This window comes from Capra hircus, chromosome 26 (genome assembly GCF_001704415.2).
Source record: "Capra hircus breed San Clemente chromosome 26, ASM170441v1, whole genome shotgun sequence".
Taxonomy (NCBI): Eukaryota; Metazoa; Chordata; class Mammalia; order Artiodactyla; family Bovidae; genus Capra; species Capra hircus.
Genome location: NC_030833.1, coordinates 17,739,501 through 17,798,250, shown reverse-complemented (window position 1 = coordinate 17,798,250; position 58,750 = coordinate 17,739,501). Strand labels below are relative to the sequence as shown.

General features: G+C 42.5%; 1 protein-coding gene across 1 annotated transcript; it reads left to right on the top strand.

The window, feature by feature from the left end:
- PLEKHS1 (pleckstrin homology domain containing S1) lies at positions 20,808-48,073 on the top strand. The gene is given in 14 exon segments (XM_005698499.3): positions 20,808-20,870; positions 23,192-23,238; positions 29,327-29,415; positions 29,527-29,633; positions 29,962-30,096; positions 32,051-32,126; positions 33,214-33,241; positions 33,244-33,323; positions 35,109-35,234; positions 38,150-38,265; positions 38,758-38,964; positions 39,663-39,764; positions 41,392-41,527; positions 46,676-48,073. Coding segments are annotated over 13 exon segments (1,404 nt in total). The 5' UTR covers positions 20,808-20,870; positions 23,192-23,210; the 3' UTR covers positions 46,850-48,073.

Here is a 58,750-nt window from a genome sequence, read left to right as displayed (position 1 = left end):
GAACAGAGTGTCCACTTTCACCATATTTATTCAACATAGTTCTGGAAGTCCTAGCTACAGCAATCAGAGAAGAAAAAGAAATAAAAAGAATCTAGATCAGAAAAGAAGAAGTAAAGCTCTCACTGTTTGCAGATGACATAATGCTTTACATAGAAAACCCTAAAGATAGTATCAGAAAATTACTAGAGCCAATCAGTGAATTTAGCAAAGTTGCAGGATACAAAATCAATACACAGAAATCACTTGCATTTCTATATACTAACAATGAAAAATTAGAAAGAGAAATTACGGACTCAATCCCATTCACCATTGGAACAAAAACAATTAAATATTTAGGAATAAACTTACCTAAGGAGATAACTGTACACAGAAATTTATAAGACACTAATGAAAGAAATCAAAGAAGACATAAACAGATGGAGAGATATTCCATGTTCCTAGATAGGAAGAATCAATATTGTGAAAATGACTATACTACCAAATGCAATCTACAGATTCAATGCAATCCCTATCAAATTACCAATGGCATTTTTCACAGAACTAGAACAAAAAATTTCACACTTCATATGGAAACACAAAAGACCCCAAATAGCCAAAGCAGTCTTGAGAAAGAAGAATGGGGCTGGAGTAATCAACCTTCCTGAATTCAGATTATACTACAAAGCTACAGTCATCAAGACAGTATGGTCCTGGCACAAAAACAGAATATAGGCCAATGGAACAAGATAAAAGCCAGAAATAAACCCATGCACCCATGGGTACCTTTTTTTTTTTACAAAGGAGGCAAGAATATACAATGCAGCAAAGACAGCCTCTTCAATAAATGGTGCTGGGAAAACTAGACAGCTACATGTAAAAGAATGAAATTAGAACACTTCTTAACACCATCAGTTCAGTTCAGTTGCTCAGTCGCGTCCTACTGTTTGCGACCCCATAAATCACAGCACACCAGGCCTCCCTGTCCATCACCAACTCCCAGAGTTTACTCAGACTTGTGTCCATCGAGTTGGTGAGGCCATCCAGCCATCTCAACCTCTGTCATCCCCTTCTCTGCCTGCCCCTAATCCCACCCAGCATCAGGGTATTTTCAAATGAGTCAACTCTTTGCATCAGGTGGCCAAAGTATTAGAGTTTCAGCTCTGGCATCAGTCCTTCCAATGAACACCCAATGAACAATGACTGATCTCCTTTAGTATGGACTTGTTGGACCTCTTTGCAGTCCAAGGGACTCTCAAGAGTCTTCTCCAACACCACAATTCAAAAGCATCAGTTCTTCGGCACTCAGCCTTCTTCACAGTCCAACTCTCACATCTACACATTACCACTGGAAAAACCATAGCCTTGACTAAACGGACCTTTGTTGGCAAAGTAATGTCTCTGCTTTTCAATATGCTGTCTAGGTTGGTCATAACTTTCCTTCCAAGGAGTAAACGTCTTTTAATTTCATGGCTGCAGTCACCATCTGCAGTGATTTTGGAGCCCAAAATAATAAACTCTGTCATTATTTCCACTGTTTCCCCATCTATTTCTGATGAAGTGATGGGACCAAATGCCATGATCTTTGTTTTCTGAATGTTGAGCTTTAAGCCAACTTTTTCACTCTCCTCTTTCACTGTCATCAACAGGCTTTTTAATTCCTCTTCACTTTCTGCTATAAGGGTGTGTCATCTACATATCTGAGGTGATTGATATTTCTCCCAGCAATCTTTGTTCCAGCTTGTGCTTCTTCCAGCCCAGCGTTTCTCATGATGTACTCTGCATATAAATTAAAAAAGCAGGGTGACAATATACAGCCTTGACGCACTCCTTTTCCTATTTGGAATGAGTCTGTTGTTCCATGCCCAGTTCTAACTGTTGCTTCCTGACCTGCTTATATGTTTCTCAAGAGGCAGGTCAGGTGGTCTGGTATCCCCATCTCTTTCAGAATTTTCCACAGTTTCTTGTGATCCACACAGTCAAAGGCTTTGGCATAGTCAATAAAGCAGAAATAGAGGTTTTCCTGGAACTCTCTTGCTTTTTCGATGATCCAGCGGATGTTGGCAATTTGATCTCTGGTTCCTCTGCCTTTTCTAAAACCAGGTCAAACATCTGGAGGTTCACGGTTCATGTATTGCTGAAGCCTGACTTGGAGAATTTTGAGCATTACTTTACTAGTGTATGAGATGAGTGCAATTGTGCGGTAGTTTGAGCATTCTTTGGCATTGCCTTTCTTTGGGATTGGAATGAAAACTGACCTTTTCCAGTCCTGTGGCCACTGCTGAGTTTTCCAAATTTGCTGGCATATTGAGTGCAGCAGTTTCACAGCATCATCTTTCATATTTGAAATAGCTGAACTGGAATTCCATCACCTCTACTAGCTTTGTTTGTAGTGATGCTTTCCAAGGCCCACTTGACTTCACATTCCAGGATGTCTGGCTCTAGGTGAGTGATCACACCATCGTGATTATCTGGTTCATGAAGATGTTTTTTGTACAGTTCTTCTGTGTATTCTTGCCACCTCTTCTTAATATCTTCTGCTTCTGTTAGGTCCAGACCATTTCTGTCCTTTATCGAGCCCATCTTTGCATGAAATGTTCCTTTGGTATCTCTAATTTCTTGAAGAGATCTCTAGTCTTTCCCATTCTATTGTTTTCCTCTATTTCTTTGCATTGATCACTGAGGAAGGCTTTCTTATCTCTTCTTGCTATTCTTTGAAACTCTGCATTTAGATGCTTATATCTTTCCTTTTCTCCTTTGTTTTTCACTTCTCTTCTTTTCACAGCTATTTGTAAGGCCTCCCCAGACAGCCATTTTGCTTTTTTGCATTTCTTTTCCATGGCGATGGTCGTGATCCCTGTCTCCTGTACAATGTCACAAACCTCCATCCATAGTTCATCAGGCACTCTATCTATCAGATCTAGGCCCTTAAATCTATTTCTCACTTCCACTGTGTAATCATAAGGGATTTGATTTAGGTCATACCTGAATGGTCTAGTGGTTTTCCCCTACTTTCTTCAATTTAAGTCTGAATTTGGCAATAAGGAGTTTGTTATCTGAGCCACAGTCAGCTCCTGGTCTTGTTTTTGTTGTCTGTATAAAGCTTCTCCATGTTTGTCTGCAAAGAATATAATCAACCTGATTTCATGTTGACCATCTGGTGATGTCCATGTGTAGAATCTTCTCTTGTGTTGTTGGGAGAGGGTATTTGCTATGACAAGTGCAGTCTCTTGGCAAAACTCTATTAGTCTTTGCCCTGCTTCATTCTGTATTCCATGGCCAAATTTGCCTGTTACTCCAGGTGTTTCTTGACTTCCTTCTTTTGCATTCCAGTCCCCTATAATGAAAAGGACATCTTTTTAGGTGTTAGTTCTAAAAGGTCTTGTAGGTCTTCATAGGACCATTCAACTTCAGCTTCTTCAGCATTAGTCGTTGGGGAATAGGCTTGGATTACTGTGATATTGAATGGTTTGTCTTGGAAACAAACAGAGATCATTCTGTCATTTTTGAGATTGCATCCAAGTACTGCTTTCAGACTCTTTTGTTGACCATGATGGCTACTCCATTTCTTCTAAGGGATTCTTGCTCACAGTAGTAGATATAATGGTCATCTGAGTTAAATTCACCCATTCCAGTCCATTTTAGTTCACTGATTTCTAGAATGTTGACATTCACTCTTGCCATCTCCTGTTTGACCACTTCCAATTTGCCTTGATTCATGGACCTAACATTCCAGGTTCCTATGCAATATTGCTCTTTACAGCATCGGACTTTGCTTCCATCATCAGTCACATCCACAACTGGGTGCTGTTCTTGTTTTGGCTCCATCTCTTCATTCTTTCTGGAGTTATTTCTCTACTGATCTTCAGTAGCATATTGGGCAACTACTGACCTGGGGAGTTCCTCTTTCAGTGTCCTATCTTTTTGCCTTTTCATACTGTTCATGGGGTTCTCAAGGCAAGAATACTGAAGTGGTTTGCTATTTCCTTCTCCAGTGGACCATATTCTGTCATACCTCTCCACCATGACCCACCCGTCTTGGTTGGCCCCACATGGCATGGCTTTGTTTCATTGAGTTAGACAAGGCTGTGGTCCATGTGATGAGATTGACTAGTTTTCTTTGATTATGTTTTCAGTGTGTCTGCCCTCTGATGCCCTCTTGCAACACCTACCATCTTACTTGGGTTTCTCTTACCTTGGACATGGGGTATCTCTTCACGGCTGTTCCAGGAAAGCACAGCTGCTGCTTCTTACCCTGGACGAGGGGTATCTCCTCACAGCCACCCCTCCTAACCTTGAATGTGGAGATAAATTAAAAATGGATTAAAGACCTAAATGTAAAACCAGAAACTATGAAACTCTTAGAGGAAAACATGGGCAGAACACTCAGTGACATAAATCAAAGCAAGATCCTCTATGACCCACCTCCTAGACTAATGGAAATAAAAACAAAAGTAAGCAAGTGGGACCTGATTAAGCTTAAAAGATTTTGCACAGCACAGGAAACTGTAAGCAAGGTGAAAAGGCAACCCTCAGAATGGGAGAAAATAATAGCAAATGAAACAGCTGACGAAGGATTAATTTCCAAAATATACAAGCAGCTTATACAACTCAATACCAGAAAAACAAACAACCCAATCAAAAAGTGGGAATAAGACCTAAACAGGCATTTCTCCAAAAAAGGCATACAGATGGCTAACAAACACATGAAAAGATGCTCAACATTGCTCATTATGAGAGAAATGCAAATCAAAAGTACAATGAGATATCACTTCACACCAGTCAGAATGGCCATCATCAAAAAGTCTACAAACAATAAATGCTGGAGAGGGTGTGGAGAAAAGGGAATGCTTTTGCACTGTTGGTGGGAATGTAAATTGATACAGCCGCTATGGAAGACGGTATGGAGAGTCCTTTAAAAACTAGGAATAAAAGCACCATTTGACTCAGCAATCCCACTCCTAGGCATATACCTTGAGGAAACCAAAATTGAAAAAGGTACATGTATCCCATTGTTCACTGCAGCACTATTTGCAATAACTAGGACATGGAAGCAACCTAGATGTCTATTGACAAAGGAACGGATAAAGAAGTTTGGTACATATACACAATGGGATATTACTCAGCCATAAAAAGGAATGCATTTGAGTCAGTTCTAATGAGGTGAATGAATCTAGAACCTATTATACAGAGTGAAGTAAGTCAGAAAGAGAAAGATAAATATCGTATCCTAACGCATATATATGGAATCTAGAAAAATGGTACTGAAGAATTTATTTACAGGGCAGCAGTGGAGAAACAGACATAGAGAACAGACTTATGGACATAGGGAGAAGGGAGGAGAAGGTGAGATGTATGAAAAGAGGAACCTGGAAACTTACATTACCATATGTAAAATAGATAGCCAGCAGGAATTTGCTGTATGGCTCAGGAAACTCAAACAGGGGCTCTGAATCAACCTAGAGGGGTGGGAGGGGAAGAGAGATGGGAGGGAGGTTCACAAGGGAGGGGATATATGTACACCTATGGCTGATTCATGTTGAGGTTTGACAGAAAACAACATTCTGTAAAGCCATTATGCTTCAATAAAAAATGAATAAATTTTTACAAAAAGCCCCCCTTCCTAACATTATCACATTTCAGGGGGTTAACATTTCAATATATGAATTTAGGGGAGGGGCACAAACATTCAGTCCATAACACCCTGCTAGCCATCCTATCCCAATACCAAATGTGCTCAGAACTAGAGAATACTTGACCAGGTACTTCCTGAGGCTGAACAGGAACTTCAAGCCCATGGTAACTTTTGGAGGAAGCCTGGGAAGTGTGAGGGAGTTTGCAGTGAGTGGGTCCAGATGCCCAGGCTTCTCCAGCTGGTATCTGCAGGCACACCTCTTTCCTCTTCCTCTCAAATCACTTAGGCAGTCATTTCTAGGCAAGATGGGCCACTCGTGTTTTCCCTATCCTCTCACTTCTCGTAGGTACACAGTGAAAAATACTCCCTTTAACAACATTACTAACAGTTTAAAAGGAACTTATCTCTCCCACATCTTTCATAATTACTGTTAACCAGGTTAATGTTAAGTAAGAAGAGGAAAAATTAATTCTCAAGTGAATGTTTTTTTATACCAGAGTGTAGGACCAACTCTTAAAAAACTTAGGAAAATCAGCTTTTGCAAATTATCTTTTCTGAAGCTTCCAGCTGTATTAAGTGCTGACAGTTTTTAAGCACTGAGATGAAAGAGACAAATTCTTTTGCTTTTGTGTTGCTAATTACGATTTCGCTTGGTGTTATGAAGCCTGCATTTCTCCTGAGACGTTTGCCAGCATACATTAACTACACAAATATTTACAGACTAAAGCATAGGGGCAGCTTATACCAAAAAAAATATGGAACACTTGAAAAAAAAAAAGTCTCTCTGACACAGTATATTTGCAGCCCGTTACCCAGGATCAGCACAAACTATTTGCCCCTTAGCCTCAGCAAATGTGTTTAAAGAGCGGAGTCCCGAGTTGACTGTTTACTTTGCTGGCAATGGATGCTGAAGCCTTTCTTCAAGAGCCTTGTGGGTGACACATTTTTTTTCTAGAGTTAAAAATAAAGTTTCCAAAAATATGTATGCATCTTATGGATTGCTACATTGTCAACACTTATCATCTCCTAGGCCACCCACGTGGTATAGAAGAGGTTTATCCAGTGGTTGTTCTAAATCCCAGGAGCTTCAGAAAGCTAAATTGAACAAGCTGGAAAATTGGAACAGCAAAGCCACAAAGCTCTCTGTACCTTCTCTGTTTCCTAGTGTGCTAGTTGAGAACAAAGACTCTGGAGGAAGAGCCCTGTTCCCAGTCTAGCTTTTGCACCTCCAACTTGCATAACCTTGACGAATCTTTCAAGCTCTCTAAACCCCAGTTTCTCCATCTTAAAATGGAAATAGCCATGTGTAGGTACCTAGGCTATGTGGAAGAAGGGCATGGCAACCCACTCCAGTATTCTTGCCTGGAGAACCCCCTGGACAGAGAAGCCTGGCAGTCTACAGCCCATAGGATCTCAAAGAGTTGGACACAACTGAAGAGACTTAGCATGCATGCACACGCACAGGTTCCTAGGAAATGATATCTACCTTGAAGAGTCTTGTGAGAAATAAATGGAATAATGAGTATAAAGCCCTTAACACAATGCCTGACACACAGAAAGTACCCAGTGAATGTTTAACTACGTTTTTAAACCGTGGGAGTTCCCTGGCATTCCGGTGGTTAAGACTCTGAGCTTGCAATGCAGGAACTAAGATGCCACATGCTGTGCAGTGTGGCCAAAAAATAAAACAAACAAGCAAACAACCCAACCTGACCTTATTAATAATTTAGGACACAGAAGGGAGATTAGGAATGGGGAGAAACGGAAGTGCAAGTGGACTCTAATCTACAGAAGAGGCTTTCTGAGAATTATGGCTACCCATGCAGAGGAGAGATAGACAAAGGCAGGAGCTGGCTGTCAAGGTCCTGGGACAATATAGGAAGGCAAAAGAATGGCGGAGCCAATAGCCTGAGCTTCAGAAGAGGAATGGGCACTGAGTGTAGAGATGCCCAGGAGAAAACAAGGTGTCAGTTACATTGGAATTTCAGATAGAACAATTTTTTTTTTTAGTGTAAGTATGTCCCAAATATTCCATGAAATAAACTTAACCAGAAAAATCATATGTGGCTGATCTAGACTTCCAGTTTAACTGGGTATCCTGTTTTTATGGGGTTATTTTTTTAATTGTATTTGTTTATATGTTTTGCTCAGTCTGGCTGCCCCAGCCCTAACTCTGAAGACCCTCGTTATAGCTGCCGTCACCTCCTCTTGGTCCTGAATACCCAGCTCACATGGATGTTGGGAGGAGTTAGAGTAAAAATGTGTGGACAGGGTTTTGCAAGCTCCAAAGAACTATAAAGTCAAGTAAGGAGACGTTTCCTTTGGTGGGTGTTGTCATGAGTCATCAAGCAAAAGCCAGGTCTTTGGGAATTTAAAGAGATAAATGGAAAATTCCAGGGAGTTCAAGTAGAAGCAGGTGGGTTGGGGGGGAGTTCTAAAGACTCTAATGAGAGGGACTAGATGTGATGGTCCTCAGTGGTGGCTACACCCTAGAATCGCCTGGAGATCATTTCCAGTCCCAGAGCCGGGGCAGCATCCCAGACCAGCTCAGTCAGGATCTCTGAGGGTGGGACCAGGAATCAGTGCTGTTAGACACTGATTCCAATTTGCAGCCAAACCTTAAACCAGTGGTAGAATACACCCTAGGAAGAGCTGACAGTTGAAATTGGACAGTTTAGAAATTTCGGAGCCCAGAGAGGGTTCTAAGGCATAGCTACACTCTTCAGTGAGACTGAGTGTAAGAAGGAGAGGAGGGAAAAAAAAACAGAAAAAGAAGACAGGAAAGAACTGTAAAGATGGATATATTCTATCTGCTAAACTGTTAAAAAATAATATAAGTACCAAGAGCAAATGCATATAGCTAATTTTAAAATCAGAAGATTTGGATGTGTGCTGGAAGCAGGGATTAGGTAAGAATACCAAGCAAGAATTTTCAGTAATTAATCAACCAGTGCCTAAAAGCCACATAGCTGATGTGAACAGCGGTCCCTCTCAGTTGAGAGGGCAAGACGGTCCATTTGTGACTGAAGAGGGCAGTTGGAGGATTTGTATTTTCAGCAAAGTCACAGCTAGTTCACAATTTTTCTTCCAACTTAGGACTTGTGGGAACTAAAGACCAGTTTCTCTTTCAGGCATAGAGATCTGGAAGGTGTGGGTGGATATGTAAAAATGCACGACTTTGTGTTCTGGGTAAACTGCAGCTACATAGGAAGCCACCACTTATCTTTGACTAATCATGATAGATACCAAAAAGGAAATAGCCTTTTGTATACTGTTTTTTTTTTTCTCAATCAGCTGATATTTACTGATCTGTGCTAAGCACTGTTCTTAAAATTGGGGAAAGAACAGTCAACAAAACAGTCTTTGGCCTCATAGAATTTATATTTTAGTGCAGAAGACAGATGGTTAATATGATTTCATGCAGTGAAAAGTATGAGGAAATTAAGCAGGATAAGGAGCTCAGGAGGGACTTCCATGCTGGTCCAGTGGTTAAGAATCCGCTTGCCAATACAGGGGATGCGGGTTCTATCCTTGCTCTGAGCAGGCTCCACATGCCGTGGGGCAACTAAGCCCAGGCACCACAACTACTGAGCCTGTGCAATCTAAAGCCTGTGCTCCACAACAAGAGAAGCCGCTGCGATGAGAAGCCTGTGCACTGCAACTAGAGAAAGCCCACATGCAGCAACCAAGAGCCTGTGCAGCCAAAAATAAATTAACAAATTAAAACCAATTTTTTTAAGCAGCTCAGGAATGGTGAGGTAGGTGAGAAGAAGGTTAATTTAGGTAGAATGACTGGGAAAGACCTCTCCCAAGCCTATATCCGAGTACAGTGATGGGGTAGGCCTTGTGGACTTGCAAAGAAGGAATTTTTTTAGGCAGAGCAGGCAGCGAGTGCAAAGGCCCTGAGGCAGCTACCACCTGGGCCTGTTTGAGAAACAAGAAAGCCAGTGCTGCAGAGCGGGATGCTGGGAAATAAGGATGAAAAACGGGCAGGGCCTGACTGTGTAGGGCCCCCAATGATGGTGAGCACACGGATTTCATTCTAATACAACAAATGGGAAGCTGTTCAAAGGATTTGAGGGGGGAAGTGATGGGATCTGATGAACTATTTATTGTCAAAGATACTCTAGAGATTAGACTGAAAAGTAGAAGCAGGGAGCCCAGGTTTTCAGAAGCGGCCGAGGTGAGAGATGATGGCACGCTGGCATGGCCAGGGATGTCATGTCAGACGTGGGCTTTATCTTGAAGGCAGAGGCAGAAGGATTGGCTGGCAGGTTTGGAGCAGGTATGTGCGAAAAGACGAAACCGGGTTGATTCAGGTTTATAGGCTAAGCAGGTAAATGAAATGGTGCCGTTTCCTGGGTCTGGAAAGAGGAGGTGGAGGTGGCGGGGCGGGGGGGGGGGCGGGCGGCGGGAGAATGAAAATCAAGGTTTCCGTTTCGCACAAGTTATTTGAGCTACCTACTGAACTTCCATGCTAGACCCTGAGCTTAACCCATCCAGTGTCCATTCTCTCTGCATTAGTTTCTAATTACTGCTGTAACAAATTACTGTGAATGTCATGGCTTAAAACAATACTAATTTATTCTCTTGGAGTTATGAAATTCAGAAATATAAAACTGAGGCATCAGCAGGGCTGTGTTCCACCTGGAGGTTTCAGGGGGAATCTATTCCATTGCTGTTTCCAGCTTCTAGAGGCTTTATATTCCTTGGCCCTGGGTGCCCAACCCCACCTCCCCAGAAACACTTACTGCCACCTCCAGACACCACACCCTCTTGGATTTTCACTTGCTCCTTTTCACTCTCCTCTTTCGCTTTCATCAAGAAGCTCTTAAGTTCTTCACTTTCTGCCATAAGGGTGGTGTCATCTGCATATCTGAGGTTATTGATCTTTCTCCCAGCAATCTTGATTCCAGTTTGTGCTTCATCCAGCCCAGCATTTCACATGATGTATACTCTGCATATAAGTTAAATAAGAAGGGTGACAATATTCAGCCTTGACGTACTCCTTTCCCGATTTGGAACCAGTGTAACTTATCTGATATCAAACATTTTTTTATCAGCTGTCTTCCCTTCTTGGGAATAATACCTGCCCTGCTTCCCTCAGAAGATTTTTATGCAAGCAGAAGGAGACTGCATAAGTGTTTTGTAACTGGTAAACTGAAGAATCAGCTTAACTGGTACATACCCCACTCCTCCAGAGGGAAAAGGGGGACAAACCCAAGGTCTTCCAGTAAATTGAAGCAGACCAGAAGCATAAACTTGGTATCCTGATTCTAGGTCTGGCAGGTTTCAACTCTGTCATGATGTTTATTACCAGATGACTCTTAGATGATTACTGAGCCTCCTATGGCCTCTATTTACTGATGTGAAACATGGAAAGAATGACATCATACCCCCAGTGCCACTGCAAAGTTCTTTGGAGAGTCTTTAAACCCAGAGGGGAGGCTTCAGTTCAGCTCAGTTCAGTTGTTCAGTCGTGTCCAACTCTTTGCAACCACATGGACTGCAGCATACCAGGCCTCCCTGTCCATCACCAACTCCTGGAGTTTACTCAAACTCATGTCCACTGAGTCAGTGATGCCATCCAACCTTCTCATCCTCTGTTATCCCCTTCTCCTCCTGCCTTCAATCTTTCCCAGTATCAGGGTCTTTTCAAATGAGTCAGTTCTTAGCATCAGGTGGCCAAAGGATTGGAGTTTCAGCTTCAGCATCTGTCCTTCCAATGAATATTCAGGACTGATTGATTACCTTTAGGATGGACTGGTTGGATCTCCTTGCAGTCCAAGGGACTCTCAAGAGTCTTCTCCAATACCACAGTTCAAAAGCATCAATTCTTCTGTGCTCAGATTTCTTTATAGTCCAACTCTCACATCCATACGTGACTACTGGAAAAACCATAGCCTTGACTAGACGGACCTTTGTCAGCAAATTAATGTCTCTGCTTTTTAATATGCTTTCTAGGTTGGTCATAGGAGCAAGTGTCTCCTAATTTCATGGCTACAGTCACCATCTGCAGTGATTTTGGAGCCCAAAAACATAAACTCTGTCACTGTTTCCACTGTTTCCCCATCTATTTGCCATGAAGTGATGGGACCAAATGCCATGATCTTAGTTTTCTGAATGTTGAGCTGTAAGCCAACTTTTTCACTCTCTTCTTTCACTGTCATCAAGAGACTCTTTAGTTCTTTGCTTTCTGTCGTAAGTGTGGTGTCATCTGCATATCTGAGGTGATTGCTATTTCCAGCCTCTCCCATTAGAGGTGTGACTCCTATGCAAACCCATTTATAAGTTAAATTCCACGCACGATGCCCCTGACTTATTTGACAAACACATAGAGTGCTTACTGTGGGCCAGGCACTTTGCAAATAAACATCTGCTCATTTCATTCTTGTAACAACTCTATCAAGTTGGTACTATTATCGTTCTCATTTAAAGACAAGGAAACTAAGGCATAGAAAAGCTAAGTGACTTCTCCAAGAGTACAGAGCGTTAATAATGAACTCCAGGAACTCTGGAACTCTGACTCTATGCTTGAAAATACTATGTTAGGACTTTCCTGGTGGTCCAGTGGTTGGGAGGCTGCCCGCCAGTGCTGGAGATACAGGTTTGATCTCTGGTCCGAGAAGATCTCATATGCCTCGAGGCAACTAAACCCAGAAGCGGAAGCTGCTGAGACCACACACCTAGAACCTGTGCTCTGCAACAAGAGAAGCCACCATGATGAGAAGCCCAAGCACCTCATTGAGGACTCAGTGCAGCCAAAAATCAAATCGTTTTAAAAAATAAATATTAACTTAAAAAAAGAAAGAAAGAAAATACAATGCTGTGCTCAGTCATCTTCTTTTTCACCTTGCCTTTCTGATCCTTTTTCTCCTATAAACTCTCTCTCCTTATCTCTATCCCGAGGGCAGTTCCACATGTTCAAATCATAACACCCCTCAATCAAAATGACTTCCATTTGCACAAAACAAACAATTTAATACAACCTGATTTCAACAGTCAAGGGAATTTCCGTTTCTTCTAACAGGAAAGTCCAGAGGAAGGATGAAATTCAAACACAGTTTAATCCAAAGTTTACCAAGCCATCAAGACAGCGGCTCTATCTCTGTGATCCTTTCAGTTCCCTGCGTCATCTGCATTATCAGGCTGGCTTCCCCTCGAGGAAGCAAAATGCTTTCCTATCGACACACTGTGCTGCCCAGAGAAAGAGAAGGAGCCTTTGGCCCAGAATCCCACTCACAAGCCTTGAGATTCCCTCGGCCTCTGAACCAGCAGCTGAGGCCATGCTGGAGCCCAGTGAGTCCATTATCCAAGAGTCACATGGGTCCCAGAGACCGCTGGGAAGTGGGAGAGGGGGCAGCTTTTAAGACCCAGCTGAAGTACCACCTCCTCCGTGAAGCCTCCCTTGGTTTCCTCTTCTTCCCTCTCTGGAAGAACAGCTGCTTCCTCTGAATTCCTGTGACTCTTGATCTGCAGCCATCACTCTGCATAATCCTCACTGGACTCCTCCTGGCCCATCTTCACTTGCCCCTCCAGGGCCCCTCTCCACTATTCTGTCCTTTTCAGCCCTGCTCTGGGCCCAACCAAATGAACCCTTTCTCCCTGTCGCACAATAGTGAAGAAGGAGGGACAAGCAGAGTAGAAAGGAGACTCCCAAACTGGGGACCTCCTGCAGGAGTCACTTTCCCAAAGCCTGTCACATGCATAGTGCGTGTGTGCTAAGTCACTTCAGTCGTGTCCAACTCTTCGTGACCCCATGTACTGTAGCCCGCCAGGCTCCTCTGTCCATGGGATTCTCCAGGCAAGGATACTGGAGTGGGTTGCCATGCTCTTCTCCAAATGTATAGGATGGGGTGTAATTACTGATGCCTTAAGTTTGGAGAAGGAAATGGCAATCCGCTCCAGCACTCTTGCCTGGAAAATCCCATGGATGGAGGAGCCTGATAGGCTACAGTCCATGAGGTCGCAAAGAGTGAGACACGACTGAGCGACCTCACTTAGGTTTCTCTATTGGTCTGCAGTGGGGCTTTCCTGCCACTCTGGAAGTCACAGCTGCCCACTTTGTTTGTACTGGATCTTCTATTGTAATAGAGGTAACCATCTTTTATTTATGGAGCTGGAGAAGAAAGAGCATGTTCCACATGGATTTTGTATGAATAGTGAATTTGAGGAATCAGGTGAAGCCCATAAAATCAGCATTGAACGGCATTTCATTCTTCTGTCTTTTGTCCTGGAGGATGCATAAACATTTAAAATGCTTTTATCCCTTTCCCTTCCTATTGAAGTTGAAGGCAGTTAATAAGAAGGAATATTTTATTTCAGCATTTATCAGTACCAGTTGCATATGGGTTCCTATTAGGAATTAAAAAAACAAAACACAACCGAAACCTAAGATGCCATCAGACTTTCCGCTCGACACCACTCTCCCAGGATAGCTCTTGGCAAGGCCATGATGACCTCCGTGTTGCCCAATCTGGTGGTCAATTCTCAGTCTTCATCCTCCTCCTCCTCTTGGCGGTGTTGGGTGTGGCTGATGCCTCCTCCCCCCAGAAACACTTACTGCCGCTTCCAGACAACACACATTCCCGGCCTTTCACTTGCTCCTCTGACTGCTCCCTTTTGATCTCCTTCACCGGCTTCTCTCCATCCACCCCTATCCATCCCTGGTCTCTGCATGCAGAACCTTGGTTTTGACTGTGGCTATGCTCCATCCCGGTCCTACAGCCGCTGCTCCTGTACCATGGTGTCTCTCCTGTAGCTACAGCCTGGAGGAAAATCTGCTAACACTGCTCCCTCCTCATATCCCAGCAGGGCTAGAGGTGGTAAAAGTTACTGCTAGACCCTGTGTGCTTCACCAGCTCTTGGGCTCTCTTAATCCAGCTGCATGCATGCTAAGCCACTTCAGTCCTATCTGACTCTTTGTTGACTCCATGGACTATAGTCTACCAGGCTCCTCTGTCCATGGGATTCTCCAGGCAAGAATGTTGGAGTGAATTGCCATGCCCTCCTCCAGGGACTCTTCCTGACCCAGGGATCAAACCTCCATCTCTCGTCTCCTGGATTGGCAGGTGGGTTCTTCACCACTGGCGCCAACCTGGGAAGGCCCTTAAGCCAGCTACACCTCTGTAAATAGTCCCTTTGGTAACTCTCTCCCATAAATCCTTTGAGTGTCCTGTTCCCTGCTGGGACCCTGATGGACACACTGCTTGCTTTTGTATGTTACTCATCTCCCATATTAGCTTGTATTGTTATACAATTGGTACCAATAAATGTCAAAACAAAATATTCGTTCATATTAACTGCCTTCAACTTAAATAGGAAGTGAAAGAGATAAATGCATTTTAAATGTTTATACAACTCCCAAGACAAAAGGCAGAAGGATGAAAGAATGCTAGTTGCTGATTTTATGAGCTTTGCCTGATTCTTCAAATTCACAGTTCATACAAAATTCATGTGGAACATGCTCTTTCTCCTCCAAGTCCATAAATGAAAGATGGTTACTTCTATTGCAGTAGAATTGAAGTACAAATAAACTGGGCAGATGATGAAATCCAGAGGGGCAAGGAGGCCAGCAGAGGACCAGCAGAGGACCAGCAGAGGGATCTCACCTAGGGTGCCAGTAATTACGCTACATTCTATACACGTCATGGGCTTCAAGAAACTGGCTATGCATGGGGTCCCCACTTTGGGGGGGTCTCCTTTCTACTCTGCTTGTCCTTCCCTCTTCACTGGTGTAAACTGCACTGCCACTCCTTCCCTACCAACTCTGATCCCACTGCCCCAGTACCAACCAAGTGGGCAATATAAGGATTCAGTGCAACAAGGGAAAGTAACGGAAGAAAACAGAAGCAGCTCTCCTCATCTTCCCATTGGCCCCAGAGGTGGTCTTTTTGGCTCTCGCCAGCCTACAACCTTAAGGTAATCTTCTATCACCTATACACGTTTCCCAATCCCTAGAAACTGGACCCAAATGTTCTTGTGAAACTAAGAAGCTTCTGACTTCTATCATCTATGGATCCAAGGGTCCTCCTTGTAACAAATGTTACAACATTTGTGTCTACTTTTGCTTTGACAAAGGAATTCAACTATTAAAATGGACACTGATGTATGTATGTGTTAGGGGAAGTGGGCAGAGATGATTAACTTCATTCTGTTGTTAATTTCAAAAAAATTTAGAGAATTTCAAAAGGATTTTGTTCCATAAACTAGACATCCATGTGGATGATCCACCATCTTAGCCGCTAAGTTCCTTGACCTCCTCGTTGCCAATGACCTTCTTATACACTGTAACTCAGCCATCCCCTCCCTGCAACTGTTCTCCTTTTAAGATCATCAGTCAATCATACTCTCTCCAAGGATCAACTCCTACCCTTCCAGCCAGCTTCTTCTACCTGTCTGCAATCTCACCTTTACTTCCTCTCCAGGAGCCCCTCCTATCTTCTCTTGCCTCCGTGTGCCTCTCTGATCGTGTGGCTCATCATTTTGGGCACCCTTTTGCAAATAACCTAAGCGGCCCTGCTGTTTTGTCCTTCCATGGCATCTCCCCAGCAAAAATGCTAACCCAGAATGAACCTCACCACCTGGCTTCCCGACATCTGCTACTAAACAGCTGGTGCTGCTGTAGAAAATCACACATTGGGCAGATGGGAATCTTGCCGGATTTATGGTCACCAACCTCAATGAACCCTCAACAGTTCTAGCATCAAAAAGCGCTTGAAGAGTGGGTAAATTTCTGGGAAGGAATTGCACAGGGAGAGAAGTGAACAAAGGAGACGAAGATGGATCTGCAGAGACGAGAGCTAGAGGAAAAAGTAGCTTGGAAATAAGGGAAAGAGATGTTCAACAAGGCTTCACTAACTGCCATTTTCTTTTTTGAGCAAATCTCTTTGTGTCACCAGCCACTAGCCAACCCAACAGAGGGGTGGCTCTAGGGTCACCTGCTCACCTGATCCAAAGCCCAGGTTGGCTCATCTCCTTTGACAGGGAGTTGAGGAATGTCAGTTTCAGCTAGAAAAGGTCACTGATCACAACAGACGTGGGAAGGTATGAGGAAAGGTCAAGGATCTTGAGGGTTCGGAGAGGCTGGATAACAGGTTTGATTGAAGTAAGAAATGGTAGAAGGATGGGAATTTACAGTCAGAAGACGGGATACCAGGGTTTTAATGTGATCAAAGGCCAGACAGGTATGGGTAATTACAAAGTGTGGCCGTGGGACTGGGGTATGGAAGTGGAGCCGATGTATCACTGGAGTATTAGAGCTCATTGTCTCTGGCCTCCACGGCCACATTAAGAGCTCTCGAAAGACATTCATCTTTTAACCCATAAAATAACACCTTGCATTTGGTAGGCCCACAGTAAATGAAGACTGGGAGAAGCTTCTAATCTAGCTACTGGGGATGCAGTGGTCAGCAGAAGCCAAGGTGATACTAATAATTCTCATGGATTTTGCAGCCCTGTGGAGGGAGAGCCAGACATTAACCAAGTAATCAGACAAATGAGGATAGAATCACGAATGGGAAAGTGTGTTCTGAAGTTAACACAGCACCATGATAATGTACCAAGAGAATCTGGCCTTATCTAGGGGAAAGAGGAAATCCCTGGGAAGTGGAGAAGTTATCCAGGTGAAGAGATGAAAGAAGAATGAATCAGAGAGAGGGAACAGTAAGCACACAGGTAAAGATGCCTAGAGGGCGGGGAGCACAAGTGGAAATTCTCAGAGGTGATCTTGGAGAGGGAGTCAGGGACCAGGTGATGATGTCATCAACAGACATTCTGCATCCTCTATCTTCCTGATAACTGTTCCCCAACTTTGTTCAGATGCTAAGGAAAAGGATCACGATTGGTCCAAGCCAACCCAGGAAATCGTATTTCCTCTTGGTCAACAATAGACCTTGAGGTGACACAAGACCTATTTTGTACAATTTGATGTAAGGAGAAGTCTTCTGCAGGTTTTGTATGAAATTTTTTTCCTCCTGAAAGTGGAAGGTACATAAAAAGAATCTTCCTTTTCCCTCAACCCTTCTTTGCTGCTTGAGAGGCTGTCTTGTGAAACTATGATGCTTCTGACACCAAATGTATGGCCATATAGAAAAAAATCAAGAAAATCAGAGACATGAATTCAACCTTCTAACATCACTGAATCATCAAACCAACTCTGAGTCGGGTTCACTTCAGACATCTTACATGATGTATGATAAGCAAATTATAAGCCACTATTCTTGACTACTTTTTTTCACTTGCAGCCAAAAGCAATCCTAACTGTGCGGCAATTCTCAGTCATAGAAGAGAATGATTTATATTATCGATCCTGTACTCTTTGCAAATTTAAGATGATTTAGATTGCCACGAAATAGGCTGTTAAGAGTAGATTTTCATCTATTATCATTTTAACACAATCTAAAAGGCACCCAAGTTGTTATTCTTTTTTCCTGTGTACAACTCTCCCCTTGCTTCCCTTGGAGTCCTTGTTCTAAAGAAGAGGTACAGCAAGAATATCCTGAAGTGATGTGATTGATGTCACTCCTTCACTGGTGACGTCAGCAAAGGCATGTATACTATCCACTTGGAGAACAAGCATGCAACGTGCAATGTGACAGCCTGCTTGTTGATGAGTCATTGGCACTGCCTTAAAGGCATCATCATAATCAGAACTGAATGGGTACTTGGAGCTCCTTAACAAAGGGACAGCAATGGGGTTAGGAGGCCCAGAAAGTATCAGCCTATGTAGGGTCACACCGTTGGTGGCGGAACAGGCCAAGAGCCCGGGCTGACGGATCCCAGCCTAGGATTCAACACAGTAGAGGGTACAAAGGGCACATAGAAGCTTAATAGTCAAGACAGTCTGATTTCTTGTGGTCTACATGTTAGTTGTATGTCTTTGAGCGAGTTGTTTTTTTCTCTCTAAATTTCAATTTCCTCTTTTCAAAAATAAGGCATCACAACACTTATCTTACAAAATTGTTGGGATTACATAATATATGTAAAAGAAAAATTCCCAAGAGTTAGGTCATATAAGAGAAACTGTTCAGTTGTGTTTTGCTTAAAAGGCAGCAGAGCTAAGCACCTCTTTCATGATAGAAAAGCACAACTGGCAAAATCAGGAAATAATTTACCTGATATTTCGAATGAACAAGTGATGGCCTTTTGCAATAGGTATTTCACTGATCTCTTGTTTACAGGTCACTGAAGATAATGAAGGAAACTATACTTGCTTTTCATAGGTATGGTCAGTTTTTACAAGCTTAGTATTTGGTGTCTACTTGCCATTTTTTAAAATTTTCTAGATGGCATCTACAGTACAAATAGCTCTCATAGGCACCTGTAAGATATATTAAGCCTTTTCTTCAAAGAGCTTTATAATACTGTTAGGAAAATATGACGAGAAAACCTAGAACAAGGTGAACTGGGTGGGTAGATATTTGAATGGATACACAGATGGATGAATCGATGGAGGGGGAGTTCCTTTGTCTGTTTAACTGGTTTTATAGCCTTTCCAAAGGAATGCAGTCTTAAAGTAATTTTCTCTCCTCTGCTTTTTGTTAAGTCCCTGGATTATGAGGTACTGTCTGTAGCTTTATATTTCTGAGTAAGTAGACAGCAGCACAAGATTTTCAAGAGCTGCTTAGAGCAAAAACTAATGATATCTGGTCAAAAATCAAATGTAAAGATACTAAAAACTATTTTTAGAGTAGTCAAAACCTGGCCTAAGGAAACATCTAAAGAAATACATTCCAAGAAATTATTTCTTCTCACTCAAGCAAAACCTGTCCCATGCAGGAAGTAACCTATAAAATACTCACTTCTGCATTTCTGAACTTCATCTGTTTGCTAAATGAAGTATTACCTGCACCCTCCAAAAGGGAAAGCAGAGAAATAACCATTGTTGAATGCTTACCATGGATCAAGCCCTGGGCTATAGGGTTTTTATGGTGAAATCTTCATTTTTAAAAGATCCTGTGAGGTTAGCATTATCCGCCTCACTTTTCTTTTCTTTTCTTTTTTTTTTTCCGCCTCACTTTTCAAATGAGGAAGCAGACTCAGAGAACTTGAGTAACTGGCCAAAACCATTCAGTGAATACCTGGTAGAGCTGGTTCAAATGCTGCTACACTAGTGAAGACAAAGATTAAAATTATGTACTTTTACTTCTGAAGGTGTTATAAGAAGTTAAAGTCATTTGCCCCTTCCTCTTTCCCCTAAAAACAACTTAATAGAAATGAAAATATATCTAGGGCCCTTTGGTGACCAGATATAACTGAGAATGACCAGTCACGGTGGCCTGCATTTTTTTTTTTTTTTAGTAACTAATAATCACTGAAGATTATAATTGTAAAATATGGAGAAGTGTAGAAAAAATACAATTATTGGGGAACAGTTGCTCTACAATATTCTGTTGGCTTCTGCCACACATCAACACGGATCAGCCACAGGTATATATATGTCTCCTCACTTCTGAACCACTCTCCCATCTCCCTACGCCTCTAGATTGTCACAGAACACCAGGTTGAGCTCCCTGTTTCACACAGCAGATTCTTTTGCTGTCTGTTTTACATATGGTAACGTACATGTTTCCATGCTACTCTCTCAAGTGCTTCCCCCATGGTGGCCACAAGTCTGGTCTCTATTTCTGCATCTCCATTATTTTTAAGAGTTGTTGGTGGCTGTGCAGGATGTTCAAGACAGCTTGCCCAGTGCTACGCTGTTGATGACACCTCCATTATGGATATATAAGCAAATCTTCAGGAAGACCCTTGGCATGTGCAAATGTGTTGGAGAAGCCAGGGTTTTGTTTCTTCATCTGGCATAAAAGAACCCTTCCTAACTTCCCTAGGAGGTTTGGGGAGGGTTTGGATGGGTGGGTAGCAAAGGAATTGTTTCACTGGTGGTCGCCTCAGGAGGTCAAGACTGAGCTGGCACTGTTTTCAATAACAGCCATTGTGATCGTGGTCCAAAGTCTGGCAGGAACTTTTATATGCTTGCTTTCGCTTTGTTGTTAGACACCTGGAATGCCAAGGGCAGTTTGTGCCAAACCACAAGAAGAATGAAAGCCCAGGACTTCCCTTGGGTCACCAGCTTCCTTCAGCTTGGGGCAAGAGTAAAATCTGCCCCAAGGTAGAAGTTTGGGAATTTCCGGTTGGCTCACATTTCAAACAAAGCTTGTACTTAATCCTCAGAGCTCAGAGTGAGCAGGGGTGAGTTCAAGAGACACAGGAACAGTGCACTCTGCTGAGAAACACACTAGCGACCACCTGGCTTCTAGTAAGTACTGCTTGACATGATGAGTTTGGGTTCTCAAGGCTATGCCAATCTGGGCTGTCGCGACTCTTTCTTCATAACCTTCTTGGGCTGTACCATCAGAGGGAAATAGGACCTCTTGGGATCACACTCATCAGATTTCATTATAATGAACAGGTTAGGCAACAAGACTGGGTTGAGTCTCCTGAACAAGATCAAAGAGCTAAATCTGAAAAGCTTTTTTGTTTGGGGGCAATGACAAGAAATAAAAGCCAAACTATGAACAGATTTAATTCTTTTTTTCTCAGATAAAAGGAATAGAAAAGTAGTTCAGACACCAGCTCTCAAGTTATGATTCTGACTCTGCTTTTTCTTAGTTATGTGATCAAAAGCAAATTACTTAATCTCTCTGGTAACAGTTTCCTAGTCTGTAAAATGGATATTGTATTACTGTAAGAATAATGAAAACTTTATAGTATTGTTGTATCTCATTATTACGTTATGTTGAATCTCATTAGATTTCATACATGTGATAGATAATATTAAAGTTTTGCTTATATAAGCAGAGTTTATATAATAGATTTTATGTTTTCATGTGCATGTTATAGTAGATTTCATATATATGTATACATATACTGGATTTCATAAAAATAATTTGAATTTTATATAATAGAAATTAAATTGCATATATACAGTATGCAATATGTTATATGAAATCCAGATATGTATACATATATATGAAATCCATTGACATACTTAAACATATAAAATCTATTTTACAGGTTTTGCTTAAAAATGCTTGGAATGTATTAGACACTTAGTACATGCCGTTATGAAGCAATCATAGATTCTCTGAACTGGACATGACCTAACAAGCAGCACTTGTTAAGCACCTATAAATTACTGAATGCTCCTTGCCGGATTACCTCAAGTAATGCTGACAAATCCTATGAGGGTGGTGATAGTATCACTTCCATTTTATAGATGAAGAAACAGAGGTGTAGAGAGGTTAACATGTACATATGTACACACATATAATATACATACATACATATAGTATACTATGTTTGTTTGTATATATGGAGAGTATAGTATATAGTACATAGTATATAGGATTCCCCAGTTGTTCAGCTGGTAAAGAATCAACCTGCCAGTGGAGGATCCACAAGAGACGTGGGTCTGATCCCTGGGTCAGGAAGATCCCCTGGAGGAGGAAATGGCACCCCCTCCAATACTCTTGCCTGGAAAATTCCATGGACAAAGGAGCCTGATTGGTTACAGTCCATGGGGTCGCAAAAGAGTCAGACGTGACTGAGAACACACGCACGCAGCAAGCAGCAAGCAGCACACAGGGATGGTAGGGGACAAAGTGCTTTTCAAACACTTTCATCCTTCACCCGTGAGTTATTTAATGAATAATTGTGTGTGTGATATGAATATATATCTTTCCAGAATTCCTATGAGTTATTTATATCATTTATACCTTGGGAGGAATGAGAGTTTATGCTGGAGAAAGGGAGCCCTCAGGAGAGGAGGAATGATCTCATGCCAACCAGATAGTAAAGGACCCTTTGCCTCCTCCCATTTACTGGGATGACCCTGGCACTGCCCTGTTCAGTGCTGCCTCCTGTTTGAGAGTCCTATGAATTCAAGGTGAAAGTTTGATTCCTGATTTAAAGATCACACCTGCCCCTTGGGCTTTCATCCTGTGGGACCCCTCTACTCACAGGGCCTCATGTCATTCACAAGATTGCCAGCAGATGTGTGCAGGAAAGGACTTGACCTCTAGATTCAGTTTGATCATATCAGCCTGAGCTCCTAGGGCTGGGCAGCCGTGGGAACGGGCCTCTCGGGTGGCAGAGGCAGTTTAAGGACAGGGGTGTGCCCTGGTTCTTGCTCTCAGGTTTCCCTCTAGAGAAAATGAGTTCCTGGCACAAAGAAGAGCTTATCTTGGGCTTCCTTTCAGCCAGGAATGCTTTATCCGCTGCATTTGGTCCGTAGCATCCTGCCCTCTGCCCTATTCTTGTCTCCCTGGTTTGGTGTTTCTGTCCCCAGGGGCTCTCTTGTCAGAGCCACTTAAGAGGCAGAAACGGAGAAAGTCCAGGGAAGATGCTCCTTCAGTCATCCAGCAACACTTCCACAGAACTGCCACTTGGTGAGCACAGGCTGCTGGGATGGTCCTCGTTACCATGACTGCTATCAGCCTCAAGGGCAGAATGGGAAGCGGGGCTGATGACCCATCTCACCAACATTCGAGAGAGCCATTCTGGCACTTGGTGACTGAGTGGCTATCAGGGAAGCATACTGTTGTTTGGGGACTAACGCTTAGTCCTTCTCTTTTGCAGGTGAGAACGGACAGCCATAATGGAGCGCAAACCTCAGAAGAGTTCAGGTACCCAAGGGGCATACTCTCAGAAGGAAAAACCTTTTTATTGGAAATCATTATCAATTCCCATAAAAGTAGACAGGATACAGAAGATGGTTTTAGTAAGGATAATGGGTGGCATTCTAGGGTAATGGTTGTTGATGTGGAGAACGTAGCAGAGACTGTTAGATTCAGTTAATTATTTTGTAAGAGCTCACTTATCTAGAACTTTGGCATTTTCCAACTTTTATGGATCAAATGTTTTATGGAGATGGTATCGATATTAACAGCACACTAGAGCCCTGAGAAGACTGGAAAATATTTCCTTAATTTTACAGGAAACTCTCACTTGGACAGAAACTGCCTAAATTGTTACCAAAGTTTATTATGTGGATAGATTAAGGGGCATCATTCAGATGTTCTTGCTTCATGCTCATATGCCTCACCATGTAAATGACTGGACAGAAGAGTCAGATTTAGGATGAAGTAACTTAGAAATCAAACTATCCAGTTCAATTCAAAAATAACTATTAATGAACAATTATTCAAAGCACCTATTATTAGTAAGTTACAGTACTTCCCATTGCAGAAGGATGTACAGCCTAGTTAGTAAGAGTCTTTGCTGTCAATGAACTTGTAATTTCATTCGGAAGTTAAGATAAACACATCTGAGTAGCTATACTAAGAAGTTAAGATAAGCACATGCAATCAGGATCAGATTATGAAAGGTAAGAGCAAAATCCTGTAAAGTTTGAAGAAAAAGGGGGAAAAAAGCCACACACATAGCTGTGGCAATCCAGAGGTTTTATGGAAAAGGCATTTGAACTGGATCCGAAATGATCCCGTCGAGTTTCAAAAGAGATTGGGAAAGAGAGCATATCTCAGCAGAAAGGGATGGTTTGACCAAAAGCAATGAAGTAGGATAGAGGCAGGTTGTGTTCAAGGAGAATATGGCTATAAAATAGGACGGGAGAGAATAGATTTGGTGCCAGGAATTGACCTCGTAGAAGCCTGGTGACCCTTGAAGAATTTCAAGCCCGGAAAAGGTATCATCAAATATGCTTCGGGGATTGCTCATATTTCGAGAAAAATAGCTTCATTGTGGTATAACTGACATACAATCAACTGCACATATTTTAAATGGTTTGTGTGTATATGCCTTGGAAATGATCACCGCAGGAAGAGATTATCACCCGCATCACTCCCAGTAATCTTCTTGTGCCTCTTTATAATTCTTTCCTCCAGGAACCAATTCTACTCCCCGCAGTTCCACTTTCTGTCATTCTAAGCTCATTTGTACTTACTAGAGCTTTACACAAATGGAATCTTACTGAATGAATTCTTTGGTTTCTTTCACTCAACTTAATTCTTTTGAGATTCACCTATATTGTTGTTACATATATCAAGTTTTTTGTCTAGACAGTCAATTGAATTTTTATCTTTTAAATAGTAAGGAAAATATTTCACGTATTTATCCTTGCCATTACCACTTCAGCATTCATCATTCACTTGTATACATTCAGATTCCATCTGGTGTCATTTTTTCACCTGAAGGATTTCCTTCAACATATCTTATAAAGCAGTCCTCCTAATTCTTTCAACTTTTATATGTCTGAATAGGTCTTGAAACTGCCTTCATTTCTGAAAGATATATTTGCTGCATATAAAACTCTAAAATGACCTATTTTTCTTTCAGTAGTTTAAGCATCTTGTTCCACTGGTTTTTATTATTATTGTGGTTTGCTTGCATTGTTTCTGATGAGAAATCTAATGTCATCTGTATTTTTTCTTCTCTATGCGTTAATGTCTTTTCTCTTCCTCTGATGGTTTTTAAGATTTTTTTTTATCACTGATTTTAAGCAATTTGATATGATGTTCCTTATCAGTTTTCTTCATATAGTTTGTGTTTGGAGTTCCTGAGCTGCTTAGATTTCCGAGACAGTTTTCTTTAAATTTGTGAAATTTTCAGCATTATTTCTTCAAATATTTTTTCTGTCTTTCTCCTCTACTTCAAGGACTCCAGTTACTTTAAATTGTTGTTATTCAGTTGCTAAATTGAGTCTGATTCTTTTCAGCCTCATGAACTACAGCACACCAGGCTTCTCTGTCCTCCATACTCGCCCAAAGTTTGCTCAAACTATGTCCATTGAGTCAGGTCACTTGAAATTGTCCCACAATGCACTGGTGCTTTTTTAATGTTTGGGTTTTTTTTTTTTTTGCTTTTCACTCTGAGTTTGTTTTGGTAGTCCTGTTAATCCCATCTGGCATTACTGTTTTTCTGAGACATTGTAGTTTTCATCTCTAGTTCACTTTGGATCTTTTCTATATCTTTTGTATATCTAATTTCTTGAATGTGCAAAATGAAATTAATAATGCTGGTTTTAACGAACTCCTCTATTAATTCTCATATCTGTGTCAGTTCTACACCTGGTTTGATGTATTAATGATTATCCACATTATGGATAATGTTTTCCTGCCTCTTTGCATAGTTGGTAACTTTTGATTAGTTGCCAGATCTTGCAAATTTTACCTTGTTGGGTACTGGATGAGTGAGTGAATGAGTGAGTGAAGTCGCTCAGTCGTGTCCGACTCTTTGCGACCCCGTGGACCTATGTAGCCTACCAGGCTTCTCTGTCCATGGGATTCTCTAGGCAAGAATACTGGAGTGGGTTACCATTTCCTTCTCCAGGGGATCCTCCCAATCCAGGGATCGAACCCGGGTCTCCCGCATCAGAGACGGATGCTTTAACCTCAGATAAATGTGATGATGTGGTCACTTAGCTAGAGCCAAACATCCTGGAATGAGAAATCAAGTAGGCCTTAGGAGCATCTCTGCAAACAAAGCTAGTGGTGGTGAAGGAATTCCAGCTGAGCTATTTCTAATCCTAAAATATGATGCTGTTAAAGTGCTGCACTCTATGTGCCAGCACATTTGGAAAACTCAGCAATGGCCACAAGACTGGAAAAGGTCAGTTTTCATTCCAATCCCAAAGAAAGGCAATGCCAAAGAATGCTCAAACTATCACGCAATTGCACTTGTTTCACATGCTAGCAAAGTAATGTTCAAAATTCTCCAAGCCAGGCTTCAACAGTACATGAACTGTGAACTTTTAGATGTTCAAGCTGGATTTAGAAAAGGCAGAGGAACCAGAGATCAAATTGCCAACATCCGCTGGATCATCAAAAAAGCAAGAGAGTTCCAGAAAAACATCTACTTCTGCTCTATTGACTATGCCAAAGCCTTTGACTGTGTGGATCATAAGAAACTGTGGAAAATTCTGAGAGAGATGGGAATACCAGACCACCTGACCTGCCTCTTGAGAAACCTGTATGCAGGTCAGGAAGCAACAGTTAGTACTGGACATGGAACAACAGACTGGTTCCAAATAGGAAAAGGAGTACGTCAAGGCTGTATATTGTCACCCTGCTTATTTAACTTATACGCAGAGTACATCATGAGAAATGCTGGGCTGGAAGAAACACAAACTGGAATCAAGATTGCCGGGAGAAATATCAATCACCTCAGATTTGCAGATGACACCACCCTTATGGCAGAAAGTGAAGAGGAACTAAAAAGCCTCTTGATGAAAGTGAAAGAGGAGAATGAAAAAGTTGGCTTAAAACTCAACATTCAAAAAACCAAGATCATGGCCTCTGGGCCCATCACTTCATGGCAAGTAGATGGAAACAATGGAAACAGTGAGAGATTATTTTCTTGGACTTTGAAATCACTGCAGATGATGACTTCAGCCATGAAATTAAAAGACGCTTGCTTCTTGGAAGAAAAGCTATGGCAAACCTAGACAGCATATTAAAAAGCAGAGACATGATTTTGCCAACAAAGTCCATATACTCAAAGCTGTGGTTTTTCTGGTAGACCTGTATAGATGTGAGCGTTAGAGCATAAAAAAAGCTGAGTGCTAAAGACTTGATGCTTTTGAACTGTGGTGTCGGAGAAGACTCTTGAGAGTCCCTCAGACTGCAAGGAAATCAAACCAATCAATCCTAAAGATAATCAGTCCTAAATATTCATTGCAAGGACTGATGCTGAAGCTGAAGCACCAATACTTTGACCAACTGATATGAAGAGCTAACTCATTATAAAAGACTCTGCTGCTGAAAAGATTGAAGGCAGGAGGAGAAGGGGACAACAGAGGATGAGATGGTTGAATGGCATCACCGACTCAAGGGACATGAGTTTGAGCAAGCTCCAGGAGATGGTGAAGGACAGAGAAGCTTGGCATGCTGCAGTCCATGGGGTCACAAAATATTAGACACAACTGAGCAACTGAACAAACAAAAAATAAACCTTGAGCATTCTTTCTAGGATGGAGTTAAGTTTCTTGCAAGCAATTCAATCCTTTTAAGACTTGCTTTTCTGATTTGCTAGATCTGGAGCAGTCCTCACTACTGAGGAATGACTTTCCTGAGTACTCTTCCCAAAACTCCATAAATGATCAGTTTTGCTAGTTTAGCTGGAGGGAACAAGCACTTTCTCTGGCCCACCAAAACACTGGGCATGATTTCCTCTAATTTTTTCTAATGGTTCTTTATCTGGCCTTGGGTAATTTTTCCACACACATATACTGATAAATATTCTTGAATACTTGAAAGTGAAGTCACTCAGTCGTGTCCGACTCTTTGCGACCCCATGGACAGTAGCCTGCACCAGGCTCCTCTGTCCATGGGATTTTCTAGTACTGGAGTGGATTGCCGTTTCCTTCTCCAGGGAATCTTCCCAACTGAGGGATTGAACCCAGGTCTTCCGAATTGTTGACAGATGCTTTACCATCTGAGCCACGAGGGAAGTCCTATGAATACTTGAAAGTGAAGTCACTCAGTCATGTCTGACTCTTTGCGACCCCATAGACTGTAGCCTACCAGGCTCCTCCGTCCCTGGGATTTTCCAGGCAAGAGTACTGGAGTGGGCTGCCGTTTCCTTCTCCAACGAGGGGGACCTTATTAATGTCTCCGGGATTCTCTCTCATGTAGCTCTTTCTTCTGTCTTGTGAGCTCTAGCTGCCTTGATCTCCTTGAACCCTCATCTTTCTTCCCCTAGTTCAGGGGTCCACCTGGTCCCACCTCAGTTCCCCTTTTCTGTACTGTGGGCTGGAAACTCCATCAAGGGAATTGTGGGGCTCACCTAGTTTGTTTCCTGTCTGTTAAAGGTCCATTGACTTTTATTGTCTATGACCAGTGTCTTGAAAACCACTATTTTATATATTTTGTTTATTTTAAACAGGAGAGTAAATCCTGTCACTACATCTTTGTCCAAAGTGTAAATTTGGTCAGATTTGGCATGGGTTTGATTCCTGGGTTGGAAAGACCCCATAAAGTAGAAAATGGCAACCCACTCCAATATTCTTGCCTGGAAAATCCCATGGACAGAGGAGCTTGGTGGGCTACAGTCCATGGGGTCACAAAAAATTGAACATGGCTGAGCACAAGCACGGACAGATTCTTTAGTAAAGGCTATCTTTTACCAAACCCATGGATGAAATAGAATTTTAGCCTGGATGTAAAAGCAAAGTCAAAGTCTTCTTTTCAAAATAAATTCTATTTTAGCAACATTAATTTTTTTCTAAATAATGAAAGTAGTTCGTATTTCTTGCAGACATTCTCAAAAAATATAGGAAAAATTGAAACTGCCTCTACATTTCAATCCTTACAGAGAAGTAGCTAACAATTTGGAAACCTCTTATTTAATGACTTAGCCACCTTATTTTCAATAACAGGTAAATTTGCTTTTGTTTGGTAAGTCAAAGGGTAAGGCAGAATTATCTGGCTGTGGCTGGTGCTTCAACAGAAATGGAGACAAATCTTGGTTCACATCTAGAGAGCCAATAGCCTCCTCCAGAGACAGGGAGCCAGACAGGTGTGAGCTGAATTAAAGAGCTTCTAAATGTCATCTGAATGAAGGTCCTAACAGTGGATGAATAAGAATCGCACACTTGGTCCTGAGGTTTTTGTTCTCTTGGCCTATGATAGATGTTCTTTTCCATAACTGAATAATTTGAAGACCTTTCCAGAGGTAAACAGTGTTTTTCAATTGAATCATTTCCTTCTCAGAAATTTATAGAGAACAGATTGAGTCCTGTTCACTTTCTTTTACTAGGCAAACAATTTACATTCTATTATGAAAATGAAGTCTGCAAACAAGATTATTTTATTAAATCACCACCTCCTCAGCTTTTCTTCTCTGCGGTAAGTATTCACAAAAATTTAACAGGCCTCCCACCAGCCTCATGAGCATTTTTAAAATCCTTTCTCTTCCTCTGAGATTTAACTAAGATGCAAAGTGTTTTCATTTTGCAGACCTCTTGGAAAAAGCGGCTTTTCATTCTGTCAAAGAGTGGGGAAAAGGACTGTAGTCTTTCGTATTACAAAGACCATCATCATCGAGGTTCTATTGAAATTGACCGGTGTGTATCCAATCAAGAAAATGTTTACAACAACAAACACTAACATGTTGCATGCAAATTAGAAAAAGAATTAGCAAACGTTAATTTGTGGAACCAAGACTCTAACTGAAATATGAATTTTTCAGTTAAGTTTTAGGCTGAACAAAGTATTTTTAATCAGTGATAAGCCAGATCTAAACTTATTTTCTAAAACTACTGGACAATTTTCAAAGCATTGATCAAACAGGTCTAAAGTTTTATTCAGTTGGGATCTTAACAATTGAAAAATATTAGCCAGTTTTCTTCCTAATTTTGTATTTGCATCTGTTTAATACTTCATATCTACTAGAAATTCCAGTGTAGAAGTTGGCATCAGGAGCCATGAAAAAATGCAGTCTGTACAGAAGATGTTTAAATGTCACCCTGATGAAGTGATGTCCATCAAGACCACTAACAGGGAATACTTCCTCATTGGCTGTGACAGGTAAGTAGTAAGATGACATGGAGTGTCTCCTGTATGTAGAATAAAAAACAAACAAAAATATTTTAAAACAATAAATATGCCTTGAATAGAAACCAACAGCCATAAGCTTATAATCAGCTATGCATGCATGCATTTTAAGTCGCTTCAGTCATGTCTGACACTGTGTGACCCTGTGGACTGTAGCCTTCCAGACTCCTCTGTTCATGGGATTCTCCAGGTAAGAATACTGGAGTGGGTTGCCATGCCCTCCTTCAGGGGATCTTCCCAACCCAGGGATCGAACCCGCATCTCTTACATCTCCTGCATTGGCAGGCAGGTTCTTTACCTCTAGTGTCACCTGGGAATACAAAATAAAATACAAAATAAAAAGTCAAAAAAAAAAAAAAAGAAAAAAGAAACCCATGACCACAACCTTGAAAAGCCTCTTGCAGTCTTTTTCTTTATTGTGGTTTGCTTAGGCTGTGCTGGGTCTTCGCTGCTGCATGGAGTTTTCTCTAGGTTCGGTCTGCAGGCTTCTCATTGCTGTGGCTTCTCTTGCGGAGCATGGGCTCTAGGGTGCGTGGGCTTCAGCAGCCGCAGTTCCTGGCCTCTAGAGCACAGACTCATAGTTCTGGCTCATGGGCTTAGTTGCTTTGTGGCATATGGGATATTCCCAGACCAGGGATCAAAACTGTCTCCTGTACTGGGAGGCAGACTCTTTACTAGTAAAGTCCTTTAGCATTCTTTATTATGATTTTAGTCTATGCCCCTTGACACATCACAGTATTCATTTCCTAGGGCTGCCATAACAATGTACCGTAAACTGGGTGGCTTAAAACAACAGAAATTTGTTATCTCACTGTTCTAGAGGCTAGGAGTCTGAATTTGAGGTGTCATGGGCCACATCAGTTCTAGAGGTTCTAGAGAAGATCTGTTCCAGGCCTCATTCCTAACTTCAGGTAGTTTCTTGGCCTGCGGCAGCAAACCTCCAACTTTTACATAATGTTCTTCCTATGTGCACATCTCTGGGTCCAAATTTCTCCTTTTTATAAGAACACTAGTCATCTTGGATTAGGACGCCCTACTCCAGTCTGACCTCATCTTCACTAATTACATCTACAACAACCTGACCTGATTTCCAAGTAAGGTCACATTCCGAGGTACTGAGGACTGGGATTTCAGCACATGAATTTAGGGGGGAACAATTCAGTCCATAACAATCACCATCACCTCAGAGGCACTTTATTGCAAGAACCCAGTATACAAACATCTGTGCAAGCTACATACATTAGGGAGGGGCTGTGCTCATCCCTGAAGGAGTCTTCAATTTTTAAGAGGGGCTTCTGGTGCTGGCAAAGATGCCTAATGGATCCTTTGTAGATGATTATCTGCTTGACAGAGAGGCTAAAGTCGGGGGAGAAAGAAGTATGTATGGAGGAGGCAGGGAACGCTCAAGCCAGAGTATGAAGAAACTGGATCTGCTGTAGATCAACCCCAAGGTGAAAAGCTTTCTTTTCAACCATCCCAAGAGTCAACAGAAAAGGAGGTGTGATTGATATACATTTGTTCAAACACATCCTTCATAAACACACGCACTCCCTAACGGGAGACACACCTGGAGAGCTACAAAATGGCACAGTTGAAGGGGCCGCTTGAGAACACAAAAGAAATACATGTCAAAGCCAAAAGCTCCAAACCCTGCGATTACGCTGTTACCTCCCATTTCCCCCCCATTTCTCTGAGCTTTCCTCACAGAGGTGGCATGAGGGTTAATTCTAGTGTGTGAGTGTGGAGGTGGTGAGCAGCCGGGGATGGGCATTTAAACTACTCGGGGGGGGGGGGAAAGGTCCTTTTCTGCCTGGTACCCACCCCCAGTGCCTGTTCCAGTGCTCATAAAAGACTCATTCTCTGGCTCAGAAGGAGTGCAGGCACCACCATTGCCACATGCCAGCTGAAAGTTTATTTCTTTCAACAGGGAGAAGATTAAAGACTGGGTCTCCCTCTTGTCATCACTCTGCCGGGATATAAAAGCAGCGCACCAGAATACAGAGGTGACTCCATATCACTAATAAAATCGCAGAGCCCCTGAACACAGCCCTCTTTCCCAAGGAAACAATACAAGCTTTTCTCCCCTGCTTGGCAACTGGCATTCAACAAGGAACAAATAAGTGAGAGAATGTACATACTTGTAATTTTTATGATTAACAATAGAAAAAAATTCTTTTGTGTTTTACAAGAAAGCTAAAATACAGACACTTCAGATTTTCATTACTGGAGTAGGAGGGGTAAATTTTAACTGTGGCATTTTTTTTAATAGTAGCTGAAACTACAGTATTTTCCATCATTGTTATTCAAATAATGTTATTCCATCATTGTTATTCAGCTACCTTTGGAATGACTAAGTCCAGGGTGGTTTCTATAGAAATGCGTCTCACCTGTCTTGCGTTTTCAATAGAATGTTTCTGTGATGTAAATACTAGCAATTTTAAGTTGTTTACTTGCATCATAAGAACCTTTGCTAAATTTGCCTGAGTCCTTTCTTAAGATAGGCTTTCCTTGTGGCTCAGCTGGTAAAGAATCCACCTGCAATGTGGGAGACCTGGGTTCAGTCCCTGGGTGGGGAAGATCCCCTAGAGAAGGGAAAGGCTACCCACCCCAGTATTCTGGCCTGGACTATACAGTCCATAGGGTCTCAAAGAGTCGGACACGACTGAGCGACTTTCACTTCTCACTTCAGTTTTCTTAAGACAGAGCTTTATTAATGAAACTGGCCTCTAGGTACCATTTTCTAGGTTGTCCTATGCTTACAACAAAAGCAGAGGCCAAGGAGAAAGGAAAAGCAAGGGTGTGTCTGTAAGTACTTAGATAATTAGAGAGAAGGGGCTGGGTACAGAAGGACACAGGGTTGAAAAGACAGGGGAACTCAGAGCATCTCTAAAGGCCAGGCTAGAAGTCCTCAAGGGTTTGGGAACAGGAGAGGGACAAGATCAGCTTTAATCTTAATGGGAGCAGGATGACCAGCAGTATAAATGCTAGTGGTCAAAGATTGGGAGCAAAGACCCCAAGACCAAGCTGTTGTTTCATTCTAGACCAGGGATCAATTGTGCCCTGATTCCAATATTCCTTTTCCATAAGCAGGAGAAACTCTCATCAGGTGATAAAGGCCCTCTTCAGACCCTCTCCTTGGACCTTTCCGCCCGCCAGAGGCTGTCAGCGCCACCATAACAAGAAACAGTCTTCCAGACATGGTAATCAGATTTACCTCTCTTTGTTAGGACACCATGCCTGGAGCTAGCTGATTCAGAAGTCAATTGTATAAAGCCTAACCCTTCATGCATGATTCTTGGTCCTAGGATCTATCCTGTATTTAGTCTGTTTCACCTACCATGATAAGCCTCACCGCTTGCCCTGCCTACCTCTAAATCTATTCTTTCATTTTGGATGCTCCTTGATACACATCCAGGTACGTATCCACATTGGGTGGAGATCCTTCAGCTAAACAAAAGCCTGGCTGGCAACCTCCTCTTTCCTTTCACCCACAAGGCAAAGATTACTTCTGAAAAAAAAAAAAAAAAAAAAAAATTCCCCAAACACCACTTGACCATTTGCACTCCTGAGGCAAAATCAGATTCTTATTAATTTTGTGTATTCACCCAAATCAGTCTTAGTTCTGTGTGTGTGTGACTTCAACTTCATTTCTAATGAAATACACTTGAGAAAAAAATTATACTACATCTGCCCCTTGAAAGTGATTTGTAATTATGCCTCAGCTTTCTTAGATTTGCAGGCTGCCTAGTTTTGGATGTTATTAACAAACAGGCTGAGTGTTTTTTTCTTCTGCCAGGGATGCTATTTTGCGCCTTAGAGATGTAACCATTGGCATTCTCTTTTTTTTCCCCTTTTTACCCCTGGGTACCAGGCACATCTCAACAGGGCCTAGCTTCCTGTTTTATCTAGTTGGAGGCTCTCCAACTATTTTAAAAGCTTTTTGTAGCATATCAAATGCACCAGGCCAAATACTTCACTTGGGATTTGTAGTAAGGGTGATAGGAATCAAGACTGAGAAGGATAACTCTTTTCAAAAAATGCCTCTTGCCCTCCTGCTTTTCAACTTCCATACCCTTCTCTCTAAAGATAATGTTATTGGTCATTTTGTCTGTTCATGTGGTGTATTCCAACCAGTTCCCGTTAAGGATGCCACCTACATTGTTGGGAGCTGCTGTGGTTGTTGTTTCCAAAATAGAATGGGAAACCTTCCTCATCCTCAATTCAGCATGGCCTGGCTCCATGAGCTTGGAGCTAGAAAAATGGACACAACTTAAATACATCTTTAAAAAATAGTCACTTTCTTTCAAGGCCTTCCTAGAGAACATTCAGGGTTTTCTTTTCAAACCCACCTCCCCCACTCTTGCTCTAAGGCATTGTTCTTGAAAAACTGAATTATACTTATAAGAATTTTTTCTGCCAGGCAAAGCAGCTACTTTGCAGAATGTCCTGTATCTATGAGGAAGGGAAGCAATAATCGGTGGAACCTAGATCACCTTGAAACCTTATAATTCATACTATCACAAGATCAAAGCTAAAAAATTGCATTGGAAACAATAGAGGTATAGAAGCAGAACACAGAATAGGAATATTGAGCAGAAAGGGAAAAGATACAGTGTCTTGACTCTAGGCTGCTTACCTTCTCAGATGGCACTGGGTGAAAGGCAGGAAAAGATGACAGTGAGGATTCTGTAGCAGAGCTTAGTGACTTAGAACACCATGCACCGGAGAGAATCACTTGTTCTGAGTTCCAGGACCCAATAGTAGAGAAAAGCCTGAAAGATGCGCTTCTAATTTTCTATCAGTGGTGACCCAGACTCAAGAAGCAGATTTAAGTCATATGGGCTTCTGGATATAACCCCGGAAGATCCTCGGATGTTCTCAACCCAATTACTCTATTATGCCTTTTCCAGAAAACATGTGGTTTAATTCCGTCTCTTGCAAAGAAAAAGAAAAAGCATTAATTCTGTCTTGATCTCTTGATTCAGCGTTTAGTGAAAGAACATTCTCCAGGACTCAGAGAAGCTCGCCTATCGCATGACTTCTCATCAGAAATCTCTCAAGATTCAGAAGAAGACAGCCATTATATTAGTCCTCGGAGCATTCTTTTAGAGGTAACCTCTCCCACCCATTAGTCATTTATTCCTTCTACAAATATTTACTGAGCCCCTACCAGGCAGTCAGACTAGGTTCTGAATCAGACACAGGTGACGCGCTCATAGTCTTGACACTTTGATAGGCGCTAACCAGGACACACAACAGAAAAGTCTCCATGATGAAGAGAGATGCTTATAAAATGCTCAGAGGGCCTGAGGGGTGGCAGGCAGGGGGAGCTGACTTTCAGACAGAGGCCAGGGAAGGTTCCATGAAGATGATATTTGGCCTTATATGCCAGGTGAAATTTAGACTTGAGGGATTGACCTGAGGAGTCTTTCTGGATAGAAACAATAAATACGAATAGACACAATATTCTTGGGTGAGAAACTGTGTGGTATGTGCCAATCAGTATATTGATCACTGAGAGCCTTCTGTGTGCTAATTCAGTCCTGTGCTAGGCATGGTGGCTGCCAGGAAGGACCTGACATCATGCCTGCCCCCCTTCCCCCGCCGAACTCACAGTCTTACCAGTCTTACAGAACGATGCTCCAGCAGAGGTGTGGTCAAAGAGCTCTGGAAACAAACAGCAAGGCTCTATAGTATAGCACAGGGAACTGTGTTCAATAACCTGTGATAAACCATGAAGGTAAAGAATATGAAAAAGAATGTCTTTATATAATATATAACTGAATCACTTTGCTGTACAGTAGAAATTAACATAACATTGCAAATCAGCTAAATGTCAATAAATTTTTTTTTTTTTTTAAAAAGAGCCCTGGAGGCAATAGGCAAAAAAAAAGATTTTCTGTCTCCGCTGGAGTCAGGGAAAGCTTCAAGATACAAAATGGCATTTGATATGGGTGTGATGAATAGTTTATCTGAGCTCTAACCTAACACTAACAAGTGACCTATTGGTGGAAAACACACAAAAACCAGTAAAAAGACAGTCAGACCATGATGGATTATGAATGCCAAGTTGACGTCATGCTACAGGCAACACAGGGGGCAGTAGCAGCTTCTCAGTCAGGAAAGAGCAAAACCAAATTATCTTCTAGGACTGCTAACCCCGGGCTTCCCAGGTGGCTCAGTGGTAAGAATCCACCTGCCATTGCAGGAGACAGAGGTCCAACCCCTGGGTCTGGATGATCCCCTGGAGTAGGAAATAGCAGCCCACTCCAGTATTCTTGCCTGGAAAATTCCATGGATAGAGGAGGCTGGAAGGCTACAGCCCCTGGGGTCGTAAAGAGGCGGACACAACTGAGCACTCACTATTAACCCAGCAGCTATATTCAAGGCGGACAATGGAGAGAAGAGAATGGAAAGAGAAGGTAGGAAGACAGAACTGGGGGGAGGGGGCAGCAGTGCTCAAACCAGGGATGATGACATGTGTTCATATGAAGGAAGCATTCTGAGCTCAAGGAAGTTCTAGAAACAGTAAAGTAATTTACACAAGCTTCTTTTGCTGTAGAATTCTCTGCGCCTTTAGTATGCAGTGGTGGATTATAAACAGCCAAGCAGAATACAACGCATAGCATGTGACCACAGGACCCTGCTTTACCCCAGATTTTTTCACAGCCGTGTTCTCTGGGACACAGTGATGGCAACTAGTCTTTTCATGACAGTTGAACCAACCAGTCAGGTGATATGAACACTAAGCTACAATGTCCGGCATTTTCTAGGTACTTTATGAGATGCAAGGTCTAGTAAGGCAAATAAAACTAAGCTGGTGACTTCCCTAGCAGTCCAGTGTTTAAGACTTCACCTTCCAGTGAATGGAGTGTGGGTTCTAGCCCTGATCGGGAGCTAGGATCCCAAGTGCCTTGTGGCCAAAAAAAACAAAACATAAAACAGAAACAATATTGCAACAAATTCACCAAAGACTTTAAAAATAGTCCCCCTCAAAAAAAAAAAAATCTTAAAAAACAAACTGGAAGACCTTTATAAAAATTAAGTGCAACACTGTGCCATAGAAGTTTAGAGAAGGGAAAAGTTGGCAGTGGCTAATGTGGTCAGAAAGACCTCAGGCCAGGCCTGAATACAGCATCAGTAGACAGAAGGGAGGGCTTCCCAGGTGGAGCTAGTGGTAAAGAATCTGCCTGCTAATACAGGAGATATAAGAGACTCGGGTTTGATTCCTGGGTTGGTAGGATCCCCTAGAAGAGGGCATGGCAACCCATTCCAGGATTCTTGCCTATAGAATGCCATGGACAGAGGAGCCTGGCAGGCTGTGGTCCACAGGGTCTCAAAGAGTCAGACATGACGGAAGCGACTTAGCATGCACACGGACAGAGGGGAAAGAGGGGCACTCCAGTCAAAGAAAACAGCATGAAATGGGCACTAGAAAAACACTGTAAGGGGCATAGTGGGAAGACTGGCTTGTCTGGAATGAAGTGTTCCAATAATGGTTGATGATATTTTTAGGTAGGCCATCGGAAGCCCTTAGGGAATTTTGAGAAAACCATTGCCCCAAGTGACTCAGTTCTGACCACCTTGGTGGGAAGGCCCCGGAGGGCAGTATTTTCTCGGACCTTCACAGCCCCTTGGAGCAATTTGCCTGCCTCTGAGCATAGTAGCCTGCTCTCTACAGAGAGAGGCCAGCCCTGCATTGTGTCAGAGCCTTTGACCCAGGTAATATTATTCTATAATAGAAAAAGAGTTCATGTCATTAAATGCCTAGTGATGAAACGAAAAAATAAATAGCAATTTAGTCCAGTAGTGTACTTGTATCAGGAGCGTGGGGAACCCAAGAGAAGAAAACAAACTCTGAGTCTGCAGAAACCGTGCTGGTTCATTCTCCCAGAACAAGCACCGCTGTTCATTGAATGGTAGACGTATTTACGGTTTCAGGGACCAGAGCCATCAAGGAGGGGGCAAAAAGGTACCTGGCTTATTGGTAGACTTGCGTCCTTACATCTCTGCCTCTTTTCTATAGCTGGATAATATTATTGCTCCCAATGATTCTGGTGAACTCACGCACCCCACTGGACCTCATAGTCCAGACAAGGTCGCCAAGACAGCTGAGTGTCATTACTTGTCAATGAAATCCTGGTAAGTAAAACTACCATACTCTAAAATTTGCTCTTAGCTAATGTACTGTTCAAGAACAACTGCTGTCAGTTCATTTCAAGGGTTGATATAATAACACAGATGCACTACCGTGGACCAAGCTCAGCATATTATTCATCTCAAAACAAGAAAAAGTGGGAATGGTGTCCCTACCTATAGAAAATGGTTAGTGACATCCTTGGGACATTTTCTGACTTGTGGGGCAGTTCTTTCCTATCTTGCGTTTACATATCTCACGCTCTGACTTCTGTCTCCAAACCGTCCCAATATAAAGAGCTATTTTGATTCCATATCCATTTTTAGAAGGAAATTCTATTGGATTTAATTCTGACTGTGGTTGGGATTCTGCTGGTTGGATATACTTCAAACACTTAATTTTTACACGGCTGTGAGCTACTTAAATCTGATTCGCACACGGGAAATTTGTAGACAGACATGCTGAGAAAGCTTTTGTGTTAATTTCTTATGCTCTAGTCTTCTCGAAGAGCTGTCCCTTGAGTCTGTTGATGGCAAAGAGGAATTTCAGCCCCTGGAAGAGATCCAGAATGGGGAGCTTCATCAGCAAGAACAAGCCTCAGGAACTCACTTTTATCTTCCACCTGCGAATTCCGAAGCACAGACCACGAATGACACAAAGCAGTCGGCTTCACTAACTGTTGTGCAACTGTCTATATTAATCAAGTAAAGTCTTCATTTCTAAAACCTTATGGGCCCATAGAGCAAGGCAAACTTTCTTTTGTACTCAGAACTCACATTTTCAAGCAGTTCCTAAAAATCTCCAACTTGGCCAAGAATCTGACCTTAGCCTTGTCACTGAAGTGGTGGCTAAGGACAGTAAGTTACCAGAGCTAGGAATACAGTGGTTCTTGGGCTGTGGGTGTTGCTTTCAAATACTTAAAAAAATGTTTTTGTTAGCTGGTTTTTCAGATTCTGGCATTTTGGATCATTCTGATCAGGTTAGCACATCACCCAGATTTTACTATTAAAATTATGCGCATGCAAGCCATGTCAGGTTTGGTTATAGACTACGAGGGGGGATCAATTAGGTCTTAAATGATGCCAAGAACAATTTGATGAGATTGCTCTCAATTTTAACTTTTTGGTGTCTCCTTCAGTGGAAAAATGTGCGATCTGGTGTGATATATAATGAATTTAGTCCAATTTTTACTTCTTTTTCATTGTCTACCATCATGAACCCATTCCAGGAGGGATGAGGGAAGGCATTAATGAGGAACTTAAATCTATGTTCTTCTCCAAATGTTTTAGATAATCTTTAACTGGACAGTACCATCTCAGGTGTCAGAGGCCAAGTCCACTCAGAAAGTACAGATCAGAGCCTGTGATAGCTGCCTGATTTTTGCAAACATCTTATCTTACAGTAATATCCCAGATGAAAGCCAAGTGCAGAAACTGAACGTGTTCCTTTCTCTTCCTGACATCAAAAATTATCTTGTTCTCAAAGAAGCTGCAGGACGGATATGGTAGGTAGATTTGAGGGTTACTGATTGTAAATGGGGTTGGATGATATGAAAACAAGAGTTATACCTTGAAGTACTGTACGTGGCAAAGCTGACTGGAGAACTGGGACTTGTGTCACTGTTGTGCATGCGTGCTGAGTCCCTTCAGTCATGCCCGACTCTGCAAACCTGTGGACTATTGCCTGCCAGGCTCCTCTGTCCATGGGATTCTCCAGGCAAGAACTCTGGAGTGGGTTGCCATGCCTTCCTCCATGCTATTGTCATAAAGGGTCTTTGATTGAGAATATTACTGTATAGGAGAGTCAGCTGAGGGTGGGTGGGTATAGAAGGACCCAACGTTCCAGGAAACAGTAAATTTCTGCTGTTTTGAATGGGCAGGGATATGTATGGTCCAAGGAAATCATTGCCAATCAATGACCAGTGATCGTTTCATGAATGAATGAAGTTACTGAGGTCAACAAGAATCTAAGATCTAAAAGAAAATGGCATGCCAGGGTAGAAGATGTCCAGACATCAGCTAAACACCTGCTGGTCAGGAAACTCAGACACAGAAGACTGTGTGGCAGAGAATTTCCTTAGAATGGCCACTGTTTATTTGACTCTATATTCTTTTTAAGACTTTGTAACTCATTTTGATGGAAGATGAGTTTTATAAGAGAAAAAAGCTTGCTAACATAAACATCACATGTCAACTGTCTTACAATTTTATTAGAGGGCAGGAACCATAGCTTGCCATTTTTCCAGACTTCCCACAATCCAAGGCTCAACACAGTATTTGACAGGAACTATAGAATTCTCTTGGAGAAGGCAATGGCACCCCACTCCAGTACTCTTGCCTGGAAAATCCCATGGATGGAGGAGCCTGGTAGGCTGCAGTCCGTGGGGTCACCAAGAGTCAGACATGACTGAGCGACTTCTTTCACTTTTCACTTTCATGCATTGGAGAAGGAAATGGCAGCTCACTCCAGTGTTCTTGCCTGGAGAATCCCAGGGACAGGGGAGCCTGGTGGGCTGCCGTCTATGGGGTTGCACAGAGTTGGACATGACTGAAGTGACTTAGCAGTATAGGCTTCTCTGTGTCTGAGCTTGCTCATCTGTTAATTCATTTGCATGTTCATTGGCCATTCACTGTGTAATCATTATGTGCCCACTTTCAATAAATACTTAGCATCCTCTGTTTATAGGATTATAAAAATATTTTAACGGTGGTACCACATGCCTAGGGTCTCAAAGCCTGGTGGAAAAGACAGCTACATAAACAAGTAAATATAAAATCACATTTTATTTAAATATACAATAAGTGAGGGGCTCACACAATACAATAGAAACCCAGAGGCAGGAGAGATTAATTAAGCTAAAGGAAGTGTGACGAGGGCTTTGTAGAAGTAGCATATTTTGGAGTAGGACTTTGGAAGAAGGTTCAGGCTGGTAGAGTAATGATAGAGGAATAAATATTCCAAATAGAAAAAGGAGTTTGATTGTTTCAGATATGGTGAAACACAGCTAAAGAAATTAGTGACAGTGGTAGAATAGACTAGAGTGAAGAGCCCAATCTGTGTCCCCATCTGTGCCTGGCATTCCCAGCGGGCACCATCTCACACTTGTGTTGGATGCTGTACCCTCATTGCAGTGTGGCTCAGTGGGATGCCCCTCCACGTCTGGGATGCTTATTTTTCCATGGAGATCACCTTTTGGCTGTGAATGACCTGAAGCCCCAGAGCCTGGAGGAGGTCTCCTTGTTTCTCAGCCGGTCCATCTGGAGGGAGGTGAGTGTTGCTGATTGGCTCCTGGCAGGGCAAGAAAGAACAAGATCAAGGCCTTGGTTGACATCTGAACAATACTCTGAAGACAAATGAGATCTCTCAGTCCTCAGCCGCCGAATGTAAATAAGAGAATCATAAGGGTAAATAACACTTCATGCTACACATCTAAATAACAAGAATGTTATTTTAGGACCCTTTTAAAATTCTTCGTATAAAGTAGTATTTGGAGGGAGCCCTGGGCTAGGAGACTGAAACAGCTGGGTTCAAGACCTCAGACTCAGCATCACCTGGCAAAAAAGAACTTGCAGGGAAATCAGACAGGCTTTACATCCTGCCTCCTTCAACCAAACGGTGCTTCAATTTTCTCTTCTGTGAAATTAGGGATAATGATAATACTAATTGAGCTTCCCAGGTGGCACTAGTGGTAAAGAACCCACCAGCCAATGCAGGAGATGCAGGAAACACAGGTTCAATCCCTGGATTGGGATGATCCCCCTGGAGTAGGAAATGACAACCCTCTCCAGTGTTCTTGTCTGGAAAATGCCATGGGACAGAAGAGCCTGGCAGACTACAGTCCATAGGGTCACATGTGCATATGTTCTTAAAAGGCTCATCATGTTTCTGCCTGTTTGTAATTCCCAGTATTGTTATCCCTTTCCTGGTCTTATTTTATTTCTGATGAGCCACATGACCTTGGGAAAGTCACTTCCTTCTCTGACAAGTGAATTTGAGTTTCTTCTCTCTAAAGTGAGAGAGGGTTGATTTTCAAACTGTACTTCTTGAACCCCTGAGAAAAAGACAGGAGGAGAGGAGAGGAAAGGGACAGTGTTCAGGGCCTCAACTAGAGAGAGCAGGGTATATTTGCCGGAGTCCAGCTCCAGCAGCCAGGAAATCAGCCTGAAGGGGTGAGCGGTGTCAGTGGGGGATGATGTAGCCTCTGACTCAAAGTACGGGACTACATGTTTATTTCAAGTTTCAGGTTTTCTTTTACATTTTGACAAAAGCATTAGATCAGAGGTTTGACGTTTTTAGTTTCCCCCACCCAGATTTATTGTCTCCAGAAATCATTGTTGCCCTACAAACAGAGTTCCTGCTTCAGCGATTGGCTTTACTATCTATTATCTACTTCCTCTTATGTGACCTATACTTAACTTGGATTACATTGTAACTCATGCTACATTCAGTTCAGTTCAGTTCAGTCGTTCGGTCGTGTCTGACTCTTTGTGACCCCATGAGTCGCAGCACGCCAGGCCTCCCTGTCCATTACCAACTCCTGGAGTTCACTCAGACTCACGTCCATCAAGTCCATGATGCCATCCAGCCATCTCATCCTCTGTCGTCCCCTTCTCCTCCTGCCCCCAATCCCTCCCAGCATCACAGTCTTTTCCAATGAGTCAACTCTTCGCATGAGGTGGCCAAAGTATTGGAGTTTCAGCTTTAGCATTACTCCTTCCGAAGAAATCCCAGGGCTGATCTCCTTCAGAATGGATTGGTTGGATCTCCTTGCAGTCCAAGGGACTCTCAAGAGTCTTCTCCAACACCACAGTTCAAAAGCATCAATTCTTCGACACTCAGCCTTCTTCACAGTCCAACTCTCACATCCATACATGACCACTGGAAAAACCATAGCCTTGACTAGACGGACCTTAGTCGGCAAAGTAATGTCTCTGCTTTTGAATATGCTATCTAGGTTGGTCATAACTTTTCTTCCAAGCAGTAAGCGTCTTTTAATTTCATGGCTGCAGTCACCATCTGCAGTGATTTTGGAGCCCAAGAAAATAAAGTCTGATACTGTTTCCACTGTTTCCCCATCTATTTCCCATGGAGTGGTGGGACCAGATGCCATGATCTTCGTTTTCTGAATATTGAGCTTTAAGCCAACTTTTTCGCTTTCCTCTTTCACTTTCATCAAGAGGCTTTTTAGTTCCTCTTCACTTTCTGCCATAAGGGTGGTGTCATCTGCATATCTGAGGTGATTGATATTTCTCCCGGCAATCTTGATTCTAGCTTGTGTTTCTTCCAGTCCAGCGTTTTACATGATGTACTCTGCATAGAAGTTAAATAAGCAGGGTGACAATAGACAGCCTTGATGTACTCCTTTTCCTATTTGGAACCAGTCTGTTGTTCCATGTCCAGTTCTAACTGTTGCTTCCTGACCTGCATACAGGTTTCTCAAGAGGCAGGTCAGGTGGTCTGGTATTCCCATCTCTTTCAGGATTCTCCACAGTTTCTTGTGATCCACACAGTCAAAGGCTTTGGCATAGTCAATAAAGCAGAAATAGATGTTTTTGTGGAACTCTCTTGCTTTTTCCATGATCCAGCGGATGTTGGCAATTTGATCTCTGGTTCCTCTGCCTTTTCTAAAACCAGCTTGAACATCAGGGAGTTCATGGTTCACGTATTGCTGAAGCCTGACTTGGAGAATTTTGAGCATTTCTTTACTAGCATGTGAGATGAGCGCAATTGTGTGGTAGTTTGAGCATTCTTTGGCATTGCCTTTCTTTGGAATTGGAATGAAAACTGACCTTTTCCAGTCCTGTGGCCACTGCTGAGTTTTCCAAATGCTATATTCCTCAGTTTATTTCTTATCTTTCTAAATCCTGTTTGCCCCTAGCATCTTAAGATCACTATCTCCTAAAAAGGCTTCTAGCTATTCTTAATTATTCCTAAACCCTAAGCTCAGCAAACTTCTTTTGCCATAAACATTCCCCTCACAAACAGGTCTCAGATAACAATCCTTCGCATGGCCTCAAGCCGCGGCCTGCCTGCTCATCCTGGAACATTCTTTGTAAAAATCTTTGAACAAATGCCAATGGTTACTTTATAGATTATTTTCTGGGCACAATTGCTTTGTGCCTTCTCATACTCCCATCAAGAACAATAAGCACCTTAACATTCTTTCCAGCCAACTCAACCAAAGAAAGGAAAGAACAAGTCAGAATCATAAGGCCTAACTCCTTCATCCCAGGTCCGTGCCTGTGGGACAAGGAGAGGGGGTTGGAGGCCGTGCCTCCATTTTGCCAGTAATGCCTAATGTGGCTCCTGACACATATTTATTATTATTTTTTCATGTTTGAATTTCCTGTTACCTTACCTTGAGGAAATAGTGACTTGGCTTAAAATTTCTAAAACCTGCTCTATTGGAAGATCTCTCAAATTTCTTCCGGCTCTGAGAGTTTATGATTAAATATGTCTTATCTCATCTGCATCACACAATAACATCATTGGTTAGACAAACTGTACTGCCCCTACTGTCTAAATAGGGAAACTTAGTAAGAATGAGTAAGTTGTTTATGATACATAAATAGTTAGAGCAAGGACTCATTCATTCCTTCATTCATTTGCTCACTCACCATTTATTGAACATCTATTGTATGCTGGATTCTCTGCTAGGTCCTAGAGCTACAAAAATGATGTTTGAGTTTAAAGAGCTTGCAGATTAGTGGATAAAACAAGTATGTGCTAGTTACAGGTACAGTGTGTGCCTTGAGATATGAGCAGAGGGCCATGGGATCACAGAGGAAAAATGAAGTTAATCTATTTGAGGGAGGCCAGAAAGGTGTCTCAGAGAAAGGGATGCTTGGCTTGGGTTTATGAAGTTAATCTATTTGAGGGAGGCCTGAAAGGTGTCTCAGAGAAAGTGATGCTTGGCTTGGGTTTTGAAGCCTAGGATAGGAGTTTGTGTGGTGGAAAAAGAGGGAGCTTTCAGGAGTCCAGCCCAACAATCTAGTAACTGTGATATATTTCCTCTGCCAAAAACCCACACTGAGGCCACATGTTTAATATAATCTTCTGAAAGTTACCAAACAACACTCTGATCCAGAGACCCAGGCATCAGCTCCGAAGCCAAGAAAAGGGTTTTTGCCTGGGAGCATATCCAGGAACTCCACCTGGGCATCGCTGACTGCAGTTTATCAAGACTGCCTTCTACACTATGCACTCACTTGCAGAAGAGTGGCGGACAATGTTTGTTTTGGGCCCGTTCTGCCTCCTCACTTTCTCCTGTGTGCTATTGAGAAATACAGGGTGTTCACTGACATGATTATTGGAAGGTCAAAAAATTCCCCAACTTACTCACCCCACCATTCTTTTATGTTAAAAATGAATACCCGGTCCTTTTTAAAATTCAAATAGCTGGTCCCTGGAAGGAAAATAATGTTGGAAGAGGGGAAATGTAGAACCAAAAGTGTGTGTGTGTGTGTGTGTGTGTGTGTGTGTGTTAGTCTCTCAGTAGTGTCTAACTCTTTGGAACCCCATGGACTATAGCCCACCAGGCTCCTCTGTCCATGGAATTCTCCAGGCAAAAATACTGGAGTGGCTAGCCATTCCCTTCTCCAGGGGATCTTTCCTAACAAGGATCAAATCTGGCTCTCCTCCACTAGCAGGCAGATTCTTTACCCTGGGCCGTAAGGGAAGCCTAGAGAGGGTGGTCAAAGACTGATAATGCCTTAGAATAGTTAAACCAAGCAGATGCGTATTCCATCCTTTGGACATGAAGTTGATGGAAATAGGATTTTGGGGTGAGCAGGGACTGGGGTCAGGGAGGGGAGAGAATATGTGAGTGTAAAAGGGGAGGAGATGCTAGATTGCAGGAAAAACACAGAGAGATTCAGTTTCCTCTCAATTTTGTCAGAGTCTGGTCCTGTCCAGTGCTCTGGTTTCAAGAGGCTTTTTAATTCTTGGTACAAACGGGCCTTTCTGGGCAGGATTAATGTATTCTGATTGTGTGTGTGTGTTCAGTTGCTCAGTCATGTCTGACCCTTTGCGACCCCATGGACTGTAGCCCCCAGGCTCCTCTTGCAGATGGAATTTTTCAGGCACTAATACTATAATGGGTTGCCATTTTCCTCCTCCAGGGCATCTTCCCAACCCAGGGATCGAACCCGCATCTCTTGCATCTCCCGCATTGGCAGGCAGATTCTTTGCCACTAGCACCACCCAGGAAACCCCAATGTACTCTGGAATCTGCCCTGAAGTCTCAGGCCAGTGGAGGCCAGAGAATAAAAACCCACCTTCCCCCTGGCTTTTTCCTGCCCAGATTTTCTTCAAAACCAGCTTCACAGGGTGTGAATGAGGAGAGACTGAAATTGAGAATCAACAGTCCTAAGGATAATCTTTAACCATTTAATGTTCCTCTCTCTTGTGTTTTAGAAAGTAAAACTCACCATCGGTCGTATCCCAAATTCAGAGAAATTTCACACAATAGCCTGTACGTGCTCCTTACAAGACCTTAAACCTCCTCAACTGGTTACATCTGTACTGGAGGGGACACTGAAAAGGACTCCAGCCATTAAAAAGGGTCAGCAGAAAAGATCTGGAGAGTAGCATGCTGGGGCCCACCTCCACCAAGCCAGGACAGGCTTTGGACTCTGTGCTGGACTCTGGCCCTCACCACTGTGTGACACCAGGCAGCCAGCACACCTCTCTGAATTTCTCCATCTGCATCTTAACAATGGAAATAACCCTCCCCTCTCTGGCTTTAGCATCAGGGATGCTGAGAGGGCCAAATGGAATAATGTCTATGGAACCCAGTGAACATGTAAGATCTTATTATCTCAGACTTTGTCCCAAACACCACAGACAGAGATTGGGTAAGTTTCTCATCTAAAATGCGCTGTGTGTTCTGTGAGGTCATGATCCACACAATCTCTTCTTTGTTAGGGAATGGACAGTTGGAAATACTCATTCTGGGAAGCCAAGATTCCCCAGGGAGATGTGATACCATATCGGCCTTCCCAAACACCTCCTGTTACTCATCATGTCCAGAATGTTGAGACATCAGTGGCCTCTTGGATTCCATGATTGTCTTGTTTTCTTAAAGACTCAGGAAGAATTTTAGAAGTCAAAGCAGTTTGAAGGTTCTATCCAGCAAAGTTTGCTTGTTCTACAAGTACTAAGAGAACTGCTTAGCACTTGAGAGTTCGAAGGGTCTAAACTAATTGATGGGTTTCCTAGGTGGTGCTAGTGGTCAAGAACCCACCTGCCAATGCAGGAGACATAAGAGACTCGAGTTCAGTCTCTGGGTCAGGAAGATTTCCTAGAGGAGGGCCTGGCAACCCACTCCAGTATTCTTGCATGGAGAATCCCATGGACAGAGGAGCCTAGTGGGGTACAGTTTATAGGGTCTCAAAGAGTCAGATATGACTGAAGCGACTTAGCACGCATGCAAGTAATTGATGCATTAAACCCACTGATCCTGAAAGGTGGGAAGTATTTTTTCTCATAAATAAGAAAACAAATTCAGAGGACTAAAATGGATGAATCAAATCAAGGAATGGTAGAGCAAAAGAGGGCTTTGGAAAATAGATCTTACTGGGTTGCCATTTTACACAGGAAGAAATAAGGCCTCTGACCATTTACTGATGTATTTTTTTGTGGCTCCTGGTTTCATAGCTATTTAGTGGCAGAACCAAGAATCCAAAAGCAGATATGGCAATGTCCTGATCCTCTCTTTGGATTGGGATTTAGATTTGAAAAGACCTTCTTTCTACACATAGATAGACAGCACTGGTGGCTCAGACAGTAAAGAATCTGGCTGCAATTTGGGAGACCCAGGTTTGATTCCTGGATTGGGAGGATTCCCTGGAGAAGGGAATGGCAACCCGTTCCAGTATTCTTGCCTGGAGAATCCCATGGAAGAGGAGCCTGGTGGGCTGCTGTCACAAAGAGTCGGACACAACTGAGTAACTAACACTTCCAGTACATAGATGAGACACTCAAATACAGTTTATTTTCTGTCATCTAGATTGTACAGAAAAGTATTAAAATGTTTATTCATATGCCCTGTTGGATCTGTTTCTTTCTCTATTTTTGTAAAGATCTATTGGAATTAAGGGTCTGCATTTTACCCAGTTTTACTGAGATGTAGTGGCCGTATAACACTGCCTTAGTTTACGGTGTACTCTATAATGATTTGATATGTGTATATCGACCTACTGTTTCCTCTTCTAGAAATTTATCCTACAGAAATATTCACACAAATACACAAAGATATGTTAAAAAGTTGTTCACAGTAGCATTGTTTGTTACACCACCACAGAAATCCTTTGGGAATTGCTTAATTATAATGACTTCATGTAAGTGAACGTTCTGTGGATGTTTCAAGTTTCACATTTACGATTAGGTAAGATGTGCACAATGCCTTAAGAATGAAAGGAGCAGGTTGCCGTACAGTAAGTGGAGCATCATCACACTTTTACAAAAATGACTGGGTTGGTATGTATGAAATTTCCCCAACCCTAATTAGGGAAAGAAATTCTCCCGTGGGGGTTTTTTGTAAGGTTGAAATGGATGGTCTGCATACCGCACCTGACGCATTGCCTGACAGGGAGTGAGCACTTAGCAAAGATTAGCTCTGCCACTGCTGCTCAGACAATCTTTTTTTGTTTTTGGTCTTCTTAGAACATACATCTAATTGTCAATAAGAATCATCTCTGAGAAGTATGATCACAGTTGGCCTTTGGGGGGAGGCATTTCTGTAATGTTTGAATTGCTCTCTCTTTTGTTTACTATGAGCATATGTCATGTTTATAATGAAAAATAAATACAGGTGTAGTAAATAAATAATATATGTATTTTAATATATTTATGTATTAAACCTTCATAAGTAGAAATCAAGCCATCTTATTGAAGGAATTAAAAAACCATCAAGATAAAACTGTCTGGGAATCAACAGTAGGGGTCAATACACTGTTTTGAAGCCCAGAAGTCCTCCTTCTGTTTTGCCCAGACATTTAAACTAAGATGAGATGGATGGACAAGCCTTAGCTCACAGGCCCTTCAGCCTCCCCACACTGGGGGGAAGAAGCACCTGAAGACTTAGACACTGAAGTGTCTATATGGCTCCCAAAAGTGCTAGGAGGACACAGGACTCCTGGCTCCAGTCCATGCTCTTCCCTGTACCATGAGGGAGGTGAGCCTGCTCCCAGCCCTCTCTTCCTCCCAAAACATTCCACCTGAAGCTGAACCAGCTGGGGTACTTGTCATGAAGATTCTGCTCTAGGGGCTTTCTCCCACATGAATGGCTTTGTTCCCCAAAAGGAAGTCTCAGGGTAGATTTCAAGGTGTACCCCAACCCAAAGATTCTGATGCACTAGTTCTGGCGTGGGGTCGTGGAATCTGCCATTCTCGGCTGACCGGATGGCTGTTGGACCAGGGGGAGCACTTTGAGGGAGCATCACTGCCCTGGGTCACGGGGAGAGGCCCGTGTATCTTCTGAGAGGCTGCAGAACACAGAACCTGCACAAGGACGGCATTAAAGGGAAAATGACCTTCATTTTCGATAGCTCTGGAAGAGGCTGATGATAATCCCCCATCCTTTTTTCCCCTCCAGAAAAGAACCTGTTCCTGAGCAGAGAAGCCTGGTTTCCACTCTTGGCTCTCTGCCACTGGGGAGTGTCAACCAAGGCCTGGAAGAAGCAGCCTGTCCTGACTCTGAGTCCCTGTATGCCACTGGGAGGCGGGGGAGGTGCGGAAGCTTTAGGATGGAGAGGAATGTGGTATGGGGCTGCAGGCTGCTCCTCATCCAGTCTCATTCCTTTCCAGTGCGGGAAGCCAGCTACTCTTTCCCAGGACTTATCTAGGTCCAAACATGGCTCTTCTTCCTTCTAACAGTGGTAGTGGTTCCAAGGAAAGCTGGTGACTGAACTGGCCCAAAAGCCTCCTGATTGAGGCTTTTGTCCCAGAGCCCACCTTTTGGAGTCTTCTGTGACTCAACAAAGAGCACTGTACGACAGCCTGAGGATGGGTGGGGGCAGGTCTGAGGCCAAGGCTGAAAGGACAAGTGCCTCCGAGAAATATAATTCATGAGAGCAGACAGGGGAGGACAGACCCTCCTCCCGCTGCGCGTCCCCAGCCACGTCCACAGCCATCCTGGGTACACAGAGCCCTCTGTGTCCTTCCCCTTCCCGACCTGCCCTTGATGTTCATGCCACCTGATTCCAGGGGGATGACCAGAGTTAAGGTGGAGTGGAGGGCTGCAGAGTGATGGAGCCAACTGTCCCTGCAAGGGAGAGCCCTGTTCTGGGCGTGTTTCTGAAGGAGAGGTGATAACAAGAATGGATTATAAGCTAGCCTTGGAGACTTTCCTGGTGGTCCAGTGACTAAGACTCTGCACTGCCAATGCAGGGGGCCCAGGTTTGATCCCTGGTTGGGGAACTAGATCCCAGATGCCAAAACTAAGACCTGGTGCAACTATATATGTTTGTGTGTGTCTGTGTGTGTATAAAGTTAGTCCTGGCCATCATACAATCTAGGCCCAAATCTGGTGCAGTCTTGCTGGGGAAGAAACCAGACCTGGCCATGCAAAGAGACTTACCTGAGCGCCCCAGCTCCATGCAGTGCCTCCAGCTCCCAGGGCAACATCTTTTCTGCTCTTGTTCAACTTTCCAGCAGGACATTTGGAGCTGCCACCTCTTGGCCACTCCATTTTGCTAATGGTTGCCTCATGTCTCTAGAACAAGCCCCAGAGGGTGCCCATCTCTTTCCACTTTGTTCTTTCTGCTGAGGACACAAACTATTCAGAGTGAAATCTAAACAGCAGCTGGTAAGATGTGCAATGAACGTGCAGGGTCAAATGCATCCATTCCGACACAAAGCGGCTGACACGTGAGCATGGATTCCAGAAAGGTGTTCATCATTACGTAGAGGGTGAACTGCTATGCTCTTCAATAGATGTGCGTGTGTGTGTACGTGTGTGTATGTGTGTGTGTGTGTGCGCGCGCAGGTAGATGGCAGGGATGGAGTCGACAAGAAGGGAGCAATAATAATTCTTTAATCAGCTGAGAAGCTACAGCACTACAATAGCTCCACCCCTCCCCTTTCTCTTCAAAACTTGTGCCAAATACTTTCGTTGGGATGATAAAGAGAATTTAAACTATCATAAACAGGTCCAAGGGAGAGGGCTTTCAGATTCAGAAGCTGGATTAACTCAGGGTTCCTTGGTGAAGCTGGATTTACAGATAGGCAAAACATGTGCTTGTTGATGAAGTATTTGTCTAATGAGCAAGGATCTGGAAAGACCTTGGGAGCCATTCTCAATATCAACTCTGGCTAGATGGTTCTGGAAATCTAAGGGTATAAGTGAACTTTGCACTCACAGTACTGAACTTGGAGCTAGGCTGCCCAATTCAGTAGCTGCTAGCCATGTGTGACTTTAAAATTTTAAACTAACTAAAGCAAAATAAAATAAAAAATTTGGTTTTTCAGTTGTACTCGCTATACTGGAATTATTCAGTAGCCCTGCATGGCAAGTGGCTACAAACAGATACAGAGTATTTCCATCACTGCAGAAAGTTCTAGTGGACAGCCCTGATCTAGAATGTATGTTAAACCCCTTAGAGGGGAACGATGAATATTTGCCTTGCTCGGGACCATATTCTAGCACATAAATACAGTGCACTGTGCACAGCCGTTGCTAATGCATTTATATAAAGGGACTTCCCTGGTGGTCCAGTGGTTAAGACTATGCTTCCAGTGCAGAAGATGTAGGTTCAATCCCTAGTCAGGGAACTAAGATCCCACATTCTGGGGCAACTAAGTCACAGGCTGCAGCTACTGAGCCCTTACACCCTGGTGCCTGCACGCCACAACTGAGACCTGACCCAGCCAAACAAAAATTTAACATAAATAAATTATGTTATAAAAATATGTTGGCAGAAGGAATCACTAAATATGGGGTTATATACCTTTTCTACAGCAAGAAAGAAGCAAGGTCTATACCTTTTCTTTATTCTGATAATTTCAAATAAAATATTCTTAATGATTTTTATAAACTTTTTTTTTTTGGTGTGGGGTCAGATCCAATTAGCTTAAAGGCCCACCTGCAGACATTTTTAATATAAGCTATTTTCTCAACAGGTTTCTACGGACTACTCAGTGTTATCTTGGGAGCTTTCATGAGGACACAAACAATATCCAAGATCTAAAATTCTTTAAAAAAGAGTTTATGACATGGTTGGTATAAAAGACGAAGATGACCAAACTGTGATCTCCTGTTTACCTGATGTCATTTGCAAAGTCACTCATCTATAGTTTATATTTTAACTTATGTTCATCACAACCTTTCTGAAATTTGATAACGTTCTCTCACCATCTTAAACTCCTCTTACTCAGAGTCATGGTAATGGGCTTTATTTTTACCACACTCTTGAGTATTTTCTAATAGGTACTGGGACATGGAAGGCTTTTTTTTACTTATACCAAATGATCCTGGACTGCTTTTGTTTATGCTGTAGGCTGGGGAGGCAGATGGTGCCTCATGTTCTCACTATATATACAGTAAGAGTTAATAGGCTATGATTGTGGGTATAAGAGGTTTCGGAGAAGGCAGTGGCACCCCACTCCAGTACTCTTGCCTGGAAAATCCCATGGACGGAGGAGCCTGGAAGGCTGCAGTCCATGGGGTCGCTGAGGGTTGGACATGACTGAGCGACTTCACTTTCGCTTTTCACTTTCACGCATTAGAAAAGGAAATGGCAACCCACTCCAGTGTTCTTGCCTGGAGAATCCCAGCGACGGGGGAGCCTGGTGGGCTGCCGTCTAGGGGGTCGCACAGAGTCGGACACGCCTGCAGCGACTCAGCAGCAGCAGCAGCAGCAGCAAAAGAGGTTTCATGAGTAGAGCCCATTCATTTTTATTTTATATTATTTTCAAATTTCAAACTTTTTATTCTGTATTGGGGTATAGCCGATTAACAATGTTGTAGCAGTTTCAGGTGAGCAGCAAAGGAGCCTGTTCATTTTTAGTATGGGTATTCTGTGACATTAATTTGGGGTGTGCAGTTATCTTGATGGTGGTAGTGGAGCTATTGTTATTTGCCTGCCTCTTGGCTCTCAAGTGTGTTCTGGGAAAGTGACTGAGGGACTAAGTAAAATTATAAGAAAAGTTAGAGGACAATTATCACATACCAAACTGCATGTGACAGAGGAAGAGGTGGTGGTGGAAGGGAGTGCCAATCATGACTAATGTTCAGTGAGCTCACGCACACTAGTGAACCAACAACAGCTTTGTAAAACCAGGACTGCCACTACCCCCATGTTTTGGATGGGAAACCAAAGCACATCAGCACTAAATAATTTGCTCAAGGCTATGGCTGCTGCATTCCATGGGGTTGCAAAGAGTCGGACACGATTGAGCAACTGAACTGAACTGAACTGATGGCTGATACGTGACAGAAAGCAATAGTGATACTTGCTGAGTTGTGTCCAACACTTTGCAGCCCCTTAGACTGTAGCCAATAAGATTTTTCAGGTAAACATGCTGGAGTGGGTAACCATTCCCTTCTCCAGGGGATTTTCCTGACCCAGGGATTGAACCCAGGTCTCCTGCATTGCAGGCAGATTCTTTACCATCTGAGCCACCAGGTGAACCCCTATCCATGACAGAGCCAGAATTTATATCAGACCAGTTGGCTTTGGAGGCCACAGGTCTAACTCTACATCACACTGAAAGCTTCTTGGAGAAAGAGAGGACTTGAGCTCGGCAAGTAATCCACAGGCAACAGGGGCACAGACAGGAGTGAGCACAGGCATACTTTCCAAGTGCAAACAAGAGCTGCGTGGAATGACTCAGATTTTTCATACATCTCTGATTGCAATAATATCCACTCATTGACTGGGCCTCTTGCCCAGGAGAACCATAAAAGTCACAACTTCTGTTCCAGGAACCAGGGGGATTCTACAGAGGCTCCTGTTATGATTGGTTAGCATGTTTTACACCCCTCCTTTTAGATGGCCATCTGGCTCCACAGGACATTCAAGTTAACAAGCAATGTACATCTCCAGTGGCACAAAGGTATGAGGCTGGAACTGTGGACAGGAGAAGAGCAATGAAGCATCTTTGACTCTGTGAACCTTTTCATCAAGTGGAGGAAATAGAAACGCATGGATAGATAACAGCAAGACAAATCCAATAGCCCTGAATCCTTTGTTAAAGTACAAATTCAGTGTTAAATGAGTAAAAGACTTAAGGATTAATCCTATTTGGTTGGTTTGGGAAGGGTGATTTTTATTTATTCATTTTTATATTATTTATCTATTTTGAGAGGTGAAATTTTACCTATGGAACAATGCATAACATTTACTTTATTTTCTAGAACAGGCCAAACCACCAGTGCACTGACATCAGAACGTGACTGGCAGGACCAAAGAAATTCTCTAGGCCCTTACATAGCCCAGTTCAGTTCAGTTGCTCAGTCGTGTCCGACTCTTTGCGACCCCATGAACTGCAGCACGCCAGGCCTCCCTGTCCATCACCAACTCCTGGAGTTCACTCAAATTCACATCCATCAAGTCGGTGATGCCATCTAGCCATCTCATCCTCTGTTGTCCCCTTCTCCTCTTGCCCCCAATCCCTCCCAGCATCAGAGTCTTTTCAAATGAGTCAACTCTTTGCATGAGGTGGCCAAAGTACTGGAGTTTCAGCTTCAGAATCATTCCCTCAAAAGAAATCCCAGGGCTGATCTCCTTCAGAATGGACTGGTTGGATCTGCTTGCAGTCCAAGGGACTCTCAAGAGTCTTCTCCAACACCACAGTTCAAAAGCATCAATTCTTTGGCACTCAGCTTTCTTCACAGTCCAACTCTCACATCCATACATGACCACTGGAAAAACCATAGCCTTGACTAGACGGAACTTTGCTGGCAAAGTAATGTCTCTGCTTTTGAATATGCTATCTAGGTTGGTCATAACTATCCTTCCAAGGAGTAAGCATCTTTTAATTTCATGGCTGCAATCACCATCTGCAGTGATTCTGGAGCCCCCAAAAATAAAGTCTGACATTGTTTCCACTGTTTCCCCATCTATTTGCCACGAAGTGATGGGACCAGATGCCACACCACCCAAGCCCTTTGAATTGTCACCTTAGGTACATTTTAAGCACATCTTGGGCTCAGAAAATGATACCAAACACTGGTGACATCAACAGAAATAAAATACATTCTCTTAGGGATGTGATAGCCTAATTAAGGATATGAGTATAAAAATTGCTTAGGGATAAAACTTTTGCAGATAGAATTAAATATATGTTCACATAAAAACTTGTACACAAATGTTCATAGCTGCATTATTCCTAATAGTCAAAAAGTGAAAATGTCCATCAGTTGATGTATGAATAAATAAAATGTGATATACCCATACAATATAGAAAGAGAAAGTCGTGTCTGACTCTTTGCGACCCTGTGAACTGTAGCCCGCCAGGCTCCTCTGTCCAGGCAAGAATACTGGAGTGGGTAGCCATTCCCTTCTCCAGAATGGAATATTATCTAGCCATAAAAAGAAATGAAGTCCTGACATTTGCAACAACATAGATGATCCTTGAAATGATGCTAAGTGAAGAACAAAAAGTCACATATTATATGATGCTGTTTAAATGAATTGTCTACAATGTACAAATCCATAGACAGAAAAGTAGATTAATGGGTGACAACAGATGGGAGGAGGGGATAATGGGGAGTGACTGCTAATGGGTTTGAGGTGAGAATGTTGTAGATAGTGGTGACTGTTGTACAACTCTGTGGATATCCTAAAAACCACTGAACTGTACACTTTAAAAAGGTGAATTTATGGTGTGCAAATTACATGTCAATTTTTAAAATATAAAAGAAAAATTTCCCTCATAGACTCTAACCTGGGGTAGGGAAACTGGATATCAAGGTTATCTCCCCAACCTTGAACCTTGGGTTCGCTTATAGTTGATGAAGCAAAAAGGCAGGAGCAGGCTTTCCTGTGACGAAACAGTCTTTCCTAAAACACTTCATGTGAAGATGATAAGAATATCGCATTGTAAGAAACAGTTGATCACCTGATTAACAATAATCTTTAACTCTTTTATAGGGGTAATTCTTATTACCATCAAATCTTAAGATATAAGTACCTCAAGGACATGGGATCCCATTTAAAGTCTCGTTTAGACTAAGGTATAAATGACTACAAATCTTAGAGCAGAAGGATGGTGAGAGAGGACAAGGATGTACTCAGTGCCTGGAAGGGCAGGATGTGCACAGCTAGATGCCAAAAACAAATGAGGAAACATACCAATAAACATACCAAGACAAATAAGATCCAGAACAAATAACATTATTAACTTGTCAAAGTAGATATCGACGCTGGGTAAAATGGCCAGAAATTATATTCCCTCCTCTGAAGCCTTCTTCTAGGAATTGCTGAGTAAACATAATTGTTATTTTTAGTTCAGAGTCATATATACTGGCAGGATTTTCTTGTGCTCCAAAGAAAGTGCTCCTTGATCAAATGTTTTCTGCCTTCTATGTAAATCCAATCCCACTATCTCATAAACTACTTTGCAATCACACTTTCTTGCCACCAAAAAAAAAAAAAAAAAACAACCACACACACAAAATTTAAGATTGTAGTAAAAAAAGTCTTCCCAAAGCCCCTCAAAATTTAACACTGTAGTAGAAAGGCCTTCTCAAAGCCCAAATCAAGAGGATCCAGCTAGGAGGTCAGAAGCTCTAGCAATGAGCCAGAAGGAGGAAGAGTAGGACTTTAGTTCAAGAAGAGGGAGATTTAGGAAGAAATTGGTCTTTAACCAGTTACAGATGGCTAGCAAGATGCTGCCAGCTCAGCTCAGCCTGGATGCTATAATCCAGCTTTTCTTTAATTAATATCTCACACTTCCAAACAAAGTGGGTGAGATCACAAATGCTGTGCCAGGATTCCTCTCAGCTTACATAAGCCCAACTTGAGCTGGGCTGTGGGTTTATTAGGCGCTGCTGTGAACATTGTTAATGCAGTATTTATTTATTGAGCTGTATAAATAGGCTCGATACTAGTGTCATCCTCAGTTGAGAAAAGATGCTCCTCTTCACATGTTGGCTGTAAGACATTTGCACATTATTCATCATCTTCAAAGTATCTTCCACCCTCCCTTCCTCCTTGCCATCTTTCTCTCCTAACTTGCTGAATTTGAGAGTACAGATGACAACCATATCAGGATTGCCTGGTTAACTCTCTACGAGGCAGGAGTTAAACAAAAAGTTAAACGCTAATCACAGCGCTGTGAACATTTTTAAATGCTCATATTTAAAAGCAAACTTGACCCCTATGGTCCATCTCAAATGTCATCCTTTATCTCTTTGCCTCGCTTTCTCAAGTAGAATGAATTGCCCCATCCATGTTTCCACATCAATTTGTATTCATTTCCTCTGTAGCATGTAGATCTATTCTTTTTTTTGTTGTTGTTAATATGTCTGTTATTCCATACAAGTCTGTGGATTCTTTGCAAGCAAGGCCATATCTTTGTCACTTTTATATTATTAGGATCTGTAAGAGTGTTCAGAATAACACATGCATGTCGAATTAAAGTGAAATGTGAGGTTACAATCTCACAATATGGATCCTTCCCCAAAGTACAGCTACAATGCCCATTGCACACCAAGTCTCCACTTGGTTTTAATAATGAAGATAAGTTCTCAGATCTGTATACTTCAGAGTGCTAAGATGATAGAGTTCTAACATTTGTCATCAGCAAAACTCCTCTACTTTTCTCTTAAGTCAATAAGAGTATTTATTCAGTGGTGGGTGCTTAGTAAAACTTGGAGCTTAGAAGTTGTAGAAAATGTTCTTTAAGATGCAGAAAGGGATGAAAAGTGGTCTTTTTTTTTTTTTTTGAGCATCTATTCAATAACACAAGGCACTATTTTCTGTGCATTATTCCATTTCAACTTCTCAACAACTTTCCAAGGTAAGTACTACCAACCTCATTTTACAGATGAGGAAAAATGAAGTGCAGAGAGGTTAAGTAATTGTCTCAAGGTCACAGATTTAAACCTAGGTGGTGTGGCTCAAAAAACCATGCACTTCCTTATGAGGCTTTGGGGTCCCACTGATCTATCGCCTAAGTGCCATTTGACCTTGGGCCTGGAACATTCACTTCATCTCCTAGGCCTCAATTACTGCATCTGTAAAATGGGAATGATACTACCTTTTTTGGACAAATGACAGCCTAATATTGTAAGAAACCCTTGTAACCCTTTCAGGCCTGTCATACTAAATCCATTAGAGGACATGTGACTATCATGAAACAAGTATTATGTAACACAAGAAAGAATGTATCGAAGTGCTAAAATCTACCATACACACAAGGAGTAATGCAGGAATTCACAGGAAGATCACGTGCACGTAAGCTAATGTTCTCTGTGAAGGCCGCTTGGAACAGAAGTGCGATAAACTGGAACTAAAAGGATGAATGAGATTTGGAAAGACAAAG